This window comes from Panthera tigris, chromosome E3 (assembly GCF_018350195.1).
Source record: "Panthera tigris isolate Pti1 chromosome E3, P.tigris_Pti1_mat1.1, whole genome shotgun sequence".
NCBI lineage: Eukaryota > Metazoa > Chordata > Mammalia > Carnivora > Felidae > Panthera > Panthera tigris.
The window spans coordinates 12,489,901-12,561,989 of NC_056675.1; the positions used below are offsets into that span (position 1 = coordinate 12,489,901).

The following is a 72,089-nucleotide window of genomic DNA, read 5'->3' on the forward strand; positions in this document are numbered from 1 at the left end:
CCCTCCCCAAGTTCAGACCCTATTGAATGAGTAAGTATAAATGCCCAGGAAATTGTAACTTTACTTTTCTAGGCTGAACTTCATTTCTATCCCGAGCCCCTGTTCTCCCCTGTAGCCAAAAACGTGATCTTGCTAATGCACAGCGAACTCAGTTAAGTTAGTGTTCACCCCACCCCGGTTCCCGGACACGGTACTTGGGCTCCAGCACGTCACTCTCATCAGATTTACGAAGCCAGCCTTCAAGATGAAGCATTCTGCCAAACTCTCACGTGTGGTCAACCTTCCGTGCTGACCTCGGTTGAGGTGTCCCTGACCGGTGTCAGATGTGGCCTGGGTTAGGACTCTGTTCCCCGGCAAGTAATTGTGGTCCCGACTTGCCGCGAGTTACAGCCGTGCTTCTCAAAGTCTGGTCCCCACACCAGCAGCACCGGCGTCCCTTGGGGACTTTGCTAGAACTACAGACCCTCAGGCTCCACTCCAGCCTACTGCGTCGGAACCAGCAATCTGTGAGCCAGCAAGCCTCCCAGGTGGTTCTCCCGCATGCTCAAGTTTGAGAACCTCTCCAAGGGAGTTTCTTGTCCTCGTCAACCATGAAGTCTGGAGGCTGGCCACTGCCAGCCACCCTGAAGAAACACCATTAACACTCTGGTCCCCTGTAGGCAGAGGCGGCAGGGGAGTGGGGACAGCAATGGCTGCCGGGTCAGCCAACCATCGGTTTCTGCCCCAGAGCTGTTGTGCTCCGCACGCAGGACCCCCTCTGGGTGTGCCACCCGCCTTTGGAGTCCCAAAGCTCCTGCTCTTCTCACCTTGCTGGCTCAGGGCCACCAGGAACTTGGATTCTCGTCCTCCAGCCCAGATGCTACCTGCCATTAACCTTGCACGACGCCCTGGTAAGCTGTTCCTGCGAAGCAGCCGCCCCCTGCGGGCTCAGGTCCTCAAAGTCATCGGGAATGCTGTCACCCCTCTCCCTTTGGCAACGGGGCACAAGGACGGTTGCGGAGGGGCAGGGTGCAGTGCCAGCTTACCCTCCTGGCTGCTTTACAAACCACCTCCGCCACCCCAGGGACCAGGAGTCCCCTCTTTCACAGTCTCATCTTAAATAGACGGAACGAACCCTGGTACAACATGAATTCTCCCACGTCTCTCTGACATTCGCCAGGATTGCATCTTAAAAGCCGTGCGTTGGAAGTCTTTTTTCCTCTGACTCTGTTCTTGAAGCAATGGAAGGCTCAGACACAGGGGTCTGTAGGAGCTGGGGGTGGAGGGAGTGGTTCAGAAGAGAAAAGAGAGGGGGAGGGAGGGCGGGAGGTATTGAACACTTGACAGCATCCTGTCAAATCCGGAATGGCTTCATAAACAGTAGCTGCTGTTTTCAAAAAAACATCTTTGGAAGGGAATATTGTACAAATGTTGGAGTGTGTCTGTGGGGGGTGTCTCCCCTAACGCTGCGTCTACAATGTTCAAAATAGCAGTCTGCAAAGAAATCTCTCCCAAACCCCGTTATTTTGAGAGGACTCTAGCGGAGTGGAAGAAATAGTGGGGTAAGAATTGAAAGAATTGCATTTTCTATCCCGATCTGTCACCTCCTCGCCGGGCGCTCGTAGCCGAGTCACTGCGTCTCTTTGGATCTTGGGTTACAAAACCTATAAAATAGAAGTGAAGACACCTGTTCTGCCTGCCCGGTGTGTATTCTCACGCCCATTTGACAGATGCTGGTGGTAAAGGGTCAAAGGAACGAAGGCACACAAAAAAAATGACTTGCAATAAAGCAGCGGTTATGCAAAGGAACGTGTATAGAAATGCCACGATGTTCCATCTCATAAAACAAAGGGGAGGTCATTATTTGCTTTGATAGGACCCATTTTTTTTTAACCACATTAAACTCCAATAGCATTTCAGATTCCCCCTGAGGTTTCTCTTCAGACGTTTCAAAGAGGCCAAAGCAATAAAGACAACAAAATGAAGAGGTTAAGGAAATAAATGAAAGACCACGGAAAGTTGGTTTCCCACGTAACTCAGCAGGTTATTTTAGGGCAGGTGTCCGTACTGATTTTCTGCCCGCTTGATCTACCAATTACTGAAAGAGGCACGTTGACGTCTCCAGCTGCAACGGTGGATTTGTCTACCTCTTGTAGTTCTGTCGGCTTTGCCTCACGAATTTTGACGGGTTATTTGGTACATACACTTTTAAGATTGTTACATCCTCTTGGAGAATTGACCTCTTCATTGTGATGCCACAGCCCCCTTTACCCCTGGTAATTTTCCTTCTTCTGAAGTCTGCTTTCGTCGGAAATTAACATAGCTGCACCCGCTTTCTGCCCACTGGTGTGTTAATTCCGTGTATCTTTCCCGGTGCCTTTTTTTTTTTTTTCCATTTACCTTTTTTAATGGAACTATAATCGATATACAATGTTTCACAACTTTCAGGTGTACAACGCGGTGATTCAATGATCCTATACGTTGCTCAAAGCTCACCGGGGTAAGTGTGGTCACCATCTGTCACCGTACAATGTTATGACAGTATTATTGTATTATATACTTTTCATCTCCGTGACTTATTTATTTTATAACTGGAAGTTCACATCTCTTCATCTGCTTCTCTTACTTCCCCCACTCCCCTCACCCATCTCTCCTCTGGCAACCTCCTCTCTATATTTAAGACTCTGTTTCATTTTTTTGTTTGTGTGTTTTGTTTTTTATATTTCACATATAGGGGAAATCACATGCATTTCTCTTTCTCTGGCTTATTTCCCTTAGCATTATACCTTCAAGGTCCATTCATGTTGTCACAAACACCTTTGTTTTTAACCTACCTGAGCCTTTATATTTAAAGTAGATTTCTTTTAAACAACATAATTGAGTCTTGGGGGGGGGGGGTTGTCCACTCTGGCAAAACTGTCTCTTTCTTTTTAATTTTTTTGATGTTTATTTATTTTTGAGAAAGAGAAAGAGAGAGACAGAGTATGAGCAGGGGAGGGGCAGAGAGAGAGGGAGACACAGAATCCGAAGCAGGCTCCAGGCTCCAATCTGTCAGCACAGAGCCCTACACAGGGCTCAAACTCACGAACTTCGAGATCACGACCTGAGCCGAAGTCAGATGCTTAACCAACTGAGACACCCAGGGGCCCCAAAACTGTCTCTCTGTTGGTGTATTTAGACCACTCATATTTTTTTCCAGCCAATGGACATTTTTATTTTCAAGGTTCTTGGAATCCATTGCCACATTTTTCCCCCAAAGAGTTTCACCAATTAATACACGCATCCACAATTCAATATGATAAGTGCCTGCCGCCAGCCGGTCCCTGGGAATAAATAAATGTCAGGTCCTCGTGTAAATTCCAGTTTCTCCACATCCTTGCCAGCATTGGGCTTGTCTTTTCTTTTCTTTTCTTTTCTCTTCTTTTTTTTTTTTTTTAACATTTATTTATATTTGAGAGTCAGAGAGAGACAGAGTATGAGCAGGGGAGGGGCAGAGAGAGAGAGGGAGACACAGAATCCAGAGAAGGCTCCAGGCTTTCCTTGGAAAAAGAGTCTTTGTAGACATAATTAAGTAAAGGTAGACCATTCACATTTAAAGCAGTTATTGATAGAGTTGGGTTACTGCCCCACTTATAACGATTTTAGTGTTTACTAATCATCACATCTGTTTGGAGTTTTTCTTCCTTTTTTCCTGCCTTCTCTGGTTCACTTGAGCATTTAATATGATTTCGTCTTATCTGACTCTTCAGCCTATCAATTCTACTCTAAAATAAAAATTAGAGTGGCTTCCCTAGAGTTTCCCATATACATTTTTAACTATTCTAAACACCCCTTCAAATCACACTATACCACTTCTCAGGTAGTACAGGCACCTTGTCACAGAGTGTGCCCCAACTTGTCCCTCACGTCCCTTATGACATCGCTGGCATTCGCCTCCCTCCCCTGCGTGCTGTGCTCATCCCAGTGCTGGACTTCCTCACTCAGGCAAGTACACACTCAGCCTCCAGGAACTCTTCAAAATTGCCATTTAAGTGTCCCCGTTCGTGGCTCGCGTGACTGGAGGTTCAGATGGACAGGTCTTGACAATGACCCTCTGGGCTTGCCTTTCTCTCCAGAGTTCAAGGGGACAGTGTGCAACCTCAGTTCTCCGAGGGGTCCGGGAAAGTGATTGATTTTCAGCTTGTGCCACTTTTTCTTGTGGCAATGGACAAGAGCGGTGACTTCCAAGCTCCTCCAGTGTTGGGGCTGAGCTACGAGAAGCCTAGCAGATGATTCCACATTACAGAGGTGATAGCTGTGTTTGCTGGGGTATTTTTTAATTTTTTTTAATGTTTATTTATTTTTGAGAGAGAGAGAGACAGAGTGTGAGCAGGGGCAGGGGAGGGGCAGAGAGAGAGAGAGAGAAAGACAGAAGTCGAAGTGGGCTCAGGCTCTGAGCCGTCAGCACAGAGCCAGACGCGGGGCTCAAACCCACGAGCCGTGAGATCATGACCTGAGCTGAAGTCGGACGCTGATCCGACTGAGCCACCCAGGCGCCCCGAGTTTGCTGGGTTTTTTTTTTACAGCATCCAGCACTTTTAGCTCAGTCACACGCCATCCAGCTGGCCAGTTCTGTACTAAAGCCAAAAGGCGGTTCCTAACTCAGATCGCTCCATGTTCCAATCTGATCTGAGGAGCCCCTCGGGCACAGTGTTACTTGCACGAGGCAAGAACGAGCACGCCCCTGCCCCGTGCTGGCTTACAATCTTAGCGACACTGCTGTGATTGTTCCAGGATGTGGCTGATGCTTTTCCGCGCACAAACGTCAATCGCCTACCGTCCATACGCAAGCAGGGACTGCAATGCAGGAGCAGAGAATCCCAGAGAATCGCTATTAATTACACTCTCATCCACCCAACAGCTCACCAGAATGAACCCGCTCTGTCCAGGAAAAAAAAAAAAAAAAATTTAATCAAGGATTTGATTATAACACGGCCTTTTAAAACCCTTAGCAAATTGTTGGTTTAAAAAAAAAAAAAAAGAATTCTCATTTTTCCAGAACTCTCTCATTCTGAGCTCCCCTGCCCGGCAGCACCACACAATGAGAATGATGCTTGTGCTGATGATCCCACAGCACTACAGGATTCTGGAGAGCTTTTGAATCATCCAAGAAAGATTAGATTATGTTCAGTAGCGATTTAGCATTAAGTGCATCTTACTTAGACTGTGTTCCACATCGATGGGATCTGACGGTTCACGTGAGGCACAAGGTGACTCTCTTCTTGCCCAGAAGCCAATTCATTTTAGTTCAACTTGAATTACAAAGGTTTACTAAACACCTAACCGCACACCCTGCACCAAGGGTACCCGGGGAAAGGTATTTTCCATCTATTTGGGGAGCTCACAATTTCATGGTGAAGGAAAAACAAACAAGCAAATAAAGAAACAAATGAACAAAACAGACCACACACACCTTATAACCCCAGGGCTCAGCGCATGCAAAAAAGGGATTGAATGAATGTTTACTCAATGACCCGGAGACAAAGCCTGCCTACAGGCACCCAGACCTGAGCAATCGGGGACTGTGATTGAGCTCAGCCACCGAGGATTCTGAGGAATCTGGCTGTCAAGAAAGCAGTCAAGAAAGCAACTAGCCACAGGGAAGGAGATGAGAACTTTCAGGGAATGGAAAGAAGCTCGGTATTTCGGGAATACGTGGGTGGAAAATGCCAGGAGATGATGCCAGAAAAGCAAATCACAGAGGGCCTTGAATGTCATGCTGGGAAATCTGGGTGGTTTCCCCGTAGGCCATAGGACGGCGGCAAGAGCTCTGAGCACTTGTGTTTGGGTCGGCGTGCTTTCGAAAGATCGCTCCAGAAGCACCCGGGAAGGTGGACTGGGGGAGAAGGGGCGATCGGAGACAACGGAGTCCAGCCGGAAAGCTACCGCACAAGTTTAAGCAAGAGATAAGGGACCGGGGTAACGGAAAACGGAAATAGGTACGAGGTTTGGGAGACAGTCTGCAGCCAAGAGCCAGTAGTGCTTGGCAACTAATTGCACGTGACAGGGACAAGGAGTTGAAGACGGCTCAGAAGAGTGTGCAGAAAGAGCTGTGTTCCCCACCCCCACCCCTACGTCCACACCGGGTGACTTAGCAGCTCCCACCAGGATCGAGGGATGGAGTCTATTCCTCTACCCCTTGAAACCGGTCCCGGCTCCGCCCTGCTTGGGCCCCGAGCCAGAGCCAGGCTGATGTGGGGGAAGAAGACGCTGAAACCGGGTAACTCAGTGTGGGTTCCCCCAGCAACAGGCCTGCCACAGAGATTCAAACGTACATAATCCCCTGAGGGGGTGATCTCAGGAAGCACAGGTAGGAGAGCAGGAAGCCCGCAAAGGAAACGTCATCAGGCAACTCAAGCTTAATCCTGCCGAGCCACTTCGGGAGACACCTCAAGTCCCCCTGCCCCCGGGGGTGAAGGTCTGTGGGTGTTGCTTGGGGATTGCTGGGGAGGGCGGCCAGCAGTTCCTACGGCCTGCCTGACACATGGGTGGGGGGCGGGCAGCCTAGATGGGCCCCCGATGGGAAAACTCTCAGACAGCCACCCAGGGTGCTTTCATTTAGGGCCACCGTGCCCAGAAACGCCGCAGGCCACGGGAACGCGGGCAACAGCCAACCGTGTCTCTGGCACCAGGAAAACGAGGACAGGAGTTCAGACGGGGGAGCGGAGCAAGGAGGAGGACAGAAGGGTGGCCGGAGGAAGAAGATACACGGTCCGAAGAAGTAAGGTTGAACTCTGGCTCCATCTGGGGAGCGCATGCTGGCGTGAGCAGAGGAACCCGAGGGGTGGGGGGCCGTGAACCCCTCAAGGGGTGTGAGGCACACGTGTCCACACACGCACGCAGCAGAGTGGAGTCTGCCATTGGTCTCAGTGTCCTGAGTCCGCAGGCGTGGGCTTACCCACCTGCCTCCCCAGGCGCGTTCTCCCTGACCCTCGCTGTCCCAGCCCAACCCACGACTTGCCCTCATTGCCGATGTGCTGATCCGCAACGTGCTTCCGCCATGAGGACCAGACTCGTCTTGGTCATTCGGGCTGATATCACAGAACACCTTACACCCAGGGGCTTCGACAATAATTCCACGTGTCTCTCAGTTCTGAAGAACTGGGGAGTCCAAGATCGAGGTGGCAGCAGACCCAGGGTCTGGAGAGAGCACTGCTTTTTCTTTGTTTTCGGACAGACGTCTCCTCCTCGCAGCCTCAGGAGGCAGAGGGACCGATTTCCTGTCTCTTTCTCTTCTTCTAAAGGCCTTAATCCCATGACGGGTGTGGGGGGGGGGGGCCCACCTTCGTGACCTCATCTAACCTGTTAAAAAAACAAGATCCAACCAAGTAAATTTGAAGACTTGAATTGGCTTTATGAAGCGATTCATCAGTCGGGCCGCATCCCACCCAGCACAGCAAGTGGAGAGATGCTCCAAGCAGGTGTAGGAAACAGAGGGTTTGTAGAGGGCCAGACATTAGCAGCCAAAGAAAGGATTGCTTCATCGTCCTTTTAGAGAGGAATGCAAGGTGTTTTTTTTTTTTAATGTTTACTTATTTTTGAGGGGGGGGGGAGGGGCAGAAAGGAAGGGGAACAGAGGATCCCCAGTGGCTTCTGCCCTGACGGCCTTGAACCTGATGCAGAGCTCAAATTCACGAACCTCGAGATGATAACCTGGGTCGAAGTCGGATGTTCAACCGACTGAGTCGGGAATGTAGCATATTTGATCCTGCCGATGACCTCACAAGTGCAAGAAAATTTCAGATGGACTGCCAAAAAGTCTTATTCCTGGGGAGATTGGAGCTGTAATTAAGTCTCGGTTTGCTGTCGTGGAGGGTTAATGACTCCAATTTGGGCTTGTTTTTTCTTTTCTGACAGACCCTAATCTTACCTCCCAAAGGTCCTGCCTCCAAATGCCATCACCCTAGAGACTGGGGTTTCAACCTATGAATTTAGGGGACACACACTTCTAGTCCATAATAAGCCCTCTCCTTGAACACCAACCACCTTAGCTGGATCCCTCCCTCCTTACCTAACTCTTGCCAAACCCGTATTTCTGAAGTCAAGACGCTGCCCTGAAACGTTGGTGCCACTCAGACTCCTGCAGGTGCAATAAATCCTCTATAACCAACGCCCCACAAAGTCACCCAACTTTGAGAAATGTCGCTCCCGGGAGATTCCTTCCGCAGCCACACGGGCCCTGCCTTTGGGGGTTTTTCCAGAAACTAGAGGCAGCTGGATGGAGCCAGAGTTTACCTGAGTCTCTTAGGCTCTGTCATTTGAGCAGCAGGCTCTCCCTCCCCCATCTCCACACCCTACTGGGACCAGTCCGGCTGTTGGGTTCACCACGTCTAACCTCCGACGGTCTCCACCGTGTCCGTCTCCAGTGTGGTCTAGCTGTGCGCTCCTTTGGTTCCTTGGTGTGCGCTCCTCCATTCCACCCTGGGTCACCAGCACCCACCCTGTGCCGTGCCAGGCACCGCTTGGGATCCAGGAGCAAGAGGGCAGAAACCCCTGTCGTCTGGAAAAGGCAGTGCACTTTTGCAGACAACAGGGAGAATGCACACAACAGCACTTTCTCACCGCGAGAGCTCTGCAGCTGGCTCCGTGTAATTGCGTCAGGGTCCTTACCCAGCAAAATAAATAAATAAATAAATAAATAAATAGAAGCCTTTCTCCAACCCAGGATTGCAGGAGACAAAATGAGGGGGGAAACCAGACCTTGACTTGCTAACGCTTCCCAGCCCGGGAGGGGTTCCCGGCGACACGAGCTGGTAAAGGAGGAGGGTCCGGCTTCCCAGCGCCCGGAATCTGAGCACAGACGCACCAGTGGGAGGCTGCTTTCCCGTGGAGAGGCTCTGGTGAAGTGTTCGCAGCATCAGAGAGCTCTCAAAATGCCCAGTGTGACAAGCGGCCGGGTCTTATCTGAAGCGCCATGTGCTTGGCGTGAAGTCTGGCGGGGCCTGATTCACAGGAACCCCTGAGGGCGGTGGACAAGGGCGTTTACAGACCTACGTGCTCTTTTAATTGTTTTTTTCTTCTCTCCCCCGAAAAGCAGAAGCGAAGAGGTTTAGGGGGCCTCAGCCGGGCCCTTTCCCCATTCTCCTGGCACTCCCGCTGGTTCTGAAGCAGCCCTCGTCCCTGCCACTGTCCAGCAGCCAAAGTACGAGGCTCACCGGGGCGGCAGCCAGTGTTTACAGGCTCCCTTCCCTGGAGACGAAGAGGGCAGTCCCCTGAACAAGCAGGCAGGCTTTGGCCAGAGATCCTACAGCGGTTTCTAAAGCCACAAGCAACAAGAGAGCACCCTTCGAGCCTGGGACGAGGGCTCCAGCCAGCCCGGATCCATTCCCCGTGTAAACGAGCAGAGCCCATCCCCTGTAGAGGGGGCTCCAGTTGGCTTATCCTGTCCCTTAAGGTCCTGGATTTCCCCACCTGCCACTTCAGCTCTGAACAGTATCATGCTGGATTCACCTACTCCCCATCCCTGGAAAGAGATGTCCACCTCAACGATTGAACAAAGGTTATTGAGTGGCAGTGGAGCTTGTTCCTGGAGAGCAGAGGAATTTGCAACCCGGGACATGCACGCTTGGGGAAACCAAGGCACGTTTGGAGAACAGAGCGGGAGAGCGTCCTTCCACAGAGGAAAGGAGGAGCTGGGAGGGAGGGGTTTGGAACAAAAGCTGATACAGGAGGGAAATGAGAGCTACAGGTGGTGACGGTTTCTCATTGGCTACTGGCTGCTGCAGGGCGGAGAGGAAACCCTTCTTCCTGCGGCATCCAGGGAGGTGGCTGAGAGATCTCCCTTCCTGGCTTCCCCACTGCCTTGGGAACGAGGTTTCCTTCATTCACATGCATGCAGCGCCAAACACGGGTCCAATGATGGTCCGCGGGTCCTACCTTCCCTTGAAGATGCCTGCTATGGCACAATGTCTGTCTGCACTGAAGGTCCCGCCACCAAAGACCCAAGTGGGACTTCTCTGACTGTAATAGCAAATGTGCTCCTAAGGCCCGGCCCTGCTCCAATCCCTTCTACACTGTAACTCATTTATTCCTCACCAACACCCAGCGAGGGCAGTGGGGGCACCTGCCCCGCTCACAGATGTGGGAAATGAAGTGCAGCTCAGTTCTGGGCTTGCCCAGTGTCACCAGCTAGCTAGCACGGGTGGGCACCCTTCTGCTGTTCCTCATTCCCCATCAGGGGCTCTGTGCCCTGCACCCCGGGACAGCGAGTGCCAGGGCCCTCACCTTGGACTCTAGTTGCTATGGGTCTGAGGTCCGTGGAGGCCTCGCGGGATCCCCTTGCTGAGCCCACAGAAGTCCTGGGATGAAAGGAATTATGTTTAACGTCAGCATGTTTTTCTTGTTAGATCGTCCATGCTTGCCTTTCCACGCATGCCCATTTCAGTCTCTCCTTTTCCTTTCCAGACCCCAGGAGCCAGAAACAAACACACACAGTCTTCACATCGATGTAAATAACCATTGGTTTTATTGAACCCATCTGCTCTGGCTATTGGTTGAAATCACAGCTCTGGAGTGTTCGCCAAGCCCCCCTTGGGCATCAGGTTTAGCTGCTTTCCTCCCTGGGCACGTCCGCTGTGCTCCCTTCCAGAAGGACCCGCACTGCAGAAGCTGTGGGCTCATTTTCTTGGTATCCTTAGAGCCCAAAATCTACCCATTTTCTCCTCACTAACAATCGCCTTGTCTCTCTCTCCTCCCTCCTGTCACCCCAAAAATCTGCTTCCTTCCTCCTAGTCCCGCAGACTGCCCAGCCCCATCGTTCTGTCCTGAGACCTTAGGTTTGAAGGTAGACAGAGCCAATGCGAGCTGGAGCCATGGCCTCTGGTGCCCGCCAGCCCCACCCTGGCCCCCGTGCAGCTGTATGTTGCTTCTCCCCTTGAACTGAGCACCCTTCCCTTGTAAATAACTCTTAACAATTACAGCTCAATGTACCAGGCATTTGTTATGTGATAGACGCTGGACGCCTATGCAAGTTTTATTTTGTTTACCGTCATAACCACCTCCAGGAAACAGAGGCACGCATAGAGGTGAATCATCTACACAAGATCATACGGCTGGGAAGAAGAGGGGGCCCCTGGATCTGAACCCCACAGTCTGGGTCTCGTGTGAAGCTTGTGTGGCTGATCCTTGGTCTTCTGGTTGCGTCGACTTTCGCTTTCTGGGTTTTGGTGGGTTGTGTTGGCACCTTTTCCTTATTTTCTGTATCCCCAGTGTCGCTCATGATTTGACCCTATGTTACAGTCAGTGGCCTCATCCTTACTTCTTCTCTTCTGTCTCTTGCCCCCTACCTCCAATCAGTCGTCAAGTCCTGTGGATCCATTCCTTTCGGAAATATTTAGTGAGCACCTACTATGTGCCAAGCACACAGTAGGGGAACGTGATCGATGGGAGTCCCATGCAGGGGGTTCTTTCCAGTCGCTGTGCCTCTTACCCCTATATCTTCTACCCTCTGCCTTAGCCCTCATTCAGGCTGATTTGCACACCCATCGGTGGAATCGCCCCCCACCCCACTCCCCGCTGTGCATTTTGCCTTTCTCTGCACGTGGCTGACAAATAAATCTTACATAAGCCCACCTCAGAGCAGGTCTTAGCTAGCACCTTCGCCTGGAGCTCAGACTCCAATATTCTCTACAAGATAGCACGCCAAATCCCCAGTTCTGGAGCTCTGGGCTCGCCTAGACCTGTTGGTTCCTACTTGTCCAAACATTCTCCCCGCTGCACTCCTGCATTCAGGGAAAAGACAGCATTCCTCGGCGGGCGACCCACTCTGAGCCCTGCATTGAGTCACTTCGTGTGCTCCCATCGAAATGCACCTTCCCCTGACCTTCCAAATCAAAATCTCCGAAGGTGGGATCCAGGAACCTGCCTCTGAACCGTCTCCCTGGTGACCGGCATGCGGTCCACGGTCTGATACCCACTGGCCTAGGGGACAGTTCGGGAACTACATATCACCACTCCCCGCGACGTGGCTGTCCTGCCAGGCCGGGGTTCACTCTGTTCCACACAAGGGACCCACATGCCAACCCTCCCACTAGGTCTTCATCTCCAAATCCTGCCCGTTCTTCAAGGCCCGTCTCAGGTTCTTCCTCTGATTCCCACCCGCCCCTCACCCCCTCTGAAATTGATCCGACTCTCTTCTTTTGCTATTGGAACCGTCAGAGGCTCTGGGTGTTTCCATTGCATTTGCTATTTTTTAGTTGGTTTGTTTTTTAATTTTTAAAAAACATTTATTTATTTTTGAGAGACAGAGACAGAACGCAAGCAGGGGAGGAGCAGAGAGAGAGAGAGGGAGACACGGAATTCAAAGCCGGCTCCAGGCTCCGAGCTGCAAGCACAGAGCCTGACGCGGGGCCCGAACCCACAGACTGCGAGCTCCTGACCTGAGCCAAAGTCGGCCACTCAACCAACCGAGCCACCCAGGTGCCCCTATGTTATTGTTATGTATGTGCCAGACTTAGCTCCAGGATAAGACTGTAAACGTTTCAAAGAGCTATCTCTTAATCACCTGACCAGGATGTCCCAACACAGCAGCCAATCTTTAAAAATGTCTCGGTATGTCACTCTTCTCAAAACCCTCCAATGGCTCCTCGTGGCATTGGGAGTGAAAGTCACAACTCTTGTGACGCCCCTTAAGGCCCCGTGTGGTTTGGTCCCCTTTACCTTTGTGACCTCCCTGCCCACCACTTGCCACCTGCCAGACCTCCAGCATGCTCCTGCCTCAGGGCCTTTGCACCGGCTGTTGAATCTGCCTAAATGCCCTAACTCGGTATAGCAGTGGCCTACTTCCCTACCTCCTTTTAGAATGCGTTCAAGTGTCACTTTCTCAAAGTGACTCCTACACTCTTGTTACTCTGCTGTACTTTATATTTTGTCCATTTGCTATAAGTGGATTCATTTAAGATATTGACTGCTTCTTCTCGTCACCCTCCACTGCACTGCAGCTCCTGGTGAATGTTCATTTTGCTCACCGCCATATCCCATGCACCCACAACAGGGCCTGGCAAGAGAAGATGCTCAGTGAATATTTGTGGAATGAATGAATAAAATAATGAGTTGGAAGTCCTCAGCCCTGGCTTAATGCTTTGCTTATCATAGGTGTTTAATTATTGATTACTGATGGGAAGACTTCAATGCCGATCCAGTCCACTTTCTGGTGATAGCTGCCCAGGACAAACAGGTACAGACCTCAGTCTTTCCGCTTGCATTTTTCGGACCAAACCAGAGTCATGGATGGACATAGTCAGGAAGAAGGCACGTTCACGGCTTACTTGGCACCCTGTCCTCACGTCCATCCGAGCCAGGAGGTGGGCTTATTTGCCCTCTACCTGCCCCTGCTCTGGGGACAATTCTCACCGCAGGCAAGGACCCCAGCTTGCAGCCCTCAGGTTGATCTTGCTTCACGTCCCACTCTAACCTTAGCAACCGCACCTGCTGGTGGCTGGTCTTGACCTTTCGGCCCATTCTCTTGGAGCTGTCTCTTACCCTTTCCTCCAATCTTCAGCAGCTGCCTCCTGCTGTGCTGTCCCCAGAGCCCGGTTCGGGGCGTTAATTCCGGTCTTCTGGGTTCTGCTCCTGCCCTTCTTTCTTCTTTCCCAGTGCCTGACTCCTGATTCCATTTGCCTGGCCACTGGTGTCTGAAACACCAAGACCCACAGGTCAATGGCTCCCAAAGAGAACCACCAATCTGATTTTCAGTAGGCTCCCTGCGCATGCTTTTGAAGTTCAGGACACCATAGCTGCCTGACCCATCCCAGGCCGGGGCAAGGGCAAGGATGCTGGCCTCCATGTTGCCCACAACTAGGCAGGTATCCAGATCCTGCCTTTCTTCCTCTGTTTATAATCAACCAACCACTCGTCTGCTTTCCAGGCTCACCATTCCCTGGTATCCCTACCTCCCTGGTGTGCTCCTGCATCTAGAATCCCAGCCTTAGCCCCGTCCTGTGGACCCCAGACCCCTTTGAGTTGGCCTCTCTTTTATTCTGAGTTCTACTGTTATTCGGCACCCAGCATCTCACCACCGCGTGGACTTGGGTCCTGGGAAGCTGGAGGGAGGTGGGGAAGTGGAAAGCGGAGTGGCAGGCCTGGATGGGGCCCACTCCGTGTTTCCCACAAGCCCACGCCAAGAATTGGGACCGAGAACAAAGAGAGTTTTGTGCCCTGGTGGTGGGAATGCAAATCGGTGCAGGAATGGGGGTTCCTCAAAAAAAATTAAAGAGAGAATTACCATATGATCCAGTAATTCCGGTAATTTCCCGGAGAAAATTTCGAATTCGAAAAGATATACGTGCCGCCATGTTCATTGCAACGTCCTTTACACCAGCCGAGAGACGGAAAAAGCCCCCTGGGCTTGAATAAAGAAGGCCAAGGGGACACAAAGAGTCAGCGCTGGGGAAGAGAGGCAGAGAGAGGCCTGGGCCCTTGGGGTCACGGTGCCACCTGCATGTACGAGTTTCCTGTTTGCTGCCATAACAAAAAGTACCACTAACGTAGTGGCTTAAGACAGCAAGGTTTCTCATCTTACAAGTATAGAGATCAGAATTCTGAAATCAGTCTCACCGGCCCAAAGTCAAGGTGCTGGCAGAGCTCTGGTTCCTTCTGGAAGCTCCAAGGGGGAAATCGTTGTTGGTTTGGTTTGTTCGTGTAGCATATTCAGCCTCCCACACCTCCCCAGCTTCCAAAGCCCCCCTCACCATACCATTGGGCCCGCTTATCCCTTCCTAGCTTTACCTGGGAAATCCGTGTCCAGGTGGACCCCCAGGTCGGAGGGGACGCGAGGTCCCGGGGAATCTATCAGTGAAGGGACCCGTGAGCAGGGACCTCCTGCCCGGGTTTAGGAAAGTCTCCCACGGTCACTTGCATTCCCGCTTTGGAAAACCTTCTCTGGGAGTACTTCCTCTCCAGTCCCCGCTCTACACTGGTTTCATTACGTGTGACCTTGGCGCCATGAGAGGACTCGGGGGGCAGGGTTTCTAAGAGAAACGCAGAGCTGACCATCCTACGCGCGGTGACGCGTGCGTCCCGAGACTTGCGTGTATAGTATCAGATACTGTTTCAGTGCTTTATTTACATCAGTTTAACTCTCAGAATTGTGCGTGAGTAGGTACCCTTCTCCCCGCGTCACAGCTGAGACAACTGAGACACAGAGAGGTTAGGTAAGTTGCCAAACACGCAGAGCTAACAGGTGGTGGAGGCCGGAACTCGAACCCAGGCCATCTGGTTGCGCAGTCCCTGTTTTAAGCACGGGGGCTGTACCTCCTTTCCCGAGGACTTGACACAAAAAGATCACTCTGGGCGTGCTGGGCGGGGGGAGGCGCGAAGAGGTGCGCAGAGGATCATCACACCCGGTACGGTACTATATGATGGATACATGTCTTTGTACACTTGTCCGAACCCATAGAACGCACACCGCCAAGACAACCTATGACGTGTCCACGGAGGGGCATCGATTGTAACAAACACACCACTCCGGGGGGGCATGTTGGTGATGGGGAGGCCAGGCACGGGGGAGGCCAGGGGGGTAAGTAGGAAAACCTCCACACCCTCCTGTTAATTTTGCTGTGAACCTAAGACTTCTTGAAAAAACAGAAACTTAAAAGAAGTCCAGGATGCGGAAATTAAATGACGCAGCCCTTCAGTTCCTAGATATTTACCCAAGAGAAGTAAAAACGCATGCCTACAGAAATACTCGTACACGAACGTTCTTAGCAACTTACCAACTTGGAGGGCGTGTCTGTACTTCTTCACGGTAGCCAGAAACTAAAATCAGTGTGAACGTCCCGCTTAGGGGAGATGATCAACAAATCGCAGTCTATTCCTATAATGGGATATCAATAACAAAAAGAAACAGACTATTGATACACAGTAAAAAAAAAGAAGAAGAAGAAAAGAAAAGAAAAGAAAAGGTACAATCTCAAAATCAAGCCTTCTGATTTGGTGGATCGTGGAGGGGTGAAGCGAGAGAACAGACGGCCGAATTAAGAGGGTCTTGTAGCGTCTAGGTAAGACATGTGGTGCCAGGCCCGCGGTGGTAGCAGCGAAAACAGAGGAAAATGAATGGAATTAAGAGAGACTTGAGATCTGGAAGAAATCAAGGCTGATTCCTGGGTTTTGAGCTTGAGCAACAGAGTGGATGGTGATGCCTTTACTGAGAGAGGAGCAGGATTGGCGGGGCTGGTCCCCAAGCCCGGTATCCTTGCCCTTGGGTAGTCTCTGAGCCCGCGCCAACCCTCAGCCCCACTCTAGAGAAGGGCCAGCGCCCAGATGCCAAGGTTAGCCTGCGCTGGCGGGCCCATGCCAAGAACCACAAAAGCCTCATTTTATTTAAAACACGGGGCTTGGCAGAATTCCCTACCTAGACAGAGACAACCCATTACTTCATCTCGGGAGCTGCATTACAGCCTCTGTTTTCGTGTATCTATTAGCCAGGCCTCTCGGCCGAAAATCCAACCATTCCATCAATCACTCCCCCCACCCCCGCCCCTCGCCCAGAGGCAGCAGAGGCCGGGATCCCGCAGTGGACATCCGACATCCCAAGACGTTTGCAACTGGGACCAAGCCCCAAAGACTTTCCTGTTTGTGCACAGGGGGCCTCGTTGCTTTATATTTTTAATTAAAAGCAGATTTTTATCAAACCCCCCAAAATCTATTGGGGGAACTGTAATTTTGCTTCCAATCTTCCTATTTAATACTCCCCTAATGCCCATAAAAAGCTTTGGAGTTTCAGCTCATGATTTGAATCTTTACAGATAATTAGCTAGTAGGGTGACTTGGAGAGAGAAGCAGGTATATATTTTCACAACTTGGTCGGGAGTGGGTGGGTGAACCGTGGGAGAAGCATCCCCAGGCAGTCTTGGGACATCTCCGCTCCTGAAACGTAAACACGCAATTCATTTAAAGACACGATCATTCAGGCTCCTTAATTGCTGCCATAAAAACCGCTTTCCCCTCTCACTTCTGAGGCACCTTATTCTAATGCCTCTTGGCTCTCCCCGCCTCGACTTCCCCCTGCACGACCCCCACCCAACGTTTCACTGACCCTGCTCCCCGGCACCGTGGCTCCCCCCACTCGCCCCTCACTCCCCATGGACAGGCCTCTCCTGTGTCTCCCTGCCCTCCTGCTCCTCCCTCTTCTCCATTTCTCCCCCTTTCAGACCCGGCGACTATTGTCACCCCCTTCTCTGTGGGTCAGGAACTGTGTTTTCACATATGTACTTATAAGCCTTACAATAATCACAAGAAATAATAGCGTTACACACACACACAACCGCACATGTACTCATTCACACTATACACACACACACACACACACACACACACACAAACACGCTTTGACATTTAAAGAATCTGAGGCTCCTAGAGGTTAGAAAATTTACTCAAGCCCATTCATTTCTACTTTATTTTTTCTCCTTTTCCACTTCTCCTTCACATATGATAGATAGATAGATAGATACACAGAAGGACAGACAGACTGACAGAAGGGCAGACATTAGCATAGTTAGATAGTAAAAGAAGGGTAGGGGGACACACAAAGACATAGGTGATATACAAATAGATGGATAGGTGGATGGATGATACATGGATGATGGATGGATGGATAAATTATAGACGGGTAGGTGAATGGACAGATGGATGGATGGGTAGATCTACTGAGCAGTTGATAGATGATAGATGGGTGGATGGGTGGATGGAAGGATGGATGGATGGATGGATGGATGAATTATAGACGGGTAAGTGAATGGACAGATGGATGGATGGGTAGATCTACTGAGCAGTTGATAGATGATAGATGGGTGGATGGGTGGATGGAAGGATGGATGGATGGATGGATGGATAAATGGATGGATAAATTATAGACGGGTAGGTGAATGGACAGATGGATGGATGGGTAGATCTACTGAGCAGTTGATAGATGGTAGATGGGTGGATGGGTGGATGGAAGGATGGATGGATGGATGGATAAATTATAGACGGGTAGGTGAATGGACAGATGGATGGATGGGTAGATCTACTGAGCAGTTGATAGATGATAGATGGGTGGATGGGTGGATGGAAGGATGGATGGATGGATGGATGGATGATAAATAGACAGGGGGAAGAAGTGGGACTTGAGCAGCTGGCAAAAAATTAACCAAATACCTCACTCCACCTTTTTGTCCATCTTCTCATGAAGCCCTCTCAGTAACATTTCCCCCCTCCACCTTTCATCTCTGTGCTAGCTTACTGCTAGTTCAGTGAAAACTCCATGAGGTAGATTTTAAAGGCTGGAAACAAGAAAGTAACGAAGAGGCCACTTGCCTGCCCAGGTGTGAATCAGGACACATGAGATGGTGGGTGTGAAGGCTGTTTCTTGAAATACAGTAAGGCTCTCAAAGGTGGGAAGGTGTCAGAATCATCCATAACTGAACAGAGTTCAAGGGCCCAGGGAAGGTGGCTTATACCAGTGGTTTTCCACCTCACTGTGCATTTGAATCACCCAGATGGCTTCTCAAAATACAGACTGTTGATTCGATAAGTAGGGCCTGAGAAAGCACATTTCCGGCAAGTTCCCAGACGCTGCTGCTGCTGGGCCAGGGACCTCCCTCGAAGGACCTTTGCTTCTCGCAAATTCTTTGCAGTGATCAAAGGTCAATTTGGCTGTTATGATGATGTTCCATCATGTCTCTTCTAATTAAACTGTGTAATCCGGCACATTTGAAAATGAAGGAAACAATGGTGGTTCGATTATTTTCGAGGTCGAGTCAAGATTTCAGAAGATGACCGATTGGAAATGATCCACTGAACCCCCTACCCCCCGTGTTTTCTGACACCGTCTGGAACTCTCATCCCTGCCCACCATGGTCCTAACCCACCGGCCTCCTCGTCCTGCATGATGAGAGCAAAATCTTGTCTGTCTTGCTTTCCATTGGAACTCTGAGCTAAAACTCTGGAATTTGTGTGTGTGCGCGTGCGCCCGTGTGTCTGTACGTGTAGGTACATGTATATAGACTCACACAATGTAAAAACGTGTGTGAGTGCTGCGTCTGGTGAACGAATGAGCCGGGGAATGGATAGGTTGCCCTATACAATAAGACTGCCATGAAATGGGCAGGAGAACGGGCTCAGAGATGACCCACCTGGGCTGGAGGCCCCGCTCCACCATAGACACTGGCTGTGCCACTCAGGGCTCAGAGCCCTGAGCAGGAAATCTCTGATATACCATTGCTCCTTATCCTAACAGGACGCCCTTCCCCAGGCGGGGTCCCTTCTGTAAGTACATTTAGCTCCTCGACGGAAGGCATCTGGCCTCCCCAGCCCTGTGCTCATTGCTGGCACCAGCTCAGAAGAGCCCCAGTGAAGTGGAAAAGTCCTTCCAGCAGTATAAAAACTACTCGTATTGATCTCCCCCTTACCGTAGCCTCTCTCTCTCTCTCTCTCTCTCTCTCTCTCTCTCTCTCCATTCCTGGTGTTTCTTGCTCTTCTGATTTTACACACCCTCCTGTAGGCTTCACGCTTGACACGAGATCCCCTGGACTTTGCAAAGAGAGCGTGTGACCCTCCCCACTGTGTCACATTCAACATTGTTTCTCACAGCCGGGAACCTAATTGACAAGGCCCAGCGCGTAATGAGTAAGGGGGTCCTTGGGTTCAAAAGTGATCAGGAATGTCAGGACAGGGACAGTGGAGCATGAAAGCACATGCAGGACCCTTGACGTGTGGGCTCCTGGATAAGTTTCTGCACAGAGCAGAGAGACTCGGCATCCTACCCGCCGCCCCAGCTCTGGGGGAGTTCTGTCCTCATCCGACATTTTGTCTGTGGGATTACAGGGTGGCCCTTGAATTTATCTCCCTCCTGGGCATTCTTCGGTTTCCTGTACAAGCGTTTCTTGCCCACCAGTCCTGTGGGGTCCCTTTGAAGTAGCTTCTCAAGTGGCCCTCCCTGACCTGATAGAATACTCAAACAGGTGGCTAGAAGAAACCCCTCAGGGGACGGTTCGCATCCCCTTCCTTCCCCGCCTCGCCTCAACCGCTGACTCCTGGCAGAAACGGTGTTCGTTCTCCCTCCAGAGCAGTGGGCGTCGTGAAATGGACTTGAACGGAGTTGCTCGCAGGTGCCCGCCGAGATGGGCATTTCCTCTTCCGGTGAAGGAAAACAGCAAAGTCTTGGGAACCACACCCCGATTCTCAAAATGGGTCAGCTCATTATCGGCAGGCATTCTCAGAGGCCTCAAGGGGAAAATAAGTCAAATACAAAACGGCTATTAACTTCCCCAAGTTGCAGACCAGCTGGGGAAATTAGGAAAACTAATAGAAAAATAAATCTTGCGACCCTGACACCGAGGCAACTCAAAAATGGAAAAGAGGAGATCAGTCACAGGGGAAGGGTCGTTTCCTTCGGACAGCATCTGTCTAGTGGGGCTGCATTCCGGATCCCCCTGGGGAAAGGTTAAGGAGAATTAAAGAGGGTTCTGGAATCGGGTTGCACCTTAAAATCAAGCAGGGAGCTTTAAAAAAATGTTTTTTAATGTTTTTATTTTTGAGAGAGGGAGAGACAGACACAGAGTGCCAACAGGGAAGGGGCAGAGAGGGAGACACAGAATCCGAAGCAGGCTCCGGGCTCTGAGCTGTCAGCACAGAGCCCGACGCGGGACTCGAACTCACCAACCTCATGAACCGAGAATCATGACCTGAGCCGAGTTTGGATGCTTGACGGACTGAGCCACTCAGGTGCCCCTCAAGTTTTAAACCAAAACTAAAGCAAACCTGAGCCGAGGCACTACCATGGGCAATTCAAAAGAATTCCTTCTCTGTAAAAAGTTACTTTTGTAGCTTTTTACACAGAACATTTTAATAAAATGCAACATACACAGAACACTATGCTCAAGGTTCACAAATCTCATCCAATTTTCACAATTAATTAATCGGTCAGGACCAATCTTGCCCTCCATCCTCTCTCCGCCCCCCAAAATACAATTCTTTTGAAGCAAATCCCAGATGCCAACTTCAGAATGTTCTCTTAAAGATGGTTCTGTAAAAAAAAAAAATAACCACAATACCATATCACACCAAAAAAATTAGCAAACAAACTCTCTGTAATAGTAATTCCTCAGATAATCTGTCAAAATCTAATTTCTCATTTGATATACGTTTTAAACTTTAATGTTTATTCTTGAGAGAGAGAGAGAGAGAGAGAAAGTGGGGGAGGGGCAGAGAGAGAGGGAGACACAGAATCCAAAGCAGGCTCCAGGCTTCCAGCTGTCGGCCCAGAGCCCGACGCGGGGCTCGAACTCACGGACCGCGAGATCATGTCCTGAGCCGAAGTCGGACGCTTAACCGACTGAGCCACCCAGGCGCCCCTCCGTTTTGTTTTGTTTTGTTTTGTTATTTTAGAGAGAGAGAGAGAGTGAGCATGAGCGGGGAGAGGGCAGAGGAAGAGAGAGAGAATCTTAAGCAGGCTCCACACTCAGCACGGAGCCTGGTGAGGGGCTCAATCCCACAACCCTGGGATCATGACTTGAGCTGAAATCAAGAGTCGAACACTCAACCGACTGAACCACACTGGCGCCCCTCCTTTTTTTTTTTTTTAAATGAAGAAATGAAGACAGGTGTCCTGTGCAGCTTCTCACCAGAAAACACGTTGTCCCCTCTTTTCTTAAATGTAGAACACCACACTCCTTAGCTTTTTTTTTTTCTTTAAAGAAACTTTGTGTCCAATGTGGGGCTTACATTCAAGATCCTGAGATCAAGCCACATGCTCTAGTGACTGAGCCAGCCCCACACCCCACACGCTCTTAGCTTTTTTCACTGATTCCTGGAGCTTGCTCTCCCTCCGCCCCCCACCCCCCACCCCTGCTCTACAGAGAGGCTCACTCCTTTCCACAGGTGCCTGATACCCTATGATGAGGATGGGCCACGGATCGTTCTGGGCTATTTCTAGTTTTTTGCTAGTACAAATAGAGCTGAAGTATGGAAATTTATATGTATGACTTTTATTTTCTGCCTCCTTGGTGGATCTGACGGGTAACCAGGGTTGAGAACTTCTGATCTAGAGAGAAAAGCAGGTTGTTAAGAGACCTAAGTTTGGGTCCCAGCTCTGCCCTTAACGTCCCTCTTGGAAAAGCTGGATAGAAAGATCTGGATAAAATATCTGGATAATAAGCTACCCCACAGAAGGTGGAGAGAGTTTAACGAGCTAACGCGGGCGAGGTGCTTAAATTCACTCTCAGCACATTTTAAGAGGTTCGTGTGGCCGCTGTTATTGCTGTGAATCTTTAAATGTCTGATACGGCTTCCCTGCCCGGTTCCTCGGCGGTCCCGACCCCCTCAGGATGTCGGCACAACAAACTCAGATCATCGCCGCGAAATTTCTTGAAACAGCTCTAATCTCCCGAGGATGCAGAGAAGGGGTATTGTCTTCATCACCACGATCCCCGAGGGGGAGGGGGGCCACGGGGCAAGCGGTCACTTCAGTGTGGTGACACCCTCGTGTCTGGAGTTGCCCACCCAAGGCTCCCTGACCCAACCGAGTCAGTGAGACGACCTGTCAATTCACTCAAACCAGTAATTTCATCGATTTTTTATTTTCTACTAAATTGACAGACTGAGTACATTGACCACATCGACTGGCTGTTTGGATATCATTTAGACCCAGCTTGAGTGGAGCTAATCACGAGGAGGGAAATGATTATTATCGACATTGCCGCAATGAATCAGACACCCCGCAAGCTGGGACCCTCCCCGTGTCTACCTCTTCCTGTTGTTGCCGGGTCCAGGCCTGGAGAACAAACCCACTGCACCGCATTACAGAGGAGATCAAAACAGAGGGCAGAGGGGGAGCGGGGGCTTTGAAAAGGAGCGATCGATACAGAAGTGTGCATTATCATTACTACCCAGTTCTACACGTGTGGCAGAGCTAACAGAGCCAAGGGGAGTTAGAGGCTCCCCCGGGAGGGTGAAGGATGAATGGCCCCCAATCCCTGGAACTGGTGAGTGTTACTTAACTTGGAAAAAGGGACCTTGAAGATGTGATTAAATTAAAGATCCTGAGAGGGGGAGATTTTCCTGGACCGCGTCGGTAGGCCCAACGTACCCACCGCCGTCCCCATAGGAGGGAGACCGGGAGGGGATGTGGCCACGGAAGGGCAGCAGAGTGGGTGACGATGGGAGCGAGCGGGTGCGGGGACGGGAGAACGCCCAGAGGCCCGCAGTGCAGACAGACTCCGGAAACTGGCAAAGGCAAGCACAGGGATTTTCCTCTAGAGACTCTGGAAGGAACCAGCTTTGCCAATGCCTCGATGTGGGCCCGGTGACACCAGTTTGGGGCTTCTGGCTTCCAGAACTGTGAGAGAGCCCTCGGGAACCAACACGCTCACACCGGTGGTCTCCTAGCTGCGATCCTCAGGGTGGGAGGGGCGCCGAAGGACTAAAATGGATCCAAATCCATTGTTCTCGACGTGGGTTCCATGTAAGATTGCACGGGGTGGGGGGGGGGCGGGGTAGACAGCAACCTGAAACAGAGGAAGTTGATAGTTGCGCATCCGAAGCACAGAAAACACTTGGCTCAGTGCCTGGCACATCATGAAAATAAGACGCGGTCGTGAAAGTGGTTGTGGTAGTTACCACCCTGCTCCGATTCCTTCGTTTCCCCGGTGACAAACCTCTGCTCAGCGCTGTTGAGTGACTCATCCAACGGCATCCAGCTCTTAGCAGGAGGATCAGTAATAATAGAACCCGGGTCTGTACAATCGCGGCGACTACTTCAGCCGGGACCCTGGATCTCCCCCCGCAATGGTTAATGCCACCAGCTGCCTTACGTCACCGTGGCCTTAACTGTCGCATTACAATACCGTGCCTTACGTTAAAATCAAACTTCCGGGGGGGCCTGGGTGGCTCCGTCGGTTGAGCGTCCGACTTCGGCTCAGGTCATGATCTCTCGGTCCGTGAGTTCGAGCCCCGCCTCCCGCTCTGTGCTGACCGCTCAGAGTCTGGAGTCTGCTTCCGATTCTGCGTCCCCTCTCTCTGCCCCTCCCCCGCTCATGCTCTCTCTCTGTCTCTCAAAAATGAATAAACATTAAAAAAAATTTTTTAGGGGCGCCTGGGTGGCGCAGTCGGTTGGGCGTCCGACTTCAGCCAGGTCACGATCTCGCGGTCCGTGAGTTCAAGCCCCGCGTCAGGCTCTGGGCTGATGGCTCGGAGCCTGGAGCCTGTTTCCGATTCTGTGTCTCCCTCTCTCTCTGCCCCTCCCCCGTTCATGCTCTGTCTCTCTCTGTCCCAAAAATAAATAAAAAACATTGAAAAAAAAAATTTTTTAAAAATAAAAAATAAAAAAATAAAAAAATTTTTTAAACTTCCGCATAAAGGCTGTTTTTATCTTATGCTTTATTTTAAGCTTCTTTATTTATTTTGAGAGGGGATAGGGGCAGCTAGAGATAGGGAGAGAGCGAACTCCAAGCAGGCTCCACGCTGTCAGCACAGAGCCCAACACGGGGCTCGAACTCGCGATCGTGAGGTCAAGAGTCGGGCGCTTAACCGACATAACCGCCACCCAGGCGCCCCGATTTTATGCCTTGTGTTTCCGAAGCCATTGCCAACTTCCAAGGGAGGGGGCCGGCCAGTCCGGGAGCTCTGTGTGCCGCCCATCACCTTGGCGAGCCCAGGTGCCAAAGGGTGATGTCGGATCAGAAAAGGGGGGCTGCGTCTGGTCCTCCCCCGCCTCTGTCCCCAGCAGCCGGAGACATGAACTCGGCTCTGCCTGCTGAGCAGATTGTCGAGGAGATGGCGGGGCGGGGCCGGGGCATGGGGACAGGGACAGCGAGGCAGCGGCAGAAGCAGCTGCTGGCTCATTAAGGGCACTCGAGTGAAATCTGGGCCACACGGGCCCAGCCATATGCTCACGCGCGAACCACAGCTGTCTGCCGCCGGGTCTGCTCGCAACAGCAGCAGCAGAGGCGACACGTTCGCCCAGCTTCTGGAGGCGATTCTCCTGCTGCTCAGTGGCTGCTCTGACGTCCCACCGAGGAGGCGGCCCCTGGGCCGGGCGTCAGGCAAGAGGAATAGGGCTTGCAGCCAGGGCCAGTCCTGCGAAACTGCACTGCAGGAGAAGGAGAAGAGGGAAAGGACAGGCGAGCCAGTGACACACAGCCCGTGGTCACGGCCACACCCAGCGCTCTCCGTGACCTCGCCTACAGAGGCGTGGCTTCTTTTCTAAATAAAGCTCCTCCCCTGCGTTCGCTCGAGGTTCTCTGCCACCTCGTCCCTACTCAGCCCTCCAAGGCTTCTTCCCATGCTTCCAGTCCGCCCAAACAGGATGCGGTAGTCGCTGGCCCCTTGGAACACGAGTTTCACGAGGGAGGTGGCTTTGAGCATCTTTTCAGTGCTCTGTCCTCATTCCCCGTGGGCCTGGAACACGGCGGGCCTTGGAAATACCTGTGAAGGAATGAGCGCCACTCATTCAATACGTGCTGGGTACTGAACACCGTGCCAGGTGGCGACTGGTGCGCGAATTTTGCCGGGTTTCTATACCTCTTTGTGTCTAACCCTCACTTACAGGATGTCCGTAAGTCTAAAAACGAAGACAAATCTCCACAATGCCCTCAAGGATGTCTCCGACGGGTTAAAATAGAAAATAACAAGATTTCCAGACTTTAAGAACACCCTGGAGGCGCCTGGGTGACTCCGTCGGTTACGCTTCCGAACTTCGGCTCAGGTCACGATCTCGAGGTTTGTGAGTTCGAGCCCTGCGTCGGGCTCTGTGCCGACAGCTCGGAGCCTGGAGCCTGCTTCGGATTCTGTGTCTCCCTCTCTGTCTGCCCCTCTCCCTGCTCGCGTTCTGTCTGTGTCAGTCTCTCAAAAATGAATAAATGTTAAAAAAAAAAAAAACCTATTTTTTAAAGAACACCCTAGAAAGCATTGGGTTAATAACACGTTTGTTGTTAACACTGGGTATCGACTATACTTCAATAAAATGTGAAAATCAAATGAGAGACTGTGGGTAAAACACGGAGCCCAGTTGCTGACCCAGAGTACAGCTCGGCGGTTAGCGGTTATTCTTATGTTGCTATTTTTACAAAGATTAATAAAACAGCACTCAGTGTAGGAGACAAACAAGCAAACAGTTACCGTCCAAAGTGAGAGGGGCTGTCACAGAAGTAAGGACAAGGCCCCGTGTGGCCCCAGACTCTCTCTCTTAAAACGTATCTAGAACCACAACCTTTGCACATCATATCCACTGGGCCTATTCTAGTCCAGGCCACCCACATTCTCAGATTATTTCAGTGGCCCTCCGGACTCTTCTCTCTTCCCCCCCCCATGCCCTCCCCCCACCCCTATAGTCTATTCTCAACCCAGAAGCCAGGGATCCTGCTAGAATGTAAGTCGGCCCTTGTCGCTCCTCTGTTCAAAATCTCCAGTGCCCGCCCCCCCCCAACCCTCTCCAAGTGAAAACCAAAGTTACGGGGCAGCCGGGTGGCTCAGTCAGTTTGAGCATCTGACTCTTGACTTCGGCTCGGGTCATGAGCCCAGGGTTGTGGGATTATACCCAGCGTGGAGCCTGCTTGGGATTCTCTCTCTCCCACTGCCCCTCTCCCCTGCTCACTCTCTCTCTCTCTCTCAAAATAAAAATAAAAAACAGAGTTACTACTGCCATACCATGATGATTAATTTTACATGTCAGCTGGGCCACAGGGTTTGGTCAAACCCATGTCAGCTGGGCCCAGACGTTCAGTCAAACCGTATTCTCAGTATGTCTGTGAGAGCATTTCTGGATGAGATTAACACTGAATCAGTAGACCGAGTCGAACAGATGGCCCTCTCTAATGCGGGTGGGCCTTGTCCAATCAGTTGAAGACATGAATGGAACCAAAAGACTGAATAAGAGGGAACTCTATCTGCCACACTGACTTGAGCTAGGATGTTGGTCTTTTTCTGCTTGGGACTCCAACTGAAAGATTGGCTTGGGTCTCCAGCTTGCAAATGGCGATCGCAGGACTCCTTAGCCACCATAACTGTGTGAGGCAATTCTTCACAATTCTTTTAGTTATATATGTATTATCTATATTTATGTTATATTATTATATATATTAATCTCTTCCGGTGTAGATACAGATACAGATCCTAATGGCTCTGTTTCTCTGGAGGACCATGCCTAATACACCTAGAGGCCATGGGTGGTCCGCCACCTGCCCCAACCCCAACCCCCTCCCTTGTACCACCGTTCCTCTGTCTCCTTTCCCCCTCTCTCTCCTTCTGTTCCAGCCGTGTTGTCTTGTTGCCCCCCAAACATGAGAAGCCCTCTTCCTAGAATGTTCTTCCCTCCAGGATACGAGTGCCTCACACTTTCACTTCTTTCTGCCAACTATTAGATGACTATGAAGCTTTCCCAGATGCACGTACCTGAAATAGTGCACACACACACACACACATGCCTTTCCACTTTATTTCCCTTAAATTGCTTTAATTTTCTCTATAGCATTTATCAGTATCTGCCATACCGCATGTTTACTCCATGTTTTTAAGTTTACTTATTTATTTTGAGAGAGACAGAGAGAGCCTGCCAGGCAGAGAGGGGCAGAGGGAGTGGGAGAGGCAGAGAATCCCAAGCAGGGAATCTTCCCCTGAGAGCACAGAGCCCGACGTGGGGCTCGAGCCCCATGAGATCATGAGATCATGGCCTGAGCCGCAATCAAGAATCAGATGCTTAACCGACTGAGCCCCCGAGGCTCCGCAGTGTTTACGTGTTCTATTTGTTTAATGTCTATCCATGTGTCTCTTCCAACTAGAATATAAATTCCTTGAAAGTAGCAAGTTTGCTATACTCCCAAAACCTTGACGACTACCCAGCATCTAGTACCTAGTAATGCCTTATGCCTATTTGTCGATTGGATTAATGAGTAGATGAAAGTTTTAAGTTTGACTTTAGAAGGAGAGAAAGGCATTCTACGTAGATGTCAATAAAGGACATATAGACAATCGGTAGAAGATTAGGGTTTGCTGAGTGCTGCTTACGAACTAGGCAACAAAGAATTCAGGGGTTTGCCCTCTAACAAGGACCCAGAGGACAGACTCTCCATGCTGCAGATTAAAGGCTGATCTTTATGCTTTTACAGCCTGCAGAGCAAAGAGCATATGTGACATTCTGGTCTATAAATTAAGAAGCCCAACCAGGATATAAGCTTGAGGTGAGTGAGTAGCCCTGTGAAGGGCCAAGCCTGTCCTCAAAAAACAGTTCTGGGTCAGCTCCAGCACCGAGATAAATTAGAGACAGAAGCCCTAAAGTTCAATGCCAATGAGAACAGCTGCGATAATTTTTCATTGGAAATAGCCCACCAGAGCCATAAAACCTCAATGAAGAGATCAAACAGAGAAGGTCTAGTTTTAAGCAATGTGACATCCCAGTAACATCTCCAAGAGAAGCTGGGGGGTGAAGTATTGCCCCAAGTAAGTAAAGGGACGGTCCCGCGATAGACGGCTGTCAGAAGAAAGGCGAGAAAGTTCAAGTTGTGGTGCACCTCGTGCACCGGAAGAAAGGGACAAGGGGCTGGAGCCGGGGAGAGGTGGCTCCAGGCTGCGCTAGAGTAGCAACGAAATGCACGACCCAGCGCTCGCTAACTTCCGCCAGCCGTGACACGGGGGATTAACCGCTCTACCCTGTCCCCCAGGGTAATAAGAGTCCAGTGAGAAAAGTTTGCATTAGACACTTAGAGAATGATAAGCCCCACGTAAGTGTGAAATAATAGCAAGAAGCCATCAGCAAGGAGTGTCGCGTGAGATGTCCCACGGATGTAAGTTAGGTGGGAGACAAGACCAACTTCCGCCACAGCTTGCCCCCCTCAGCCACAAAAGGGCTTCCTGCCCACCTGCCTGCCTCTTCCGCGCATCCTAGTGTTGTTTCAATCGACGCTACATTGTCAAGCCGGGCATGGACAGCAAGACGTCTCCTGGAGCCCTGTTGACAGGTGCAACGAGCCATCACAGACTATAAACATCATGCATGTTTGAAATGACGTATGTTCCAGGTTATTTATCACGGCATTGTTTATAACAACAACAACAACAAAGATTGATAGAGGTTCCCCGGGCAGCTCGGTCGGTGAAGCGTCCGACTTCGGCTCAGGTCGTGATGTCACGGTTGGAGAGTTTGAGCCCCACATCAGGCTCCGTGCTGACAGCTCGGAGCCTGGAGCCTGCTTCAGATTCTGCGTCTCCCTCTCTCTCTCTCTGCCCTTCCCCCGTTCGCACTCTGTCTCTCTCTCTCTCAGAGATAAATAAACATTAAAGAAAAAAAAGATTGATAACAGTTTCAGGGTGGATTTCAGCAAATCAAGATACCGCCAAAGGATGGAATTCTGGGCAACAATTTGTAAACTCCAAGAAGCTTTTTGTGTACTGAAGTGACATCATTGCCAAAACAGATGAAGTTTAAAAAAAGAACAGAATGGTAGGTTTGTTACTATTTGTGTAAGAAAGGGAGAGGAAAGGAAGATATGAGAGGGGTTACTTAGATTGCACAGAATATCTCTGAACGTATACCCACGAGCCAAATAATATTGTTGCCTCCAGGGAGAAGAACTAGGCAATGGAGGGGTGAATGAATGAGAAAAGAGAGTGGGCAATTGACTATTCACTCTACGTCCCCATGCCTTTTGAGTTTTGTCCAACATGAATGCATTTCCTAAAAAATTAAATTAGAAATAAAAGGCCAATATAAAATACATTAGATGTGCTCATTTGTGGAAAAATTCAAACACAGCAAAGTATACAGAGAAAATAAGCATGACTTCATAGTCTCATCACTGAAGATGAACATGACTTCTTTGGAAATGATCATTATTGATGTTTGATATATTTCTTCCCAGTTGGTTTTTTTCTTTGCATATTTTGCATAACTGAGATCAGTTGGCCTATAGATTTCTATCCTACCCTAACATAATAGCATAAGCATTTTCTCTCAACACTAAAATGTTAACAGAAGGATTGTTTCAGTGAATGATCTCTCCTCTGTCATATGCACGTACCATGACTTAACCAGGACCCTTAAACATTTAAGTAGTTTTCAATTTTTGGTCATCATTTTTGGGCATTGATCTCTGTGTCTCTGATTGCATCCATAAGCCGAATCCCTAAAAATAGATTTGCTGGATGAAAGGGTATGAATATTTTTCAGTTTCTGTAATATAGATTGCCAGAGTCCCTCCAGGAACCTTGTATATGACAGCGCCCTTTGCACGGTGACCCAGGACCACTTGCCGTCACGGTAAGATGCCAGAACTTCAAGAAAGATGCCCTTCTTTCTCCAGCTTTGGATCAGAAATCAATACAAAAGGACGACCTCTCTGAGAGCCTGCAGACATAAATTATACAAGTTTGCTGCTTGTTTTCTAAAACCATCTTTTCTGGATTCCTGAGGAAGATAACCAGACTTGGTAGATATTCGTAAAGAATAACACTCCTCCGAGCATTTTTGGAAATACTTGCTGAGAGAAAACCTTATTTCATAAGACAACTTTCTCTACTTACAATCAGGCACCCCCAGCTTTAATTTAAGCCACACAACCGTGAGCCAAAAGAATTACCAACGGTACGTGGATTTCAAGTTGGTTTGAGAAGCAAAACTTCTGGTATGAATGTGGCGACCACTTTGCCTCGTTTTACTTCTTCCCCCACTAGGAATCACACAAAAGCAAAAGGAGAATTATAAACTGTGCGACTAGTTTCCACGGAATTCAGAGACGGAGATCATCCAAATTCCAAAGCGCCTGGAAGGGCCCCCCAGGTTGGCTGAGACTGGGCTATGAATTGGGGGGACCGAAAAATAAGAAGCAGTGGGGTGACAGAAGAGCCCAGTGGGGACAAATTTCAGAAAGTGCCACTTAATTGATGCAGTCAGAAGGTAAGGGCTGCTTCCAGGGACTGGGGGAACAGAGCTGGTGACTTAGGCCCTCCGGGCCCCAGCTGGCGCACGGCAGCAGAGAGGAGGCAAGACGCACAGAGTCACGGGCTGGGCCATGGCCAGGTGGCGATCTGTCTCTGGGGAGCAGAAGAGGAAGCATCAGGCGCTGCCTGGGCCCCTCCCCACACACGACCTTCTAGCAAACAGCTGACTCAGAAAACCCAGCCTACGCTGTGATGAATTACATGATGAGGGACAACAGTGGGACTAGTGGGGGTAGTCATTGCTGGATTCAGGATACGGATGCAGCCGACCTTTGAACAACACAGGTTTGAACTGCACGGGTCCACGTATATGAGAAATTTTACACAGTAGATTCAGTACAATACTTCAAATGTATTTTCTCCTCCTTATGACTTTCTCGATAACATTTTCTCCTCTCTAGCTTACTTTATTGGCAGAATACAGCATATGATACATGTAACATACAAAACGTGTGTTCATCGACTGTTTATGTTAGTGGTAAGGCTTCCTTCTGGTCAACGGTAGATTTTTAGTAGTTAATTTTGGTTTGGTTTTGGTTTGTTTTTAAGTCTATTTATCCATTTTTGAGAGGGGGAGAGAGAGAGAGAGAGAGAAAGAGAGAGAGCTAGTGGGGGAGGAGCAGAGAGAAAAGGAGAGAATCCCAAGCAGGTTCCACACTGTCAGTGCAGAGCCTGACACGGGGCTCAATCTCACAAACCGTGAGATCATGACCTGAGCCAAAATCAAGAGTTGGACGCTTAACCGACAACCACCCAGGCGCCCCTGGTAGTTAAGTTTGTGAAGAGTTTAAAGTTATATGTGGATTTTCGACTGCCTAACTCCTACATTGTTCAATGGTCAAGGTGGCAGTTATAGTATGTATAACATCATATAGATTATAGCTAAAAACAACAACAACATAGTAATATAATAATATAAATATAATATATTTAAATAATAATATAAGTATAATAAATAAATATTAATAATAAAAAATATATATATAATAAATGAATATAAATATAATACTAATAATATAAATAATTCAGCACCCACACAGAGACTCCATAAGAACAACTGTGGGCAAAAGGCAGAAAAATCATCGATTTCCAAAATTTCTCAATGAAACGTGGCTGGCGAAACTCAGGAGAGAAGCAGGGGGGAAAAAATGGAACAAACATCACAGAAGTGAAAACGAAACACCGAGGGACAAAAGAAGACACTGCAGAAAACATAAAAAGGGACGTGGAGACAGATTTGCAAAACCGGAAGAAAAGCCACAAAATAAAATAGGGAGACGCAGCCCGGGAAAGGTACGAGTACAGATGTAAAAGACAGGCAGAGGAGAGCCGATATTAGATGCCCTTAATAAAAAATAAAGTGAGCCAGCGCGATGAAGGAGAACAAATATTTAACAATACAAGTCAGGAAAATTGTCCCAAAAGAAAAGGCCTGACGCTGCCTGTTGAAGAGGAACACCGTGGTCAGGGAAATCGACCCGGGAGAGTCAACACCGAGGCATCTCCTGGCATAGCCGTTGGACTAAATTTAAAGGTAAAGAATCCTTTGCTCTGGCATTTAAAAGTTCGATTACAAGAGGAAAAAAGAAAAACAAACAAACAATAGGCTGACTGCAGATTTCTCCCCAGCAACAGTCAACCCTTGATGATACCGGAGAAAGGCCTAGAACTCCCCAGGGATTCGACCCCTGAGCCAAGAATTTTCTGTTTATCCAAATTACCTTGCAAATATAACTAACGACCCTGGACAAACAGTTGTGAACCTGCACAACCCAAGGATCGCTGGCCCACAGCCCTTCTTGAGGAAACTTCTAGAGGATAAACTGTAGCCGTGTAAGAAATCTCTAAGGCTCCAGAGCAAGAGAATTGGCCGGGTCCTCCACATGCGCGAGCTCAGAGCGAAAAAATGAAACACACACACGGATTTGGGTGACAGAAGACAATGTGAGTGTCACATGCCCTGACAAGCTAGGAACGAGGCAGGGTAACAACAAAGTGGGCGAGAGAGGCCCAAAAAGGAAATAGGTCTGCTATTTGCCTCATGGGTAACAGAGGACAGAGGGAGAATATTACATAAAGCTGCCAAATCAAGTAATCGAGGTGGAGGAGAGGTAATAAAAGCCTGTTGACAGTTCAAATATAAACTGCAAGAAAGATATTGTTATTGACCAAATTTAGAAGAAGACTGAATTAAGGAAAAGGAAGGAAAGACAAAGGGATAGGAAACATTTTAGGTTTATAACTGTACATACTAGGAAACCATTAGATGCTGTGTAGAAAAATCGGGACTAAGAGAATTAGATAAAGCTATAATTAATTTTGCGAAAGTAACAACTGGAAAAGTACCAACCCTCTTAAATATCAGAAGTACACACACACACACACACACACACACACACACAGCAAAGATCACAGAGTGAAACACTTAAGAAGAAGCAATTATAGATCCTCGAGAAGGACACATAAAATATGAAAAACTAAACCCAGGCAGGCATATCAGTATGCAAATGAGCCTCAATTATTTTTAAAAATAAAAGTTTTTCAGGCCATATCGCAAAGAAAATCCAAACTCCAGGCTCTAAAGAGACATATGGAAAACAAAGCAATTTTTAAAAATAAAAGCCTAGACAAAGGTATGCCAGGCAACTACACGCAAAATGAAAGCCGGGTTTATGATATTAATATTAGACAAAGTGGCAGTGAGACCAAAAAGTATTTAATGATACAGAGAAGGGCCCTTTTAAATGCTAAAGGGTGCAACTCGCAATTAAGATAAAACAGTTATGAATATTTATATATCCGATTACCTAGCAGCAATATTCCTAAAGCAGAAATTACCCAGACATATAGAAAAATAAACAAAAACCTGCCAGCCGCAGAAGACTTTAACTTCATTCTCTCAGTCCGTGGTAGGGCAAGTCAGCAAAACAGAACATAAATCTCTGGCCCTTCACACCCAACCCAGCCACCTCTGGGATGTATCCTTCAGATATCCTTATATGCACACAAAACGACATGGGCACAGACCATTTATTTCAGCATCGGTTCGCAAAAAAAAGCACGAATCTCTTTTCACCGATAAGGGACCAGTTAGATATGATGGTATAACAATTCGGCGAATTGTCCCACAGAGAGAAAAAACAGAAAAGAGAAAGGATGAGGCTCTGCACGTATTCATGGAAAGAACTCTGATATATGTTTATTTCAAGTTAAAAAGAGAAATCAGGAAAGTACTGGAAAGTGTGTGTGGTTCACTGCAAACCACACACACACATATACATATACATACAGGAGGCTGGGTATAAGCATGACTGCATTACCCATGTATTTAAAATCCACAAAATCAGGGGCGCCTCGGTGGCTCGGTCGGTTGAGCGTCCGACTTCAGCTCAGGTCATGATCTCATGGTTCCTGAGTCCAAGCCCCTCATCAGGCTCCGTGCTGACAGTGCAGAGCCTGCTTGGAATTCTCTCTCTCCCTCTCCCTCTGTTCCTCCACTTGTCTCTCTCTCTCTCTCTTTCTCTGTCTCTCTCTCTCAAAATAAATAAATAAATAAACTTAAAAAACAAACAAACACAAAATCATATGTGCAGAAGGGCCCTCGCCATTGTTCCTACCTGCTACTAGATAAAGATTCAGATCTGGTTCCGTGGTCCTTCAGTTCACGTGAAAATCAACACAACAGACCTTCTGCTTTGTTTACACACGTTTATCAGTCCCCTTCGCAACATGAATCTGGGCCCAATTAAACAACCCATAGCAAAACAGCCTGTGGCATCCCCCTAACCAAGTCACTACAGAGCCAAGTCTTATACTCGAAGCCTCTGATCCGGGCTGGCCGATGTGGCAATGGCTTGAGCTGTGACTCACTCCAACTGAGATGTGCCGCGAGCGTAAAATACACCCCAAAGTTCAGGGGCTTTGGATGGGAAGAAAGAGCGTAAAACATCTCGTTAATTTTGGACATTGCTTACATGTTGAGATAATAATATTCTAGGTCTTTGGGGTTAAATAAAGGACGTTATTAAAATTCATTTCCCCCGTTCTTTTTTACTTTCTTAAGTGGGCTACTGGAACATTTACCATTACATAAGTGGTTCCGTGGACAGCACTGCTTTTGTGGGGGAAACGTCAGCAAACAAGCCAGAGGAGTGAGCTGATGCTGGAGTAAGAAGGAACCCTAGAAATCTCACCGACTGTGACAGTGTTTTTTTCTCAGCCATAATGCGCGTGCACCGCGATCAGCAGGGGAATCTGTTGCTGTCATCGGCACAGTACCCAGGCTGACAGAGGCTTCATCCCGGCTCATAAGCTCCTCGTCACTGGGACCACGGGAAGGGAACACGGTGAACCGCGCGTTGGCTCTCAAAGCGTCCTCTTGGAAGGAGGACACACATCATCAGTGGTCACATTTCATCGGTCAAAGGGAAGCCCTTGGAAATGCCTGATTTCACGGTGGGCGGGAGAAGAAAGGTGGAAATACACACACAACAGCGGTAAGTGACCATGACCTCTCACTGAACGTCCTGTACAAGGCTAAAGCTGGTGTCGAATTGCCCACACGTGTTGACCCCAAATGACTTGATACTAACTATCTTTCAAACTTCCGAAGGGTTGACTTCCATTCAGAAGGAACCCGATTTGGGGGAACACACGATGAAACGAAGCCCTGCTAACTCATCTCTTTTGACCTGCTGATGTCACCACTTAAATATTCAACCCGCTCGACCGTAAAGAGACCCATTGCCGAGTTCGGCAGCCCATTTTATAAGAATTGATGCTGATGGGGCACCTGAGTGGCTCAGTCGGTTAGGCGTCTGACTCCCGGTTTCAGCTCAGGTCATGATCCCACAGTTGCCTGAGTTCGAGCCCCAAGTCGGGCTCCGCGCCGACAGTCAGCGCAGAGCCTGCTTGGGATTCTCTCTCTCTCCCTCTCTCTCTGCCCCTCTCCTACTCGCGCTGTCTCTAGCTCTCTCAAAATAAAGAAATAACATTTGTAAAAAAAGAATCTATGCTGAGCCAAATCTGCTTCGTGCTTTGTACTCTCATTCAGAGCTACGCGGAATATATTTCCTCAATCTGTCACCAAATAGCTTTCAGATATCTGGAGACCTCTACGGCTTCAGAAGCTCTCCAGGCTACCTATTTCAACGGCTCCTCATGTAAAATGGTGCCATATCTCCTCATCGCCTTGCTTCTTTACTAGAACGCTGTATTCTTCGGCCAAACATACCACCTCCTTCACCGACAGGAAGCCATGCATTTAGGTCCACCGCTATGTGGTTTGTCTGGGCTCAGCCATGTCACAGCCAAAGAGAAGCTTTAGATGGGATTGCGGGGGTCTTCTCAGATCATGTGACCTTCCCCTCTGTCAAAAGGGTGGGCACATCCACACCGGGGACCCGCCTTCCGCCTGGGCCCCAGAGAAAGGAAATGCAAGGAGCAGAGACCCGCAGACCCACAGCGGTCCACCTAAAACATAAGCAAGAAGTTACTATCTGCTTCTGTAAGCCACTGAGATGTGAGGCTGTTTATCGCACGGGCAGAGCAGGCCAATCCAGAAATAACCCCAAAGCGGCAGTTTTAGGAAAGGTGGGATTTTTACGAATCCTGCCCCACTGACAGGAGATTTTCTTCCAAATGATGCTTCACAGTGCGATGCCTAATTTTATTTATTTCGTGAATATTTACATAGCAGTGACTATATGCCCAGAACTATTCCAAGCATTTTACGCAAATTCATTTACACGATCATCAGTTGCCTTCCCTTCTTATCCCTGTTCACAGGTGAGAATACTGAGGCAGAGAGAGTTCAAGGTCACACGGCAGGTAAGCACCAGATCAGAGTTCAAACCCAGGCTATCCAGCTGCAGAGCCCACGTCCTTGACCGCTATGTTATGCAACTATCATAACCATTAACGTTTGTTGGGCTTTGTGACACTAAGCACATCCAATCCTATGTGATTCCCCTAACACCTCCAGGAAGCCGGGGAAACGAAGACTCAGAGATGCAAAGTCACTGACCCAAGGTTACCCAGTGACTTGATGGCAGTAAAGTCCATGCTCTATAAAGACGAGGCTTTTTCTATAGAGAAGGAACCTCCGAATACTAATGGAGTCAATCAGTTGAAGTCTTCCCGTTCAGATCTGGCGGGAAGCACAGATGTTATCAACCAAATCTTACCACCTCTATTATTTCCAAGACTTCCCTTCCTGCTTATCACTGTCACCGTCGCTGAAACATATTTGCTGCCAGGAAAGGCATGGTGCTGGGCTCCCTTGCCCCCGTTATGCTAATGAGGGTGAAAGATGAAAAGAACACCCCCCCCACCCCCCCCCCACCCCCGTGGGTAGGGAGGCATCCGGCACCCCGGTCGGGAGGCTGTGGTTTTCACAAGACTGTGCAGCAGCGGGCTGCCCCAGACAGTAGCAGGAACAGAAAACACAATCTTCCCATCCTCCTCCTGTGTCATTATCGCCAGGGAGGGCCTCGGCATTAGAGGAACGGTGTGAAATGGACAATTCACACATCTTCAGTTTCTCAACAACGTCGGTGCCCGCGGCTGCCACCGCTGCCTTGAAATCTTCTCACAACAAGAAAAGTATTAGACACGGACCAGCGGGGAAGCTCGTGGAAACAGGCATGTGCCCATGTGCGCGCGTGCGCGCACACACACGCGCACACACACGCACACGCACGCACACGCACGCATACTGCCTACACCCCTTTCTCTACTCCCCGGAAATGGCAAGGAATATGGGGGCGGGGGGAGGGGGGTAAGGGGTGGGGAAGGAGGCAGCAAACCTTCGAGGAAGGGCTCCTCTTTCCTTCCCGGGATCATCAGGAGAGCAGGGGACGTCTGCAGCCCCAGGTAACAGGCCGATGGCCTCAGGGGAATCTCCCTTCTCCAGACTCTGCCTTCAGAGTCAGACCACTTCTGGAACCAGGCCCCGTGGTACAAGGCCCTCCCAGACCTTGTCTGGTACCCTGGCCCCCTGCAGACAGCATGCAGCCAGGGAGAACAAAATCCCGCCTTGATCCCTGCCTGAGCAGCCCTCCTGGAGCCTGCTGGTCCCGGGTGAAGGCTCAGCCCCTCCCACACCTCTGAGCCACTCTGGCCTTTAATTAGGAACAATTACAGAGCTCAAAGTTCCATACTCTGAGCGTTGAGACTTCAGGCAGTTCTGCCTAAATCCTAAAACAGAGCTGCTTCTCCACTGGCACCCATATTAGGGTTCTCCAGAGAAATAGAACCAATTATATATATATATATATATATATATATATACACATATATATACATCTCAAATATATATATATGTATATATACATCTCAAATATATATATGTATATATATATCTCAAATATATATATATTTGATGTATATATATATCTCAAATATATATATATTTGATGTATATATATAAAATATATATATATTTGAGAGATATATATATAAAATATATATATATATTAAAATATATATATATTTGAGATATATATATAGATATATATAGATATATATATATATAAAATTTGAGAGAGAGAGAATGAGATGAATTTATGCCTAGGATTATGGAGGCTAAATCCCATGACCTGCCACCTGCAGGCTGGAGAACCAGGGAAGCCAGTGGTATAGCTCTACTCTGAGATCTGGGGACATTGAGAATGTAAGTAGAGGTCCAAAGGCAGGAGAAGACCACTGCCCCAGCTTGGCAGGCAGGCAGGAAGCAAAAAGGGCTAATTCCTCCTTCCTCTGCCTTTTGGTTCTATACACAGGCCCTCGACGGATCAGACGACGCCCACCCGTGTTGGGGAAGGCAATCTGTTTTATGGAGTCCGCCCATTCCAGTGCTAATCTCATCCAGAAACATCCTCACAGACATACCCAGAGATCGTGTTTAATCTGGACACCCTTGGCCCCGTCAGGTTGATATATCATATTAGCCATGACGGCACCTCTAGCCCAGGCCACAACACCCTGTTCAATAAACTGCCTGTAACACCAGTTCCTCCAGGAAAGAGACCCGCCATGTTTTGGCCGGTGTCTCCTTTCGAGGCCGAGTTCATTGTCATAGAAATCCACCTGATTGCTTCTTGCTCAGTCACTGCCTGCCTGCCTGTCGCTGTCATCGCGTTCGGTCCTGTTCTAACACATTTCATACTCTAATAAAATTTTGAGGCTGTATGTCCCCCCACCAAACCCTACAGTCTCTGGAGCAAGGACCGTGTAAGTTCTGTGTCTTATTCATCTGGGTATCCCTAACAACCAGCCTCCCCGGAGGAGGCCCCCAGTCAGTAGTGGTTGAATGGACCTCGTTCACCAGCCATGGTGGTCTGGCACTCCCAGCTGGATGGTTAAGATGCAAAGGGCTGGAAGGCTCAGATCAGCCCGGGCGAGTTACCATCAGAAGCCAAAAGACACCCTCGCCTCACAAAGCCCAGCTGAAAGAGACTCTAAGTTTTGCCATTTGCGGTCCCTGTTGCTATGGGAATAGAATGCCTCGTATGTGGCGTATCCATGTAAGAGGAATGTGTCTTCCAAGCATGACCTTGAGTGGCATTCCCACATCTGGCAGCACCAGAGGCCACTATAGGAGCCCTGGAGTCTAAAAAAGGGGGCACACACCTCCTCTGCCCTTCTCTTTATCCCCTCCCCCTCCGTCTGTCCCCCTCTTCTCTCTCTCCCTTCCTCTTAAGCCCAAACACTCAGACAACCAACTGGCTTCTCAGAATCTCCTCTCCTAAAGATCAGTGTCTCATCTGTGCAAAGGCGGGTAACTAAATACCCCCCCCCCCCGCCCAGGTCACGGGGACACTTCGGGCAATTTTGTCTGCTCCGTAACGGCGGGGTCCACGTTAACGCAGCCCCTCTCACTGGCTGTGGCCTGGATGGCGGACAGGGGTAGAAAAAGAAAGGAAGCAAACATTGACTGAGCAATTACTCCGCGTCACTCTGTCCAGGGGGGGGCTCTTCCTCAATTTGCTGAGCCGTGCCAGTCAGGAGGCATTACTACCTCCGTCTTTATAGATCAAGCAGTTGAGGCCTACTGATCTCCAGGAGCAATTAAGGTGTGAACCCAAGACTCGAGCGTGACTTAGATTCTCTGTATCCCCCTCGGGTCCCTGAGTTTCGTCTCACGGATAATGAGGGATCAGCAACTCCAGTACTTTCCCCTTCTAATCCACCTTCAGGGCTTCAAGCAGGTTGCCTTCCGTTGAACCGTTGACCCCCCTCCCTCCTTCCCTCTGTATCACGGAGATACTCAAAGGGTTGGGAGGGCAACAAGCGAGGGGGAAGAAATCAGCCACCCCGCATCGTAGGTCCCTTGGTCCTCGTTCGTTGGCCGGTGTGGGCTCATGTTTCCCACCTACCGGCCACGTCGGAAAGCTCTGATGTGCCCTCTGTGCGATTTGGGGGACACTGCCTCCCCAGCCCCATTCTCTCGTTCTGGTCCCTATTTCCACTCTGCCCTACGTGAAGGCAGTGATTCTCAGAGTGCGGTTCCGAGGCAGCCGCTTCAGCCTCACGGAAGAACTTGCTAGAAATATAGTTTCAGGCCCCTCCCTGGCCCCACTGAATCAGCAACGCTGAGGGTGGGGCCACCCACCAGCAAACTGTCTTTTAACAAGCGCCCCAGGTGACCCCCCAGCACTCCCACGTTTGCAAACCCCTGATTTTAAAGGCTGTTCTCCCGCCCTACGAACACGGTACCTCTTTCCAGCCCACCCTCCACCCCCTTTATTTCCCGTAGGACCCAATTTGAGAAGGGTGGCATTTCAGTGGCAGGTGAGATTTAAACACTGCTAAAACTGACATTTTTCCTCATTTCCAGCTCTGTCAGATACCTGATTGCAATTTTATAATACTCCAGAGGCCCCCCCCCCTCAGAAAATACCAATGCGAAATAAGAGCAGATTATTTTAAAATGCCTGTTGGCACATTGATGCCACTGGCCGGTTTATACTGACTAATTAATCCTGATTTGACCTGAATTAATGCCTGATCCATGTAAAATGATGGAGATTTGCTGGCATGCAGTAAATTCGAGAATTAAGACCCAAAGGCATGCGGGAGAGGATTCGGCATCAGACAACCGTGAGGAGTAAAGTCCTTCTTCAACGGGTGCGTTCTTTGAGGTCCAGTATTTCTCCCTTTCTCCCCCCCACCCCCATGCCTCCTTCGAGGAGAAAAAAAATTGCCAAGACTCGAGCATATTGTCTCCCCGTCTCCCCAATAAAGGTAAACTGACAGGGCTTTCAATGAAAGGCTCTGCATGATCGGAATTAAATGTCAAATACGATTTTCTGTTGGCAATTCAAAGCGTTGGTGTCAAAACCGTAACTGACAGCACGACTGCAGATTAGTATCTGTCTGGAATGGTGGCGTCACAGTGCGGGGAAGGTTTATGATTTAGTAGATTAACACAGCTCACGCTACCACTTAAGAGAGAATTTGTTCAAGCCGGAGCCGATTAGATTGTGACTGCCGATGAGCGGGAGAGCCCCTCCCCCGAAGCTCGGTCGGGCGCTTGATGGCTCCCCTTGCCCCCTGTGGGGGTCTGCCATCGTTACAGGTGACAGGCAGCAGAGGTGAGTGGGCCACAGTCTGCCAGCAGCCAGGCTGTCTCAGGAGCCACCCGTGACGTGTGCTGGCGATGTCTCAGGGAAAATGGAGTTCTTATTGATCCAACCAATATGAAAGGGCCTTCCAGGTTGGAGATTTGATTTATTTAGCTTCTGCTCCTCACGTGGGATGGAGGGAGGAAGCGGGGGTGGGGGGCTGGGTGGTGGGGGCTTCCTGGCAAGTCATTGAATCACGCCCTCCACCGCTAGGTTTCTTCCAGTGCTAGGGAACGCATGGAGAGCAGGGCCCAGAGCGGTCAGCAGTCTTGCCCAAGACGGCAGAGCTTGGGAGGAGGGAGAGAGGTGGTTGGTTCGTCTGGCTCGAGGCTCACAAAGTGACGGACACTGTCTTAGGCACTCTTATCTCCAACGTCTTGAGCGACAGTCACAAAGACTTAGCTATTCAGAGGCAAGTGCACTCCGGACGTGGGCGAGGGCTAGATCCCGACCTCTCCGCTCAGCGTTCTCTGCGACATCTTACGAAGAAGTATCCCTAGAGCAGATACTCCAACCGAAAAGGGGATAAAAGGGCTTTGGAAACCATGCTTCCATCTTGCACACACTGCACGTCATTTCTGCCGAGTGACAGTCCATAGGACCCAGATAATAAAATAAAGAAAATGGATGCTCTGTGTCTTGACCGGCCGTAAATCGTAAGCGGTCTTCCGCAAGCCTGATTTAAGAGTTTCATCTCGCACCAACCATGTTTGCTCTTTCTTTCCCCCCCCCCCTTGTCCCCACTCCTGGGGAAGAGGGAGGAACGGTGAAAGCCGTCAGTTCAGAGCAGCATTTATATTATCCAACAGCGGCAGGATGTGACAGCATAGGAGACTCACAAGATAATGTTGAGACTCTGGTTTTAGAATGTTTACTCTCTTCTGGGTGAACTCTGACATCCAAACGCATTAATGCGGTGCCATTTGCAACTCTCATGCCAATCTCTATCCTTGTAAGTATCAGAATTTTAATGCCTGCTTCCCTGTTTGAGTTATGGTAATTTATTGTAATAGTGTATTTTGACCTTTTCAGTATTTTGTATTTTTATTGGATAGCTGTTTCACCTCTTCCCTCGAGGGTTAGCCAGGCTGAAAATGAGAGAGAATGGTAAGACCAACCAATCAAAATACAGAATATTAAAAAGGTCAACACACAAGAGCAAACTACTAATTTGGCAAACACACAAGCTCAAAGAGAATAAAGGCTCCAAACAGCATGGTGGCCAGAGCAAGAATAAGGGGGTGGGAGGAAGCTAAGGGGGTCCTCTCAACCTATAACCGAGCAGTTAGTTCAACCACTGAGTGTAAACTCGTCCGTCATCCCAACCAAAGGAGAGGAGAAAGCCAGTGTATCCTCCAAAGGGTGTAAACACCATTTCTGTTTCCGCCTGGTCAATGCAGATGGCAAAGAGAGGCGGTGGGGTTGAAAGGTCCGAGCCCAGAGATGCCAGGAGACCTTCAAAGAAAATGTGGAATAACCAAAGGACGCCCCAAGGACACCATGTTTAACCCCCTACCTACACGCCGATGAATGTGTCCAGAGTCTGGGACGGGTGTTTATCTCTTTCTTTTTGGAGACTCTCCAGGGAGGGAAGTCCTCAACCTCCCCCATGGACTCTTTCTAGTTGCACTAAACTAAAGAATAATAACAAGCATAGCTGACTATCAAGGTTAATAGGATGATTAAAAATGCAAAGCATACTAACTCAAGTGGACTTCCAGGTCTAGTCTACCGGAGGCCATGGCCATCCAGTAACCAGGAAACACACTGAACCAATTACCAGGGTGTGGCCCCTCACCCGCTGAAACTCACACTGTTGTTAGCAAAACACAGCAACATACACAGAAGGTGTTCGATATCCCGGGATGATTGGCACCAGAAAAGGGACCCTTGAAGGGAATCCAGGTGAAACAGGGACCAAAACTCTCAGGGTAAAGAGGGAAACGATTTTGACCGCCCTTTCATCTCGAAAAATAAGATGAAAATTTATGAAGAGGTCATTTTGTTTTGTTTTCTATTTAATAAAATGGAGGTTAAAATTCTAATCATATTCTCAAAGTACAAAGGATTAAGGGTTGACTGGGAAGTCGGGGCACAACTCTCTCAGCAAAATTTTATGTTAATGTAGATACATCGCCCTTCACAGCACCTTGGGAACAATCACAAAAATCACACCTTTTATGAAATATTCAGAGGACTATTTTATAAATATTCAGGGCACTAATATACGTGCCCCCTCTAAATTCTTTTATAGTCCAGCTTTTCTCTGCCTTAACAGCTCGATCTATGATTCAGTTGGCTGATTTCCTAGTATTCAGTTGTAATCTGGGAGATCCTTGTTTGTTGACATTTTCAAGCAACCTGAACCATCCCACTAGATCACGTCCGTCAAGCTCATGAAATCCTGTGTTGTTTACAAAATTTGCAATTTCCACTTGCTTTTGATTTACACTGTGCTGACAAAACATCTGAAAATCGTCTGCAAAACTGGCCAAACATTGATGTCATACAGGTTTGTGTTACACAGAGTTATGTTTGAGTTGGGTCTAATTTTTAAAGTCTGCCAAGTGAATATTTGATGGCTGTTAATTCCCTGTGTGAATTTTTAACGACAGGTACTCTCACAATGAAAAACTCAGGCGCGTGGAGCCCAGGTTTATCTAAGCGCAAACCAGAATATTTTCGACCTAAAACACTCCGTAACAGACACGAAGGAAAGGGACTGCTGAAGTATATCCAACCATTAACACTTTGTAGTCTGACTCTTAGGTATGGCGGGCCCAGCAGGTTACGTCGTAGGAGAAGAATTTTGGGGTTAGAAACACTATATAGATTTGCAATGGCTGTTCTTTAAGAATATTTAATACGTATCATACTCAGATTACACTGTTAAATTAAAAAACGCTCTCTCAAAAAATACATGCTGCACATGATCCCTGTTTTTAGAAAAACTATCCTTTATTAAACATTTACTGGGTACCACGAACTGTACTTTGCACTTTATATGCCTTATATTATTTAATTCTCGTAACAGCCCGGGAGAAAGGCATCGATACCTACAAGTTATAGGTAATGAAATAAGACCCAGAAGTCAAGCAACTTGCCCGAGATGAAATGTGTAATTAGTGGCAAAGACTCAGTCCTGACCCCAGGCTCAGACTCTTAACCTACTCCGTCACAGTACATAGGAAAGGCTTCTAGAAAAATGAAGCTACTGGGTAAGATCGTGAATGCCTGTATTCGCTTCTTTGTAGTTTGCCACATTTTCCACGTTTTCTAAATTAAAAGTGATTGATTTATACTCAGAGAAAAGAAAGCTAGTTTTTATTGTAACAAGTTAAAGTTCGAGGAGCATCTGGGTGGCTCAGTCAGTTGACCATCTGACTCTCGATTTCAGCTCAGGGCAGGATCTCACGGGCCATGAGATCAAGCCCTGCATCGGACTCAACACAGAGCCTGTTTAGGATTCTTTCTCTCCCTCTCTCTCTCTCTGCCCCTTCCCATGCTCATGCTCTCTCTCTCTCTCTCTCAAAGTAAGTGTATAAACTTTAAAAAAGAAAAAGGTAAAGTTAGAGACTAGAAACCACCATGTTGCTTGTAGCTAAAAGGCAGAGCTTTGTAGAGAAACAGGGAAGAAAGTCTGGCTCAGTTATAGCTTGAGGGAAGTCTCCCAGCTGGCAAGCAGCCTTCAGATGGAGAGTTTGGCACATCCTGTAAGTGCCACTGACATAGACACTGCCCACTTGACCTACTGAGCAGCTTAAAAGAAATGGCGTGTGTGACAGAAAAGAACATTGACCAGTCAGAGCCGGAGACAAGGACGTCTCCCACGTCCTATGGAGACCCATAGGACTGCCTGTCCCCTCGCCCCACGGGCCCCACCTACAGCCCAATCCTCCCTCTGCTGTGAGGCCGACTCTGTCCCAGGTCAGAGCACTGAGCCCCACAGGAGGATTGCTAACCTCTCCAAGACTTCAGCCCTCCAAGAATGGGGCCCTGCCTTCCCGCGGGCCTCGGCGACTGCCTGCGGCTGTCCCAGCTACCTGGGCCTCCTGAAGGCACCCGTGCGCCAGCAAGGCCCAGCCCCGCTCCAGCTGGGGCTCACAGCACAGCCAGCCATACCTTCAGGGACCTCACCGATGCCACCAACCTGATGCGTGAGCCGTCCTTGTTGTTGGCCACCACAGCCTTTCAGCCAAGCTCTGCATTCACGGTCACAGTCTGTTCCCAAGTCTTTAACCCGGGCTTTGCACGGTGTGCTACAGGGAGCTGAGATTCTGTTCTCTCTGCTGCCAGAGGGGCAGGTGGACCCTGGACCCTGCCTCTCTCTCAAGCAAACGGAGTGTACCAGGGCATGCACGATTGGGGCAGCAGGGACTTCGAGCCGCCCTGGTGGGTTTTCTTTGTCCCCACACACCATCCTCTTCCCTCTCCGACCTCCTGAGCTCCTGCTTTCTCCCCGGTAGCTGAAAAAATTATAATGGCGTTGCTTGTTTACGGTGTATCAGGCGCTCTTACGATTGCTTTACATCTAGATAGCAATGACATGAATTACAAGTTCTCTGGGCCTCTTTTGCTTCCCCTGAAAAGCGGGGCAGTTTAAGGAGACCCTCTCCAGTCTTCTCTGGGAGCTCCCGGAATGAGGGCCAGAATTACCACGGCCTCGTCGTCTTACATGGTTTGAGAGTACGGCACCTCTCAAGGAAAGGAGATCAATGTAGAAATACAGAGGAACGCTTTCTCTAGGATGCAGTGTTCAAGCCCTTAACCCGACCTTGAAGAAAGAAAAAAATGTGTTGGGATTTCTAGTAGAAGTGGAATAATCGGAGGAGGAGTTGGCATCCCGCTAGAGGAAGCACGTTCATGGTGAAGTGGCATCCAAGAGCTCGGGATGGAATCGTGGAAGATGGGCCAGTTGGAAAATCAAGTCCAACAGGAAGAAAACAGCTTCCAGGGAGTTACAATCCCAGACCCAGGTTCAGCAACATGACTGGGCCTCTCCACACAGCACTAACCAAGAGCTAATATATAGTATTTATTCGAGAAAGATGGTTCCAGGGTAAGGAATGAGATTTAGTTACCATAACACACATTACTGCTTGGAGCTCCCAGTTCCCCTATGAGAAAAGCCATTTTTCTTTTTCAATATACGTCTGATGTTTGCAATCCGTAGGGCTATTGTCAAATGGTTTCCACTTACTTGAAAAGACAATTTCTCTGCCTTGAGATTTTACCTATCAGATCTTGGTGCTGGTATCCGTTCCTGTGGCATTACACCAGCTACGGAATTATGCACAGGGACGACAAACATCACCTGTCATCCTCGCCCAGAAGTGGCTCAACATACCATATCCCACTTCGCAAATCTGGGTAAAAAACTATCGTCCAAAACAACATGAAAATCAAGAGTCCTCTCTCTCTGAGGATCCATGGAGCCTCCCCTCTTTTTTCCAGGCTAAATAATCTGTAATTATTACCTCTTTCTCTCTTTGGTGTGATAGATCATCAAATCAACTTTTGTTCTAGGAATTTTTTTTTTTTTCCAGCTAATTGATAACCTCCCGCCTCACAGGTACCGGGCTTGGCAATAAGGGTCTTTTTCTTTATACTAAGATAGCACCTTGCTCTAAAGAGGTCTAAGCATTTGCAAATACCGACTCATTATTTATTGCAGGTATTTCACGGAGTTCGATCGTTCTAAGTTACAGAAAAAGTAAAATCAATAACTGTTTCTTATGTAATTACTGTCCATGCAGAGCCTATGCATTTCCGTGCATTAGTCATACTCCAATTATGGTCCGAAGTCACTACTGACCAACCGAGAACTAGTAGTATAATTATGGGAGGGTCAGAAACCCTGGGGGGCTGTGAGCTTGTACCACAAATCTCTGCTTTCTCATTTGAAAAATGACCAAGTTGTGGCTCTCTTAAGTCAGCAATATTAGGCTGTTATTCTATGCCGTGTGGGCAATCTGCTCCATAAGACCTACATCAGGCACGGGGAAGACACACGCACGTCCTCTCTGCAGAGAGCTGGTTGCTGTCTTTCTCTTGCCCCTCTGAATCAAAGCCAATTCCTGTCTTGATTCCTCTAGGCAGACTTATCTGACTCCTCTGGTTCGCATTGAACTTGCCTCAAATGAACCCTGGTCCTATTTTAAAAGTGTACTCCAGCAGGGAGCATATACTGCCATGTATTTTTCTGAGTGCTCTTCACAGCCCGTCCAACAAACTAAATTGTGAGCACTTAACGGAAGTGCTTATGTGTTCAAGCCCCGATCCCCCAAATCAGACCATAAACACAGTAGGCAAGAAATCCTTTGTTACTTTTCTGTTTAGGTTACTAGTAATAAATTATGAAAGAGACCCTTTCTGAAAATCTAGGGGCCCAGAATATACAATTATGCCAATGGGCTCTCACTTACAACCATGCAACTTATGTCCAAGCCAAGACCTATTTTTAGTCTCCTTTCCCCATTCCATTGTCTCCTTCCTGCTCTCTCCCTCCACTTCCCTCTAAGTATGCTGGCATTACCACTATGATGCTCCTCTTTGAAACTCCTCCTTAACACCTCCCTGCATGAACAAGCAAGGGGCATGTGGTGTGACCAAAAGGATATGAAATTTCAGACCAATACTTCCAGCTGTGATGGAAGAAAAACTCATCACACAATGAAAATCGGGGTTGGAGGGAAAGAGCTCTTTCCCCTTCTCATCAAGAAGATGCCAGATCACTGGCTATTCCTAGGGACTATGTCTTACTCCAGACCTGATGGAAAGGCGAGAAGGGACAGAAGGAATGAGTCCTACCTATTTTATCAGTAAAGGATATCTAGAGAATTCTGCCTCTGGCAATCTGGTGTGCCAAGATACTCTGAAACAGCCTTTTACCACCAAGCTAGTCAGATGTTGGAAGAATTACAATAAAAGTAAGTGCATTGCTGAGCTCACAAGAAAATAAGGAAAATCCCCAAGGGCAAGAAGAAGAAGGAGGAGGAGGAGGAGGAGGAAAAGGAGAAGGAGAAGGAGAAGTTGTTCTGTAACATCAGACTTCCAAGCAAATACTAGAGTTGAATTGCCTTGGGAAAATGTTGATTCCAAGAATCTAGAATTTTGGAAATGAGCAACCACTCCTAAGGGCATAAGAGCATCTCAGTGTCCACGCAAAGCAAAGAAGGGGAACCTAAGAATCCTGCATTTACCAGAGGATCCAAGGGCCACACCCTAAGTGAAAGGGATACAAAGATGTTAACAGCACATTTCACAAGCTAGACCGAAAGGATGAACATTGTTCTCTAGAACACACGGAATATTTACCAAAAAATAAATATGTACCCGCCCACAAACAACCCTCAAAGTATTTTTAAGAATTGGGTATCCTGTAAACCGTATTTGCATACTATCTATATTCTTTTGCTACAGTACAATTGAGATAGAAATCAATTTTTGAATTAACTTAAAATAATAATAAATCGGAAATTTTAAAAACATGTTTCTCCATAACTCATGAATCAGCATAGAAATCATAATAGAAATGTTTAAATATTTATAATTAAATAAAATGAAAATACCATCTATCAAAACTTGTGGCATACAGATAAAGGAGTAGGTAGAAAGAATTTATATTCAAATTCTGACATCAAAAAGGCAAGGCTAAAAATTAGCGAGTTAAACTTCCAACTTAAGAACTTGGGTGGAGTAGGGGGTTGGCAGATAAGAATACACATCTAAATAAAGGAGAAGAAAGGGATAACTAACACAAAGGAAGAAAGGACAGACATTAATGCAACAGAAAACACAGACAAGTAGAAGGAATGAACAAATCCAAGAGTTGATTGTGTGAAAATATCAATAAAGGGGTGCCTGGGTGGCTCAGTCGGTTAAGCGTCCAACTTCAGCTCAGGTCATGATCTCACTGATTGTAGGTTCAAGCCCCGCATCGGGCTCTGTGCTGACAGCTCAGAGCCTGGAGCCTGCTTTGCATTCTGTGTCTCCCTCTCTCTCTCTACCCCTCCCCCACTCGTGCTCTGTCTCTGTCTCTCAAAAATAAATAAATAAACATTTTAAAAAGTTAAAAAAAGAAAAAAGGAAAGATCAATAAGATACACAAATTTCTAATGAGGCAGAAAGAGAGAAGTCACAAAGAAATAATAGAAGAAATTTTTTAAATGACATAAGTAAAGATAGAGTACAAGTTAAAAAGGATAATACGAGAATATTATGGAAAACTAAATTGGGTTAAACTAGCATGATTCCAAAAAAGCAAAACTAATTCAATATGTAAAAACCCATTTATGTTCATCTTTCTTCCTTCATTCATTCACATCAATTCAGAGCAATTAAAGTCTCACTGTAACGTCACATAGTTATCTCTTTTCTTTCCTTTCCTTCTGGGTCCACTCAACCCCAGCCAAAGGAACTGCATTTGGGGCCTGGGTTTCTTTTCCACAGACTGAGAAATTTCCCACGGGAACATTAAACACCTTCACAATGTGGTATCCCAACCTCTTGAATGTCTAAACTTTCCAGAATCTCAGGGAATCATAAGGAAACAAATATAATCGCGTGGGGCCCATTTCCAGAATATTGAGAAAAATCACTTACTCTCCAAACCAAATGCAACCATTAACTTACAATCTTAACATCAATTCCCAAGCAGATGTAATGTTTCCTGAACCCAACATCTATCTCATCGAATCTATATCCAGGCTGTTACCACCAATCATCCGTAAGGAGCTCGTATTAGTTTGATCAAAACAACACCAACAAACCAGAAAAATGTGAAGGAGGAGCCAGAAAATCCCATGCGGTTCACCTGTGATGGAAACATGCCAGTCAGTCAGCCATGCCAGGTGTCCAAAGCCCAGCACCTACAAAGGTAATACTCATTTGAAGGAAGCGTCTCATCAAGACCCCAGATTGGCCCTATCCCGACAAAATACCTCTTGGAAAGTGAATAAAGGACCAACCTACCACATCCTTCCTCAAGACCTTTCTTTTAAGGTTCACCCAGTAAAGCTTATTTCTCTCAACAGTTTGTGCAGGATTCCTTCCTTTCCCTCCCCAGCCCTGCATACGTGGTGCCGTAAATTTCCCTGAAGGGGGCTTAGCAGCAGCTCCCTTCCGTCAAAATCCGTGGCCTCGTATCCTTCCCTAAACCCAGGGGCACACTATACCCTTCTCTCTGTACTTCTCCAAATCTGAAGGCTCTCAAGGCTTGCTTGCTTGTACAACATTTCAGTTTCTGTGGCAACTGCCTCTCCCTTCCATCCTGGAATGCCTCAGCTTTGCCTCATAATGTCATCCTCCAGGGAGAACATCCCCCTTAGTTTCCATATCTGTCCCAGCTGGAGTCACCCACTTAAAAACTTTCCCCTTTTAAAAATTTATTTATTTAAATGCAAATTTAAATACATTGTTTAACATACAATGTATTCTTGGTTTCAGGAGTAGAACCCAGACTCCCACTGCTTGAACCCGCCTACTATGTATTTCTAGGAACGTCATCGCTGAACGGGGAAAAAAAAAAAAATCAAGAACAAAAACAAACACAAAACTAAACAAAAACAGGACAATAAAGTGAAATTGGAATCTGTTAATACTAAATCATGCCGCGGTCCAAATACTAAAGGCATTTTACACCAGAAGACTGCCGATTTTAAAGTGAGCTTTTTCAAGAACCCAGAAGTTTCCATCCCTGCCAAGCCCAGATTCCTACTAATCAAAATCAAGGCACAAACTCTCTCTTTGAGTTTTGCTAAATGAAAACCAGAGCTCCTCTTCACAATGCAAGTTTCTTCTGGAGGCTAAACCAAAACCCCCAACTTCTGTGCGTAAACTCACCTCCGTCTGCCGGACAACAAACGTTGGTTAACGTCAAAGGTAAAGGGACCGGACCCGCAAACCTTGGCCAGCACTGACCGTGGCTGCCTTCATCCCCATCCCTACTGTATTCCCGGGGGAGCCCAGGGCTGAGGATTTAGCTTCAAAGCTCCATTTGGTCAAAAGCCTGGTCATCTAGGCTGAGCCCCACATGGAATTTGAAAGGTCGTCTAGTCTGTCTACCTGAAGGTGTCCTGTGGAGCCCTGAGCGGCAGTGTTCCGCGCCCCTTCGCAGACATGGCACGTGGAACAGGCCAGGGAGGGGCCCCACTTGGCCTTTGTTTGTTCGTTTGTTTGTTGAGAGAGAGAGAGCACGGGCATGGGTAGAACAGAGGGGCAAAGAAAGAGAGAGAGAGAGAGAGAGAGAGAGAGAGAATCTTTTTAAATTTTTTTTTTTTTTTTTTCAACGTTTTTTATTTTATTTTTGGGACAGAGAGAGACAGAGCATGAACTGGGGAGGGGCAGAGAGAGAGGGAGACACAGAATCGGAAACAGGCTCCAGGCTCCGAGCCATCAGCCCAGAGCCTGATGCGGGGCTCGAACTCACGGACCGCGAGATCGTGACCTGGCTGAAGTCGGACGCTTAACCGACTGCGCCACCCAGGCGCCCCGAGAGAGAGAGAATCTTAAGCAGGCTCCACACTCATCACAGAACCCCACTCATCCCACGACATTGGGATCGTGACTTGCGCTGAAATCAAGAGTCAGTGCGTGACCAACTGAGCCACCCAGGCGCACCTCCCCGCCCCCGAACTTGGCTTTTTTAAGGGCCGAGCTGCTTCTCAGCCTGGCCCTCCAAGCATCGAAACAGCAAAAGTAATGGAATAAAGCCTCTGACAGCCTTCCCCTCTCAGGAGTTCCAAGGAAATAGAGATGAGATTACGGCCACGAGAATCTGTCCAGCTGATGATTGGTGCCAGGGGTGACAGGCTGCTGTTTACTGATTCATGGCGTGGTAAGTAGCAAAAGGAGACAGCACGGAGAGCAGAAAGCTGTCTATATTCCTGGAGCCGTGTTCTTCCGATGCAGCCACTTGAATCAAGCCACATGCACCACGGGCTGACTCTGATCCTCAGTAACAACTGTTTAAAAGCGACAGAGGCAAGGCTTCCGGATTTGTTGACTCGTGTTGTTCTTGGGGAAGCAGGGGGAGTTAAGGGTTCTGTTTCCAGTATTTCCCGTGGGAGGCTGTTTCCAAAGGGACACAAATCATTCACTGGAGGCAGGATACGTTACTAGTAGTTTGGGGTTCGCGGCAACCCACGCCCGGGCCTTCCAAGAGGTCTAAACAGAAGGCATCTTTTTTTTTTTTTTTTTAACTCATATCCGCCAAAAACGAATGCTTCCTCCTGGCTTGTAAGAACTAACAGTACTCAGGTGTAATGATCACATATCCTGAAAGATTGCTAAATGCTCCGGGAGCACAGGAGGAATTTTTAACAGAGAAATTCCGGGAAAGGACCTTGACACTGATAAGAGAAGCAGGGCTGGAAACCTGGGCTCGGGTCGTGGTGTTGGCCTTCACAGACTCATGCATTTGTCCAACAGGTTTTATGTGCCCGGGCTGCTCTAGGTTCTAAGGACGGAGCGAGGAAAAGTCCTTCCTCAGAGCACAGGGTGCTTCTGCAGGTAGGACTGGCCTTGTGGGGGCTCCAAGTTGTGTGCAAACCATGCCCGTCCCCATTCTAACTGCTCCGTCAGAAAAGAAGAAAGACATCTATTCTTCTTGTGGTCAAGAGACCATCGGTTCCTATTCTGGAAGCACCCAAAACTAAAGACAGCCACATTTCAAATTAGCAGAGAAGCCTTGGTTCGACTATTGCCGTCCTGGATGAATGCTCTCTGCAGCAGCCCCAGCAAGGCAACAGCGACCGGTGCTTAAATACCCCCAGTGACAAGGAGCTTGCTCCTTTATTAGAAGCTCTTCTCGAGTGACCTGTGACCCTCGGGACGCTGAAGTTGAGCTCAGTTTGGCGTCCTTGCTGCTTTCAATCATTGGGTTCCCCTTGGGAACCATGCAGACCGGGACTGATCCCTCCTCCCCAAGACACCGAACACATGTCCGGAGCCCTCCCTCCTGGCCAGAGACCATCCGCTCTCTGATCCGTTCACCACACGACAAGGGCCAGCTACTGAGGCTCACTGTGTGCCATTGCGGTTGCCAGATACCTCTGTGTTAACTGCCGTGTCCATCCTATGAGGACGGTATACCCATTTTATAGATGGGAAAACCGAGGCTCAGAGAGGTTAAGTACTTTGCCCAGAATTACTCAGCTAGTACGGCAGAATATGGACTCAAAGCCATGGCCTTCTGACTCCAAAATTCACCTCGAGGGCTCTCTATCCTGGTGGTTCTCTTAAACTTCAGTTTGTCCGTACAATTTGTAGGTCTGCCCACGGTCCGTCTCCCTCTAAAAGCACACCCACGCTTGCCTTCGCACGTCTGTCTCGGTGTTCACTGTTCCCTTACAGCATGAAGTTATTAGTGGGTAAAGGACTAGTAGAATTATAAAATGGGTATTTACAATAACCCACTGTGCCCCACAGATGTAAAACAAAGACTTTCACTTGACCTATGTCACCCCCTTTGATTCCACTCAACAAATTTTGGATGGTCCCCACATCACACACCAAACTAGGCACAAGAAATACAAAGATGATCGTAAAAGCTGGCCATCCCTCTCCAGGGAGACAAGAAAGTAAATGAGTAATCATGAGACATGAGAGTCTCTGGATGAAGAGCCCTAGGGTCCTGGTAGAGGGAAGAGTAAGTCCTGCGAGGTGCTGGAACATGGGAGCGAAAGTTAGGGAAGAGTTTGCAGGTGAGGAGACCATCCTGCGTGCTCGCTCTCAAGGAACAGAGCTTTTTAACTAAGAAGTTGAGGGTTGAGAGGGCGGGAGTCCAGGCTCATTCCAGAATAAGCAAAGCCATTATCACGAAGTGGCCTCGTGTCATCCAGGGACACAAAATTTTCCAGTAAGACCAATGTATCAGATATACTAGGGGGAAGGTGGGATAGAATGTGAGTTGTTGGGACGGGATAGACATACTAAGCCTTGGCATTTAGACTGAGCAGATAGCCATCAAGAAAGAATATTTTTGGGGCACCTGGGTGGCGGAGTCGGTTGAGCGTCCGACTTCGGCTCAGGTCACGATCTCGCAGTTTGTGGGTTCGAGCCCCGCATCGGGCTCTGTGCTGACAGCTCGGAGCCCGGAGCCTGCTTCGGATTCTGTGTCTCCCTCTCTCTCTGCCCCGCCCCCACTCACGCTCTGTATCTCTCTCTCAAAAATGGATAAAAATTTAAAAAAACAAAAATAAGAAAAGAAAAGAATATTTCTATGTTAGAAGCCAATCTATGCCTTACAAAGATATCTCTGATGACTTTGTTGTGAATTCTAGAACCCCCTGTGCTTGCCATAATGCCAACCGAGATCACGCTTACTCTTTTCCAGCCGTGTTACGTAGTTCACTCTCAACTAACACTCCTTTTCACATATGGCGCTGTCAGCTTATGTCTCTCCAGCCGTAAGCAGTTGAACCTGTGCTTGGGACCTCACGTTTACCCAACGTATTGATTTTGTTAAAATCAGACCCCGCACCCTCTCATTGGCACCCTTCGGGATATTGATTTTTATCTCCATCATGCTTACTAGGCTGCCAGCTTCAAGTTGTACATTCATTTAATAAACCTCTTTCCAAATGTTCATGCAAATCACAGATTAAAAGGAAAAAAAAATCATAAGGCAAGGGCAAAGCTCCAAAGCATGTCACTAGACACTTTCCACCGGATTAACATTTACTTTTAAATCAGTCCCTTTAAAAATAAAAGCTCTTTAATCAGTAGCTGCTCCACTCACGTGTCCTTTCTCTTGCCAAACGCCGTGCTGTCAGCATTCTGGATGAAGTTAATCGCGCAGAACTTGCTCGTGGTGAGCCCACGCTGGCTGTTAGGTCCGTGGTTTCCTCTCCTAGGTGCTCACACGCCAGCCCTTTGATCTTCCACCAGGCTTTCTGGAAGCTTCTTCAGTTGCAGACCCCATCTTCTTTCTTGGTTGGAAATCTGAACTCCATTTGTTGGTCTCCAGTTTTCCAAACCACTTAGGTTTTCCGTGGTTCACAAAGACCACCCATAGCAGTTTGGGTGATCTGATCTGATCTGACGAGTTTCTTTCAGTAACATGGGCTATAATTTTCCGGCCTGGAATGCCACAAGTGTCCGTTTCGTCATCTAGAAAAAGGAGACTATAACAGCATTACCCCGTACGGTGGTTTGCTAATTAAATGGCATCATGCACTTAAAGGGCCGCTGTCTAGCGCGTAGGAAACATTCCCCCCAAATTTGTAACAAGCCACCACATCGTTTCCTCCTGACAGCACCTCCAGTTTGATTGGCCTAAAAACCCACCTCTTCCAGAAGCTGCATTTGCTCCTAAATTTCCTAAATCTTTACACGATGTCACTATTCTTACAGTCACTGAAGCCTGACACTCAAAAGCGTCTTTGATCACCACTTGCCTTCTCGCCCACATCAATCGATGTTAAGTCTGGTAGATTTCATCCCTGCAATGCTACAGACGCCAACCCCTTACTTCCATCCCATGGTCACTGTGACGGGCCGAATGTCCGTGTCGCCTCAAAGCACATGCACTGAAGCCCTTAATGCCCAGTGTGACTTATTTGGAGACAGGTCCTGTGAGATGATAAAGGAATGATGAGGTCATAACGGCGGGGCCCCAATCCAACAGGGCTGTTGTTTGTGTAAGAAGAGGAAGAGACCCAGAGATCTCTCTCTCCACCACGTCAAGGCACAGTGAGAAAACGGTCATCTACAAGGCAGAAGGATCTTCACCGACAATCAAAGTGGCCGACACCCTTGGCCAGTCTGACACTTGTCAGCCTCCAGAACGGCGAGAACTAAACTTTTGGTGTTCAAGCCACTCTGGCTGTGGTTTTGTTATAGCGTCCCAGGCAGACGAAGACAGCTACCATGTTCAGGTCTCCTCTACTCCTTACGTGCTTTGCACCAACAGCCTCCTGACTCTTGCCCCAACTCCCACCTTTCCCCACTCCATCCAAGTACCAACCAGGCCCGACCCTGCTTAGCTTCTGAGATCAGGCGAGATCGGGCACGTTGAGGGTGGTATGGCCGTAGACTACCTTTCTCTACTCCAACTCACCTCTCCCACTACTCCCAGCCTCCCAATACTTCCTGACTTCTGCCCCTACATCACCAGAAACTTCCCATTGTTTGCCAAACTGAGCATAAATTCACCAGCACTTTCGAGGTATCCCAGGTAAGCTTCGTATATAAGCCCTCTTTATGATCCCACTCTAACCCTGGGAACTCCTGTTCCTCGATCCTGATATGCCCTCTGCTCTAGCCAAACAAAACTTCTCACAGTCCCTAAGAACATCGTCGATCATTTGCATTTTTTGACTGATCTCTGCACCCAAACAGAAAGACTGACTGACTTAATAGTGACATAAACAAGTAAGAGTTTATTATTTTCATATAGCAAGTCCAGAGATGGGAAGTTACTTCTCTTGGTTTTGTGGCTCAATAATGTCACCAGAGATCAGCAATTTTTTTTCTTTCCTCAAGATGCAAGTATGGCTGCCATGGCTCCGGACACCAAATCTGTGTTCAACGCATGAATACAAGAGAAGGAGAAGAGAAGAAACAAGGCAATCAAGCCAGTCCCGTTTAGTAGAAAAAGTCAAAACATTCCCAGAGTCCCCGTAGATTCCCATATCAACTCATTGGCCAGGGTACTATCACATGGTTACCCTTCCTTGCAAGAGAGCCTGGAAAAGTGAATATTTCATCTGAGCAAGGTATGCATGATAATACCCACAACAATATTGGGACGCTGTTAGCAAAAAATTAGAAGGCAGTCGATAACTGAGTGGGTGACTAGTCTAGCCACAGTACCTGGCACTCGTGTGACGTGGGAGAATTTTTGTCTTTATTTCCCTTCACACACCTACCAAACTCTCCTGTACATACTTTGTGTTCAATAGGCTGATTGTGTTACCAGTTTATGATTGCCTACAAATGGTTCTACATCCATTAAGTATCCGCTGGTCTCAGGTATATTGGGGAAAAACAAGAGTAAAAGAAATTAATATTTGTCCTCAAGTCAGACAAAGTGCCTGCTGCTGAATTACTTCCCCAAAACACAGTCGTTTTGAGGGTCCATTCATTTCACACCCTCGGCACCAACACTGACCTCTGCTCGGTGACACCTTTCTTCGTGGGAGAGTATACATAATAACCCTCGACCGGAGCTTGGCCGAATTGCTCTGACGTCTGCATTTTTCTGGCTTGACTGGACAAGATTTTCCTACAGATGAGTCGAGAAAACTTTGCTATGAAGCAATATAATGAAACATTGTTGCAAAAAGAACATTGAAAAGGAGGCGGCAGCCATCAGATATGATGCTACAGAATAACTAATGATATATAAGTAAATATTTGAGTAAATCCGGATTATCAAGGAGTGCACAGTTTACATATCTATAATCACTGATAAGATACATTATGTACAGGGGTGTTTACATACAGATAGTGATGGGTCTGGAATAGAAAGAAGGATGAAAATAAAAGCAAAGAGGGTTTTAAAAAATTTTTTAATGTTTATTCATTTTTGAGACAGAGAAACACAGAGTGCAAGTGGGGGAGGGGGCAGAGAGAGAGGGAGACACAGATTCTGAAGCAGGCTCCAGGCTCTGAGGCGTCAGCACAGAGCCTGATGCGGGGCTCGAACCCACAAACTGCGAGATCATGACCTGAGCCAAAGCTGACGCCTAACCAGCTGAGCTACCCAGGTGCCCCAACAAAGAGAGGTCTTAAAAATATATTTACCCAGGGGCGCCTGGGTGGCTCAGTCGGTTGAGCATCCGACTTCGGCTCAGGTCATGATCTCACAGTCTGTGAGTTCGAGTCCCGCATCAGGCTCTGGTGCTGACGGCTCAGAGCCTGGAGCCTGCTTCCAGTTCTGTGTCTCCCTCTCTCTCTGCCCCTTCCCCGCTCATGCTCTGTCTCTCTCTGTCTCAGAAATAAATAAAAAACATTACGAAAAAAAAATTTTTTTTAAATATGTATATATTTACCCAAATCTTCCTAGCGGTGATCTCTGGGCACTACATTATAATTGGCTTTCTGGTTTTGCTTGTCGCTATCTCCCAGATGTTCTCAAACGAATCTGCTTTGCTTTTATAATAAAAAGAAAAAGCGGTTGTTTTTGCTTTTCTTAACTTTTGGGAGTTTTAGGAGGCCGAGCAGCCTTCAGACGCTTCAGGCGATGATCTGAATTTGATTCGATGAGACAAGGGCTAGTGAACTTAAGTGGCCGCAAATTCGCGAGAGCCTCTGTTGATGACCTCAAACCATTTGCAGCGCAGGAACGAGTCACGAATTTGCATTTGCAGCTCTAGAAACACCAGGAGCAAAGTATAAAGGCAGCGTGAACCTGGAAGTCGGTGGTGCGCCACAGAAACTAATCTTCCACGGAGGTCTGCTTAGGCGTTTCATGTCTTCAGAGACTCCCATTCACTGCCAAGTGTGACCCCCAACAATGAAGCCATTCAGCAGGGAGGAGGGATCTTCGGTGCCGTGAATGCTGCCACCTGTACTTTGAGCCTCCTTGACGAAATCGACGCTGGAAAGCTCATTGCTCGTCTTGCTTTTGTTTCAGTCATGGAAAGGCTTCACACAGGATGGACTCACCTCAATTCGACGACAATGCCCATGACATTCAAGTGATCCCTCTTTTACGTGCAGTGCTGAGCCAAGTGTCTGCTTTATCTCGCGATGCGCATGACAAAGCAGAAAAGGCTGGGAAGCCCTGGACAGGCTGAGCCAATGGCACCTTTGCTGCTGGATGTGGTGTCGCTCCCAAAATTAACCCCCGGAAATCTCAGCAAAACCATGTCCTGCCCTTTGGAAGCCTCCGGTTTTGACAGGTCACTCTTTCCATTTATGAGGTGCCGGGATTACGACTCATGTGATAGGTGGCTACAAAATAAGGACACTGGCCTGAAGGCATGCTGTTGCTTTTTAAACTAAAAAAACACATGGTGCAGGGGTTAAAACAATACTTCTGACCTGGAATATACAGCGACGGAGCCCAAGTAGTCAGAAAAAAAGATCCTGAAGGTATAAAGTACAACTGATTATCTCAGTTTCTGGCTGCATTAGACGTGTTCTGAGCTCTAGATTTTCTTCCAGGTGGTCCTGCCTGGAGCCTAAGACAGGGAAGAGGAGGCAGGGGTTCAAGATACACGCTCGATCCATAAATAAATACGGTGCATTGGGTTGTACATCTCTGGAAAGTGAACTTTCCGGGAGGACGAGGGTCTTAATGCTATGGAAAGGTCAACTACACAAAGATTGTTGTCAACTCAGCACTTACTAGCCCCTTTGAAGGTCTCTCGACTTAAGCATCACTTGAGAAAAGCATTTCCCAGAATCCCCTTCCCCAGATGGTGCTGAGTTAGTTTCCCAAGGAAGGACAATCGTTGCAAGAGAGATTTGGAAGCCCATTATTTTCTGAGGGCAGATGAATCAGGACAGAAGGTCAGACAGGAGACTCCCAGAAGCTTCCCAGAGGACTCTTTTGAACCCCCCATTTTGATACGCCAGGCTAAAACCATTGACTGTGGATTACCACCAACTTCAGTTCCCTATGTCTTCCAACATCTAAATAAATCTCTAAATCCTACACTAAAATTATTTGTACCCAGAGCACAGAGGGCTTTTTAGGCAGTGACGCTACTCTGTACGATACGATAGCGGTGTTTACACATTATCGTACATTTGCCAAAACCTATAGATCGTACAAGACCAAGAGTGAACCCTAATATAAACTGCAGACGTTAGGGGCTCCTTGGTGACTCAGTCGGTTAAGCGTCTGACTCGATTTCAGCTCAGGTCACGGTCTCGCGGTTCATGAGTTCGAGCCCCGCATCGGGCTCTGTGCCTGGAGCCCGCTTCGGATTCTGTGTCTCCCTCTCTCTCCGTTCCTCCCCTGCTCATACTCTGTCTCGGTTTCTCAAAAATAAATAAAAGTTTAAACAAAAATTTAAACTGCAGACGTTGGGTGACAATGATATGTCAGTGTAGGTTCACCGATTGTAACAAATGTACCACTCTGGTGCGGGGTATGGGAGCCTGTGGGGGCGGGAACAGGGGATATGTGGGAACTCGCTGTACTTTCTGCTCAATTTTGCTTTGAACCAAAAATTGCTCTTAAAAAAAAAAAAAGCCTATATTTAAAAAAATTCTTTGTGCCCAGGATGCATAGAATAGCTTCTGTTTTCCTCACCAAACCTGACGAACCCACGGATTTGCTCATTGAAGTAGATGGAAATCTTAGGCAGAACCATTTGAAGACCATAATACAGGTGGAAACCAGACTGTGAATTTAAATATGAAGCATAAATCAGAGTTGTTACTGCATTCTCTCTAAATTTATAAAATTGCATTTTTTTTTTAATTGTTTTTACGGTTCCGATATTTTCCCCTTTTATCGCGTCACGTTATGCTGGGCTACGTGATGGTACTGTTTTACGTCTTTTTTTGGCATTCAGGTGGATCTCTCTCTCCACGTCCCTCCACATTCAAATCTTGCTGAGCGTGTACGAAAGCGCTCAACACGGGTCCTGGCTCCCAGTAGGAGCTCAATCAGTGTTCACTTCCTGTGTTATTAGGCATCTGTCCTTTACCTGTGCTAAGGGATCATCTCTGCCTTCAAGGAATTTGCAATCGTCTTAAGAAGACAATACAGAGAGAACAGATGAATAACAGAAATCCTAATAGTTGAATGTAGCAATTTAAGAAACATCCCACGGTTATGCGTGGTTATAACTGCCAAAGAGATGATCCTGGCAAAAAAAAACAACAGAGTTAAGAGGTGGCACCGACATTCTTGAATGTGTATCGTCTTGGAAAACCTTGTGCGCTTTGGAAGACCAGCCAGTGAAAGCGAGCCAAGGAGATGGAAAACTGCATTTCCTTCCCAGCATTCTGCTCCAGAATCTTTTATATCCAGTAGGATTCTCCAGGTTGAGCGGAGCCAGATATCTAAGTGGATTAATTGTTATTTATAATAACATTTTGAACCCTGAAGCACGGGTGACCTCCCATCACCCGCTCTCCACTAAATTCTGCAACTGTAACAAACACATAAATGGGATTTGCCTCCCTGCCAAGGATGTGCTGCAGTCATCCATCCGCCACGGTCATCAATTAAAGGATTAAATAATGAATGAACTGGCAGAGTTCAACTATAATCTTCAGACCCAAACTCCAAAGATGCTCCGTGAACAGCAGTATGGGATCTATGGATTTCATGTTCCTTCCCCTCGCTCCACGAGGGTGCACACGGCCACGAGCACCCTTGTGCACGGTCACCAACATGCACAGATAAGCACGAACACACACACACACATTTGCACACCACCACCACCCCCATACGCACACACACTCTTGCCCGTGGCTTCCCTTGCCACTTGCGTGGTTTTCTTCAATTAGGTAATGAACTTATTAATCATGGAAGGAAATGTATTTATCTTGGAGGGAAGTTGCTTTAATCCTTTGGTTTAGACCAGGATTGCGCTGGTCACCTTGGCCAGCAGTCCCTAGCTGGAGCGAAGCCAGGAGAGGAAGACAGGCACTCAGAAAACATCAAGCCAGCAGACGCTCAGCTTGACATGACAGACAGTGCCTTGGAAGAGGGGCTGTGTGGCACCCAGAGGCTTCCAGCTGCCCCGGAACAGCCACCTGGGATGCATTTGCTCCAAAGGCTGGTAAAGCCATAAGTATGCATGAGTTCAGCAGAGATCTAAAGACACGAAACCCATCCATAATGTGATACTGAGAGCTTGTTAGAGATATTGATTAATCATAGCGGTAATTTACATTTATAAATCCTTTACAACGGGACAGGCACTGTGCCAAATACTTGCCATGGATTATCTCACGTTAAGCCTCACAATAACCCTGCAATGTAAACACGGTGATTAACCTGGTCTTTGAAATGAGAAACTCGGTGCTCAGGGAAGTTGAAGCAACATCACATAGCTTGTATGTAAAGTCGAGTTGAGGTCCAAACCAGTCAGATGGATTCCAGAGCTCGCTTCGTATCACACCACATGCCTAACTCCCCTCATTGCTTTAGCATTCCTAAACTTCTGAGACTCATCGCATAGAGGAGAACACCCATTACCATATTCTCCCCAAACTCTCCCTTAATAACATAATGAGAAACAGGCTAAGTATATACACACGCACATATACACGTGCACACACACATACATGTGCAGCAAGGGGGTGACCGCTGCGCACACACGTACACACGCACACAAATAAGTGTGTGCACATGCATCCATACGCACACACGTAGCCCAGGAAGGTGACTGAGGGCAATGCAGAGGGCACCCTTAACTCTCTCTCTCTCTCTGCCCACCAGGCAGGATGAGCAGACTGAATCGAGCTTCCGAGCACAGTCTCTTGAAGCATCCCTACTGTCCCCCACACCGTGACAGGAGTCTCAGAGGCTTGTTTCCGCCCTAACACTAGACAGGTGACATCATCTGGGAGTCCCCAGCATCTTACCAACCTGAAAGTTCATGACACAACGTACGCAGGCTACATACAGCCCGCAAGCGGGCAGAGAGCGCCCATCGGAGCCCACGGATGAGTCACCCGCCCTCAGCAGCCTGTCTCGGAGCTAGCCCAAGGGAACAACGCTTGGCAAACACACAGCAGGGGCCTGTTAGCGAAGATAAAGCCGATCCACTGAAGCCAGGTCGACGCTGCCGCGTACCCCCCAGCCCATGCGTTTCCACCCCGGCACCAGGACAAACAAGATCATCCGACCTATCCGCCCCCTTCCCTATCGTCCCTGACAGCCGTGCTCCTACGACATCAGTCCTGCCGGATTTCCTGTGGCTGCCAGTACTGGCTGAGGCTGGCGCCACGCAGAGGGATACGGAAGGGAACTCTGTGTCTTTTTAGGAATGATCGCGGCTCCCCAGGCCCAGGGGCAACCGTGTTGCCTCCGGCCCCTCGAGGAGCTTGCCTTTGTCTTCCAAAGGCACATGTGGCATCTGGAAACATTCCTGTGCCTTGAAAGCCACCTGCTCCCTGATGGAGGCTGCTCGCACACTAAGGCTACGCTTCCCTCTGTCGTTTTCTAAAGAGCAGAGTCTCCTCTAGTCTCCAAATAAACTTCTCTCCCAAACACAAACGCTGACATCCAAATGTCTGGTTTCTCGGGGCCTCTTATCTCAATTCACTCGCTGGGGAAGCCGAGTCCGGTGCGGTGTTTTATCAAAGTCCCCGCACCTCCCCGAGACACCAGCTGAAAGGAACACAGCCTGGCTGAGGTCAAGAGAACCAAGGAGAGAGGCAGCCCCCTCCGGGAAATTACGCAGTCCACCGCGGAGGAGACTATGGGACAAGTTGACATCTGTGCCAATGCTAAGCATGCAGCTGGGCAGAGCTGAGCCTGGCCTTGAGGCGAGAAAGGTAGGACTGGGTCTCCCTTCCAATGTTGTGATGTCAATCTCCACGCTTCAAACAAAAAAAGAGACTGTATTTTTTAAAATTCTAGGTCTCTGCTGATGTTAAGAAAGGATGGGACACTCTGCCTTAAGGACACAAGGCCGGCTAGGGCCATTGTCTCTTGAATGGAGACAAGAGCAACAACGCCCGAGATTCAGATGTCCTTGGCACATCACTTCTCTGCCAGGGAAGCCTTGCGGGAGCTCCAGCTCCGGCAAGAGGGCATTACCTGGACAGAGGAGCCACAGGGACATCTCGGCTCTGTGCTGTGACCCCTCACCACTCCCTGGTTTGCCAACAATGCTCAGTATTTCCTCGCGACTCACATTCTCTTTTTAGAGAACGACTCCCTAACCCCACCCCCACCCCCACCCAGAGCCCGCAAGGGTCCTACTCGTCACAGCCAGGACTGGACATCGGATTCAAAACCACTCTCTGGGCCCCAACTAGTTCAACTGTAGTCTTCAAGAGGGACGCCTGGGTGGCTCAGTCAGTTAAACATCTGGTTCTTGGTTTGGGCTCAGGTTGTGATCTCACGGTTCATGAGTTCAAGCCCTGAGTCTGCTCTGCCCTGATAGCACGGAGCCTGCTTGGGATTCTCTCTTTCCCTCCTGCTCGCTCTCTCTCTCTCTCAAAATAAATAAACTTAAAAAAAAAAAAAAAAAAGAAGAAGCTGTACTCTTCAAGAGAATTTATCTTAAAGATCCAGAGCTTCAGATAAGCAGCCAACCCTGGACACCAAGACAGTGGTCATGGATGCAAGTTCCAACTTTGCCACACGTTAGCTATGCAGCTCTGGGCGATTACTTTAACTACTCCATGCAATCGGATGCCTTGAGGTTCCCCGATCTCCTGACTAGAGAGACCCTCTTTCTTCAATTAGCACGTGTCAGACTTTCTGTTCCTGGCAAGCAAACGATGCTCAGTTAGGTCTCAGAGTCTCCTCCACCATCCGTGCCACGTGGAATTAGCTTGGCCTCCCGTCAACCGGGGCCACCGTCACCGCACCCCCTTGGGGACGACGGGCTGTCCGCGAAGCTCTGATGTCCTATGACTCCTCTTTCTCCAGGGCTCTCCCTCACTGCTCTGCCCACAGGCTTCCCCTTGCCGTCTGTGCTCCCGGTTGCAATCTCTCCCTGGTACATTAGGACCAATTTGAACATAGTAAGTGAACGGAAAAACAGAAAAGTAGCCGGCTTCAAGTCAGTGTGCAGTCTGGATCATTTCTGTGGAAATGTCCCATAGCAAGGGCAGTGAGAAAAGCCCACTGAGTTCTGAGATTAGCAGTGAGTCCTCAGTGATGGTATCCATCTTTCCAGGTTTTACCGCAGTTTATAAGTCTACCCACATGGCCCCCAGTTTACACAAATTGGCCCCAAGGCAGTGACTCAAACTCAAGACACACAACGGCAAGACTGGGCTGTCGCTAGGGGCATGACCTCACCACGTCCTTCCAGCCACTGCCAAAAACCATCATCCTAGGGACACAAAGTCATCCTGGTCACCAATGACAACCTTAGACGGGAAGAGAACCAGTGTGGAAGAAACTCAGGCCCGTCAGCTACTAAATACGTCAAACAACGATTTGATTTTGCTCACAATTTTGTGAGTCAGGAATCTGCAGGGGGCGTGGGTGGGCAGTTCGCACTTGGGACCTTTTACACCATTGGGTCAGATGTCAGGTGCACCGTGGCCATGAGGACTTGACTAGACTGGATGTCCTACATGGCTCACACAGAGGGCTGCTACTTCACGCTGCTGTCAGCTGGTTGCTCAACAGGGTCTGTAGACGTGGTCCCCCCCTGTGTAGTTGGACCTCTTCTGTGGTGGTTGTCTTCCCCAGAATAAGTGGCTCAAGATACCAGGCAGAGGCTAGGTGGTTCATATACCCTAGCCGCAGAAGACGCTCGGCATCATTTCCGCCATATTCCGTTGGCCGAAACAGTCACAAGATTCACCCAGATTGGAGGAGAGGAGACATAGGCACCCAGTGGGAAAAGTATCCAAGAATCTGGAGACAGTTTTTAATGGCCATTATGTGATTATCCCCAGTGCGAAACTGGGAGGTTACGACGATGACTAAATTGTCAAAAAACACATCCCTAAAAATGAATGGAATGGGAATTCAAAGCCAACCTTGTCTGGTTCCAAACCAAGAACCCCTTTGGTGGGGTCACAAGTGCCCAGTGAACTGGACAGTCCTACATTCTTTGCCTTCCAATCCAAGCAGGAGAGGGGAATACATATGCATTCTATTTACAGAAACTACAGAGATTTTAGAAACCCCTCTCATTTCTTTCTTCCTTCCTTCTTTCCTTCCTTCTTCTTCTTCTTTTTTTTAATGTAAGCACCAACAGGCCACCTGACTGCCTTGCCTCCCTCAATTATTCCAACAGTTAAACTCTGCCACCGCCACCTCCATGTTGCCCCCCGCCCAGGGCTGTGGAACTTAAGACGTAAGGAGGTGATGTCACCATGCTGAGGGCCAGAACAGAAGAGAGCTCTCCAACCTGTCACCACTCTACCAGTAAATGGTGTCTTCCCAAAGGCTGAAGCCGTATCGCTCTCTTGCTCTGAAAGGATGGACGGAGCTATTGAACTGAAAGCTCTAATGCGTGCAAGGTCCTGGGGTTTGAGAGCCGAAGGGTCACTCTGACTCCTCCAATTGTTCATTTTGAAGACACTCCTCAGAGATATTTCCTGCTTGTCCATCTGGAATGACGAGCAATGATAAGCACAGACGTTATGGGTATCAAACATGAACACCTACATCATCTGAACTGCTCGTTGGAAAGAGTTGTCATTTCCAAATGATCCTTCAGGTGACCGTAACAGATTATAGACTTAATTGCATCCTGTTCATAGCCACAGAATGTTTCAGCTGAGTGGCTTCTGTTGCCAACGGTTCCCCCTCGAGGAGGAAGGAGTTCACGCCCTCCCGTGCCTCTGGCCAGTCCGAAGACCAGGTGGTACTGAAAAAGCCCTGCAGCAGAGCAGCTGAGCACTGGTTTTGAAGTCTTATAGCTCTGCATTCAAATCCTCCTCCTGCCCCTGAATCCGGCCAAAACTCAGCCTCTTCACGCCTCGGGTAGCTGACTATCAGATGTAGATTAGAAAAGCATTTTCCTCATTTGGGTTACTGGGAGATCACGTTAAGTGACACTAAATGGCGTGAGCTTCACACAATAACTACCACCTGGTAAGCACCGAACAGACGTTAGCTATTACGATTATACCAGAAATAACTAGAACGTTTGGGGGTAATGCTGAAGCCCAAGCTGGAAGGAAAGAGGATGAGTCAGGCTTCAGGGGCCTCACGGCAGTTCTAGGCAGTCAAGGAGACAAATCCCACGAGATCAAGCAAGGGAAAGAAGATGCACAAAATCATGCAGGATCTGGCGCTTGGAAAGATTAGAGTCAACAGAAACCACAGATAAGCAAACGCCCTCTAGTACCGTGCCAGAGGCTCTTGTGGCTCTCAAAAAATGTTCCGAAACATCGGACAACCCAACATCCACATCCAGAAAGAAAGACTTGTGAGGTCAAAGAGCAGCTGGTGTCTGTAATACAGGCAGATACAGACATTGAGGAGAAGTATCATTTACTGAGCACCTACTATGTGCAAAGTATGGCATAGCCACTTCTGCAGACATTATACCATGGACGCCTCACGCTACACGGAAGAACTGGAACCCTTGCCTCTTTTTGTTTAAAGGTAAAGAAGTCAAGGCTCGGAGACGTTAACGTACTCAAGGTCATGAGTCAGGACGCGGAGGCACTGGAGTCTGAAACCCAGCTAACTCTGAAATTGCCATTTTTTTTACTCACTCCATCTTGAAGTTTCAGAGAAGACGAGCAGGTGCTGAAGGGCTTCGAGAGATGGCTGGCCCCTCTGCGGTGAGGAAGCGTAGAAGATTGTCCTAAGGTCCCGTGTCACAACTGAAAGATCAGCCTCTCATGTTTCCCTTCAAAATCCCATTGTCTGATCCCAGTTGCCGTTTCCTGCCAGAAAAGCAAAAACATGAGGGTTCGACTCTGAATCCGTAGTTTCCTGACCTTTGCACTTACTTCCTCCGCAACCGTGATTTTCCACTTCCAGTCGAGCTCGTGAAGGAGTGGCCGGGCCTTCCCTTAAGCGGTTTGTTCTGAGGAGGCACTGGATTGGCGGTGCCCGAAACAGAGGCCCCGGTCAAGGAAGAAGGAAGGTTGCCAACTGGGCAAGAGGCCTTAACGAACGGAAACGCGATTACAAAGCGTTCCTCCAGATCGGAATTTGCATACAATGAAATACACACTGAGGGAACCCATTGAATAATGAAAGCTCGGTCACAGGCGTGATGTAGAAGTGGCCTTAACACAAGGCGTCTTTATCGCCGTGCTCGCAAGTCAGTCGTGATTTTTCGTTTCCAAAAGTGAGGGCGCCTGGGTGGCTCAGTCGGTTAAGCATCCGACTTTAGCTCAGGTCACGATCTCACGGTCCGTGAGTTCGAGTCCCGCGTCGGGCTCTGGGCTGATGGCTCAGAGCCTGGAGCCTGCTTCTGATTCTGTGTCTCCCTCTCTCTCTGCCCCTCCCCTGTTCATGCTCTGTCTCTCTCTGTCTCAAAAATAAATAAAAACGTTAAAAAAAAGATTTTAAAAATAAAAAAAAAAAAGTGGCATTGCTCTAGATTACACGTTTGTTTGCTTATTTTTTTTTTATTTACTTATTTTGAGAGAGGGAGAGAGAGCACAAGCAGGGGAGGGGCAGAAGGAGAGGGGGAGACAGAATCAGCGTGGAGCCCAACGCGGGGCTCAAACCTGCAAACCCGCAAGATCATGACCTGAGCCGAAACCAAGAGTCAGACGCTCAACTGACTGAGCCACCCAGGCGACTCTCTCTGTTACATTCAGAACTGTGGTTGGGGCACCTGGGTGGCTCCGTCGGTCAAGTGTCCGACTTCAGCTCAGGTCATGATCTCGCGGTTTGTGGGTTCGAGCCCCGCGCCGGGCTCCGTGCTGACAGCTCACGGCCTGGAGCCTGCTTCGGATTCTGTGTCTCCCTCTCTCTCTGCCCCTCCCCTGCTCGCACTCTGTCTCTGTCTCAAAAATAAATAAAACATTAAAAAAAAAAAAAAAAAGAACTGTGGTTTGTCCCCTGGAAAGCAGCTGAACATCTTGTCCCCTGTACCTAAGACACGTGATGACAGGGTTCATGCACACTCCTCATCCAGCCCCATATGTGGATTCAATCTGGAATGATTCTTTACAAGGGGATTTGAGTTTAGCATTGCATGGGAAATGCCTGTGTCAAGAATTCAGTAACATGTTAGTGCACTGTGTCGAAACAACTATGCTGGTAAAACACTTCACATTTCGCTCCATCAGCGAACAATAGTATCACACACAACTCAGCATACGCCATCTCATCAGGTTTCCAGAACACACTGTGATCAGTTTACCTGCAGTCATTGTTTCTCTTGTCCTGTGTGAAAGGCTGGAGCTTCCAGCATTCTGGATCCACTACGGACACCTTTTTCCTTCGTGCATCTTTCCCAAAGGAACTCTGTTTCGGGTATGATTATATAATCCCAGAGAGAAGCTTGCCCGTCGACCCCAAATACTGCCTTCTTCAAATAATGAAATGGAACCCTGGGCTTATAAATAACGCGTACAAATTCACCTAGGGGGCAATCGGTGAAACCGAGCTTAGAACCCGCTGACTTATAGACACATGTGGGTAAAGCAAGGGTTCAGCTAAGGCACGGCAAAATTCGAAGGGGAGAAAATGAAAGCCGAGGTGACATCTGGTTTTTAAGTGAGAGAATATATATATAAAAAAGCAAGTGGCCCACATAAGTACTCAATAGCTATTTGTCAATTGAAAAATAAATAAATAAATAGGGGCGCCTGGGCGGCTCGGTCGGTTAAGCGTCCGACTTCGGCTCAGGTCACGATCTCGCGGTTCGTGAGTTCGAGCCCCGCTCTGTGCTGACCGCTCAGAGCCTGGAGCCTGCTTCCTGTTCTGTGTCTCCCTCTCTCTCTGCCCTTCCCCCGTTCATGCTGTGTCTCTCATTTCAAAAATAAAAAATAAACATTAAAAAACCACACAAAAATAATAATGATAAAAAAAATAAAATCAGTGAAGTGCAAAAAAAAAAAAAAGGTTTCATCTGGTTTGTATCTGGTTTAATTTGCGTGAAAAGAAAACAGTTTCTCATATTTAAAAATAGACCCTTTTAAGCAAGCAAGGAAAATAGTATGCTCTTGGGGATAGGATGAGAATCTCTAATTTTATACCAACTCAACATAGGAGATTTCAGATTGATATCTTATGAAGCAATATGTAGTAATATATCATTACCTCAAAGTTCACATTTGTAGAATCTGAAATGTCTAAGTAACAAATTATAAAGGGCATCAGTAACATGCAATTTTGAGCATCTTCTGTTATCTTCTGAGGACAAATTCTATCCTGGCACTTGCCGCAAGAGAAAAGGCTCTTGTAGAAGTCAACAGCCTTTGAGTCGAATCCTAGGCTAGCCACTAACCAGCTCTGTGGTCACCAAAGAGTCACTTAACATTTCTGGGTCTCCGTGTCTTCAGCTGTAAAATAAAAATGTCCGCTTATGTGATCTCCATAGCCCTTTCTTGATCAAAAGTGCATGATTTGATTTTTTTTTTTCCTCCCCAAAAGACCAAGAAGAATAGAGACAGTGATGGATACGACCATAGCTCTGAGGGTGGCTAGAAGCCTTGCTCAAAGGAAGAAGTCAACAGCCAGGGGTCCCACTGAGAACAAGAGACATCCTGGGAATTCATGTCTTCTTTGACATTCTCCTTCCCCCTCCTTCCCATCTCCTCCACCCCTTTAGGGGATCCCATGCATTACGGGAGTCGGAACCTCTGGCCCACCTTTTGCAATCAGGGCTCTTTCCCAAGGACCTCTGGTTTTTCCCTACCTGTCCCTCTACCTTCGTGACTTGGAATTTCCGGGACGTCTCGGCATAAACACCTTTCAGAGAAGGCACACATTCAATTTTGCAAGGGGTGGAAGGTAGCAGATAAGACTGCAAAATCAAAACTTCAACTTAGGGAATGCTGTGAAGGAACTTGATGGTGGATAGTAGCCAATATGCGAGAACTACGCCGGGCCGGGGGTGGAGGGTGGGGGCGTGGTGCTCTCTTCTGCTTTTTGGGAGGTCCCGGAGCTTCTTACCCACGTTTGACTTGCAGCCAGCCTTCCAGGTTAGGAACTTAGACGACTGTGAAAACAGAGCTCCAGCTTCTTAAATGGATGTGTATTTTGGGGTGGGTTGGCTCTAATTTCCTTTCCCTGACTCTTAAGTGGGTTGTCCGTATTTCTTCCCAATATATTCTTTCTCCCACCATGTCAACCCTCCCAACCACTATTCAGTGCTTTGACATTTATTGCTAATAAAAATAATACTACTTATCATCTGAAAGTTAGTAGTATAGTTTGAAAGTCTTATGTACATTTATTTTTCCTTGGATTTATGTCACCCTCTCCTCCAAGCAAAGAATAAACAAATAAAAGCACTTTGTCAAATTTATAACCTACTCAAATTCAGAGATTCCTGAATAGGAAACAGACCAGGGACACTTGGCCAAGATTAACTTAACTAGAAAACCAAAACCTTACCTATGGTGCTTTGAAGAAAGATGTCAGTCTTTGAAGATTGTATCCACACACAAAATGTGAAAAGTGGATAACTCGGGCAAAATTACCTCAGTAACGGAGGACTTCCAGATTTACCTTTTCCCAGAAATGCTCAGGTAACAAAGGCAAAGGGGGTTTTCTGGCCTCAATTATGTCCTAATAATTGTTTCAATTCTCTGCTTCCTTTTGAGTGTGAATATCCAGGCTAAAAGGCTTTAAAAAACAGGCTGAGAAGGTTTCCCAGACGTGAAATAGATTTTACAAAAGAAACTTCTGGCAAGTTTAATGTAAGTAAATCAGAAACATATGGGCTATGTTTCCCTCAAAATACCCATGGGTTTGAAAGCCCAGAAAGCACATAAAGAGTAGAGGGAAACTGTTTTCCAAAGCTAGGCTTATTTGAGAAACTTCATGCTGTACCAGAAAGCCTGGCT

At 48.2% G+C, this 72,089-nt stretch overlaps 1 long non-coding RNA gene across 2 annotated transcripts; it reads right to left on the reverse strand.

Moving 5' to 3' along the window:
- Positions 1–13,118: 13,118 nt before the first annotated feature.
- On the reverse strand, positions 13,119–56,066 carry LOC102958365. 2 transcript variants are annotated; one of them, XR_006212501.1, is made up of 4 exons: positions 55,836–56,066; positions 55,288–55,658; positions 15,729–15,829; positions 13,119–13,649 (listed from the first exon to the last, which is right to left on the reverse strand). It is a non-coding gene; the product is annotated as an uncharacterized LOC102958365 (long non-coding RNA). The 2 variants fall into 2 exon arrangements; XR_006212503.1 differs by having other exon boundaries at positions 55,288–55,672.
- Positions 56,067–72,089: the final 16,023 nt, after the last annotated feature.